General features: G+C 32.2%; 8 protein-coding genes and 2 long non-coding RNA genes across 15 annotated transcripts; 1 reads left to right on the top strand and 9 right to left on the bottom strand.

The window, feature by feature from the left end:
* Positions 1-4,042: 4,042 nt before the first annotated feature.
* Positions 4,043-6,448, bottom strand: LOC123221066. Its single transcript, XR_006503199.1, has 3 exons — positions 6,381-6,448; positions 6,041-6,143; positions 4,043-4,239 (listed from the first exon to the last, which is right to left on the bottom strand). It is a non-coding gene; the product is annotated as an uncharacterized LOC123221066 (long non-coding RNA).
* Positions 6,449-12,359: 5,911 nt separating this feature from the next.
* LOC123221065 lies at positions 12,360-13,652 on the bottom strand. 2 transcript variants are annotated; one of them, XR_006503198.1, is made up of 3 exons: positions 13,252-13,652; positions 12,975-13,064; positions 12,360-12,804 (listed from the first exon to the last, which is right to left on the bottom strand). XR_006503198.1 is itself a non-coding variant. In XM_044643744.1 (2 exons), the coding sequence occupies exons 1-2, from the start codon at positions 13,545-13,547 to the stop codon at positions 13,037-13,039; spliced, it is 324 nt and encodes a 107-aa protein (XP_044499679.1). In that variant the 5' UTR covers positions 13,548-13,644; the 3' UTR covers positions 12,831-13,036. The 2 variants fall into 2 exon arrangements, 1 of the variants encoding a protein (XP_044499679.1); XM_044643744.1 differs by lacking the exon at positions 12,360-12,804 and having other exon boundaries at positions 12,831-13,064; positions 13,252-13,644.
* A 182-nt stretch (positions 13,653-13,834) lies between these two features.
* On the bottom strand, positions 13,835-15,856 carry LOC123221067. The gene is made up of 3 exons (XR_006503200.1): positions 15,790-15,856; positions 14,623-14,972; positions 13,835-14,267 (listed from the first exon to the last, which is right to left on the bottom strand). It is a non-coding gene; the product is annotated as an uncharacterized LOC123221067 (long non-coding RNA).
* A 5,867-nt stretch (positions 15,857-21,723) lies between these two features.
* LOC123221064 (glycine-rich protein A3-like) lies at positions 21,724-23,652 on the bottom strand. 4 transcript variants are annotated; one of them, XM_044643741.1, is made up of 3 exons: positions 23,589-23,652; positions 22,460-22,828; positions 21,724-22,104 (listed from the first exon to the last, which is right to left on the bottom strand). In XM_044643741.1, exons 2-3 carry the CDS (start codon positions 22,794-22,796, stop codon positions 21,872-21,874), a joined length of 570 nt encoding a protein of 189 aa, XP_044499676.1. In that variant the 5' UTR covers positions 22,797-22,828; positions 23,589-23,652; the 3' UTR covers positions 21,724-21,871. The 4 variants fall into 4 exon arrangements, with proteins under 4 accessions (XP_044499676.1, XP_044499677.1, XP_044499678.1 ...); XM_044643742.1 differs by having other exon boundaries at positions 22,460-22,811; XM_044643743.1 differs by lacking the exon at positions 23,589-23,652 and adding an exon at positions 22,911-23,544 and having other exon boundaries at positions 22,460-22,811.
* A 1,437-nt stretch (positions 23,653-25,089) lies between these two features.
* LOC123221063 (tRNA (guanine-N(7)-)-methyltransferase-like) lies at positions 25,090-28,466 on the bottom strand. Its single transcript, XM_044643738.1, has 8 exons — positions 28,119-28,466; positions 27,991-28,047; positions 27,824-27,899; positions 26,919-26,998; positions 26,719-26,768; positions 26,535-26,619; positions 26,333-26,431; positions 25,090-25,465 (listed from the first exon to the last, which is right to left on the bottom strand). The coding sequence occupies exons 1-8, from the start codon at positions 28,326-28,328 to the stop codon at positions 25,241-25,243; spliced, it is 882 nt and encodes a 293-aa protein (XP_044499673.1). The 5' UTR covers positions 28,329-28,466; the 3' UTR covers positions 25,090-25,240.
* A 2,763-nt stretch (positions 28,467-31,229) lies between these two features.
* On the bottom strand, positions 31,230-36,588 carry LOC123221062 (chromo domain-containing protein LHP1-like). The gene is given in 7 exon segments (XM_044643737.1): positions 31,230-31,752; positions 31,834-31,894; positions 34,819-35,568; positions 35,898-35,984; positions 36,068-36,093; positions 36,184-36,266; positions 36,269-36,588. Coding segments are annotated over 7 exon segments (1,272 nt in total). The 5' UTR covers positions 36,489-36,588; the 3' UTR covers positions 31,230-31,707.
* A 589-nt stretch (positions 36,589-37,177) lies between these two features.
* On the bottom strand, positions 37,178-41,272 carry LOC123221061 (RNA polymerase sigma factor sigB-like). Its single transcript, XM_044643736.1, has 7 exons — positions 40,985-41,272; positions 40,226-40,413; positions 39,266-39,868; positions 38,386-38,616; positions 38,121-38,261; positions 37,787-37,987; positions 37,178-37,683 (listed from the first exon to the last, which is right to left on the bottom strand). Exons 1-7 carry the CDS (start codon positions 41,061-41,063, stop codon positions 37,393-37,395), a joined length of 1,734 nt encoding a protein of 577 aa, XP_044499671.1. The 5' UTR covers positions 41,064-41,272; the 3' UTR covers positions 37,178-37,392.
* A 651-nt stretch (positions 41,273-41,923) lies between these two features.
* Positions 41,924-43,885, top strand: LOC123221060 (upstream activation factor subunit UAF30-like). Of its 2 annotated transcripts, XM_044643735.1 has the most exons (3): positions 41,924-42,261; positions 43,494-43,639; positions 43,744-43,885. In XM_044643735.1, the coding sequence occupies exons 1-2, from the start codon at positions 41,980-41,982 to the stop codon at positions 43,617-43,619; spliced, it is 408 nt and encodes a 135-aa protein (XP_044499670.1). In that variant the 5' UTR covers positions 41,924-41,979; the 3' UTR covers positions 43,620-43,639; positions 43,744-43,885. The 2 variants fall into 2 exon arrangements, with proteins under 2 accessions (XP_044499670.1, XP_044499669.1); XM_044643734.1 differs by having other exon boundaries at positions 43,494-43,885.
* A 2,728-nt stretch (positions 43,886-46,613) lies between these two features.
* Positions 46,614-49,762, bottom strand: LOC123221059 (50S ribosomal protein L3, chloroplastic). Its single transcript, XM_044643733.1, has 2 exons — positions 49,158-49,762; positions 46,614-47,027 (listed from the first exon to the last, which is right to left on the bottom strand). Exons 1-2 carry the CDS (start codon positions 49,702-49,704, stop codon positions 46,738-46,740), a joined length of 837 nt encoding a protein of 278 aa, XP_044499668.1. The 5' UTR covers positions 49,705-49,762; the 3' UTR covers positions 46,614-46,737.
* Positions 49,763-50,392: 630 nt separating this feature from the next.
* On the bottom strand, positions 50,393-59,593 carry LOC123221057 (MLO-like protein 1). The gene is made up of 13 exons (XM_044643729.1): positions 59,362-59,593; positions 58,380-58,630; positions 55,956-56,072; positions 55,801-55,861; positions 54,784-54,878; positions 53,748-53,822; positions 53,557-53,645; positions 53,407-53,456; positions 51,890-51,930; positions 51,222-51,431; positions 51,061-51,128; positions 50,879-50,939; positions 50,393-50,789 (listed from the first exon to the last, which is right to left on the bottom strand). Exons 1-13 carry the CDS (start codon positions 59,543-59,545, stop codon positions 50,577-50,579), a joined length of 1,515 nt encoding a protein of 504 aa, XP_044499664.1. The 5' UTR covers positions 59,546-59,593; the 3' UTR covers positions 50,393-50,576.
* Between the last annotated feature and the right edge of the window lie 934 nt (positions 59,594-60,527).

Genomic DNA, 60,527 nt, shown 5'->3' with positions numbered 1-60,527 from the left:
AATTAGTAATTTACCACTTGGCATGTTCATATGCAAGTCATATAAATTGTCGAGTGTGGAATTTATATGCGTTTTGACGAGAGGAAGTTACTATAAATTTTCACTAGGCATATTTACACGTGAATTGCATAAAATATCGATATGAAACTGATTTATAATGTATGACGGATAAACATAAACATTTATATACGAAGGTAAATATAAAGATATAAGCTTAAAATTTTAGGTCAAAAGAAGTTTATTGTAATTAGTGTTTCGTGTGAGGGATAAAAATAATGTGTGTGGTTGCTTTGGTTGGATATGAAAAACTCATAATTTCGGTAAAAGATATCACAATTTATGTTGGAGGAAAACAAAAAAATAATTAAAATCCGTGATGTTAAGTTGTTGAATTATCTTTTTTGTATTTATCGTAAACCAAATTTGATCTATATAGTTGTAAAACCCAAAAATATAATTAATAAAATATTATCGTCTAATTTAGGATAGCTGTAATTTATCTTTTAACAATAAAATTATGTATACTCACTTTAAATACATAAATAAATACACATTTTATGTGTATCATCATATGATTAAATAATTTTAAATTAAAGATAAAGTAACATCTAATTACGTGATGACATATATAAGTGTATCCACTCAAGTACAACTAGTCACGGGTAAAATATTTTAACAACAATTTTCTTATTACTTTATTGATTTAAATTCAAAACTATTGATAGAACAATTATAATTTAAGCCTATTTTACAAAAGCTCCTTTAAAATCAGTTTTTGAATTTTAGAAACTCAAAAAAATAAAGTTTTTTATAAAATAAATTACGCAACAATCTATTTTTATTATAATCACTTGTAAATTTTATTTATTAAATACATTTGGTTTTGTAGATTGTAAAATAAATAATTATAAAAGAAACTAGAACATTCCTGGAACACAAGTCAAAATTTTAGGGTTGGAATTCGGAAAGGCAAGGCAGGACTTTAAATATATATATATATATATATATATATATATATATATATATATATATATATATATATATATATATATATATATTGAAATCTTACTTAAGTCTGGACCTTTTTCGATTGATTCACTCGTATCAATCAAGTAAAACTTCGATATAATAATCAACTTTATAATCATTATAATATAATAAATAAAATTCAAGTAAAAATTTGAATTTTTATTTTTACACTTTTATATCTCTCTCATTTACCACTCAAGAGACAATTTATTTCTTTTTATTAAATTAGATCAAGTTAAAGTATTATTTTAGGCCAAAGGACTTATTCCCATCCAAAGTTTACTTTTTTTTTTCAAATTTTCATCTAATAATTTTGAAAAACTGAAATACTCATTTATCAGTAGTTAACGTTAACAAAATTCATCAGTTTTAAAATTTTATCTTTTTTTCTTTCTTAAACCAAAAAAACTAATAATTTCTCCCTAAAACCTATTTTTTTTTCCAAGTTTGAAAACCTGTAATCTGCCCCCAAGTGTTTAGGGTTTCCTATTTACAATTTTGTAATTTTACAATTGACCCCCTCTTATTTTTTTTCTCTCTTTAACCTTTTGGAATTTTTAGTTCCCCCCCCCCCCCCCCCCCCCCCCCCCGAGAATCTGATTCAATTTCCTAATCGTTTTTCAATGATCCTCTTCTTCCATCTTCGGTGTCCTCCTTTGCTTGAAACCTAGCTAACGTTAGCCTGTCTTTCTTTCCAATGGTCTTCATGTCTCACTGTTGTCATGTCCTCTGTCTCTTTGGTTTCGTGTCATGCTTTCCTCTCGGTTCGCACATGACTTCTAACTCTTTTCATTGACACCAACATCTCTCTCGATGGTCCAAGTTTCCAGTCTCTCCTCTGCACTAATCCTCAGAGTTTCTAGTCTCTCTTAGTGAGTTTCTAGTCTTCAAAGACAAAGACAACAAGAGGACGTCTACGACGGAGAAGAGAGGTCACGACTAGATTTTAGTCGTCAAAGAAAAATAGGTTCAAAATGAAATCTTAAAAGGGGATATATGATTTTTTAAAATTTAATTCTTAAAAAAATTGTTAGTTTTTTAAATTAAGAAGAAAAATGAGATAAAATTATATTATTTTTAATATATTACTAATAAAATAATAATTTTATCTTTAAAACTAATTAATTTAATTAATTTTAGTAAACTATGATAAGAATTTAAATTTTTAATACTTAATGAAAATAAATTTAAGAATCCAATAAACATAAAGAGTGGGAGTAGGTCTTTCGGCCATTATTTTAAGGGTTCGGTGTGGTCCAATCCAACCCCAAAATAAGCTTGACTAAAAAAGTCCAACAATTATTTCTGTATTATACATTATTTTTACCAACCCCGTTAGTCCTTATCCAAAGATTGTATGGACATTAATGTGGTATCTGCCCCCCCAGTCAACCTTTACACAATACGACAAGTTGAAAGGAAAAGGAGAAAAAAAAAAATCCTAGACGTCATTGTAAGTCAAAATCTTGACCAAATCAAATCTGGGCTGTCATTTTTGTTTGTTCTTGCCTTGTTGGCTTACCTACTAAGAAAACAAGTATTAAAAAGAAAATTTCAAAATTCAAAATTATCAAGAGAATGCAATATATTAATGCCACTAATTTAATAAAAAAATCCACAATTTAGCAATGCAACAACATTATTTTGGAATGAAAATAAATTTTCTAATATCATAGATAATTTTAAATCAAATAAAATATTATTAAATTATATAATAATCCATTATTATTCCATGATTTGCTCATTTCAATAAACTTGATAAAAGCCCAAAAGCCTGGTGCGATCAAGTTGGGAAGAACCCAACCATTTATCACAAGGTTGGGTTGGGTAACATTATATTTAAATTTATTTATTTTTTTCCAAAATAATGGCAATATAAAACTTGATGTCAAAATCCATTATATTATTTCGATGATTTAAGGCAATATAATTCAATTTAAAAAAAAAAAAAAAGGCCAAAAGACATAATCACACCAAAGGTTTATTACAAACCTAAACCAGTATTCGCTAACTAATGAAAACGCAAACTCTCATCTATAAAATGTTAAAATTAAATTTTAAAAAGTTACATTTTCCTTTTATTAGCTTTTATATTTTCCAGCCACTTTCTCCGGTCTTATCTCCCTCCTGCAACCATCCCCCTTTCACCCCATCTCCAAAGCCTTTATCTCTAACAAAAACAATTTGTCTTCATCAAAGATGAAGAGATCGTATTCACCATCGAGGAAGACGACATCTTCATCCTTGTGTTATTTGTCCAAGAAAAGTACCCGCATGTATTAATATTTATGGTAAATGTTTATGTTTGATTAAGCATAAATGATCTATTTATTTAATGGGAATTAAATGATTTTAATAAATGCATAGCAAGAGGCATGCACTTGGATTATTAGTCACTCACATTGTACTCGTAACTCTGAAACTGAACCTGCTAAGAATTGTTCCTGTTTGCCTCTATGGTCAAATATAACAGCAGCAATGATCAGAGCAACAATGCAATTATGGTATATTTTTTTACTGTTTGTCTCTATAGTCAAATATAACACAAAGTGTCAAGATTCATGTGAGTTGTTCATTATTAATACATTCAGGACAATTGTGGGAAAGATTGTTTTGAAATTGTGATGGTGGAAGAAGATGAAGAGAGTTTGATTATTCATCCCAAGTGCCCGTGTAATAAAGGTTATCAGTTTAGTCTTTGATAAGAAGGATAAATCAACGAGATACCATAAAAAATCTAAAATTTTCAATATTGAATCTATCCTCAAAAATTATAAAAAATAAGATCTAAACAATGAAAAAATTGAAATCTAATAGTATTGATGAAGTCTCTCATTGATTGATCGTCCACATGAATTTATAGTAACAGTTATTCCTAGAAACTAGAATTTGATAACCCACACTATATAGACACTTGAAATGCATAATCACACTCCCCGACTTTTTCCATCGTCACAACTTCAAAACAATTTCCCAAAAATTATGTTGAATGCATTAGCAATGAAAAACTCTCGTAAATTTACACACTTAGTATGATTATTTCACCATGGAGACAGACAGCAAAAGAAAAGAAACCATAGTTGCATTGTTGTTCTAAATATTGTTGCTTTTATTCTGGTTGTGGTTTTCTTCCCTTCCCTCGTCTTCTTCAAAAACCAAACAACTCGTCTCATCCGCAAGTCATCTCCCGCAAATAGTTTTCCTCGCCCACTGCCGAAACAATATCAATTACCCATTTGAATCAAGATAACATTTGGAAACACTGCATAAACCTATATTGGATGGATCATTTCACTATCACAGCAGACTTTCACCTTTCACCCTAATGGCGAACATGCGTTACGAAGCCAAACTTTGGGTCGGAAAATGTGAATTGTTCTTTCAGAATTCAGATGCTATTGTAGACGCTTTCTTTCCTTATACATGTTCAGTTACAAATAGAAAGATTCATATTATAATTATAGCCATTTTCTTTCCCTGAAATTAAGTTTACTTTACTCCCAACACTCACCAAATCCTTAAATTTAATTATCGACTCATAATCTACCTTATCTTAATTTAAATTAATGATTAAATAAGTAATTGAATCACTCAATCATAAAACACATTAATTTGTATAAATAAATGACTTTAGAAAATTAATAAAACATAATTTATAAAAAGAATAAAATACTCCTCATTTAAGGAAACAAATTTAAAAAAAATGATGCAAAGACTGAATAACCATGGTTTGAGGATATTAAGAAAAGAAAAAAAAGTATTGGACAATAGTTAGATTTAGTCATGAAAATTGATGGTAGGAGAGGTTGTATGATATGTCTTACTTTTGGACCCACCAAAATTTTAGATAGTTTATGGGGCCTAGGATTCGGCCTCCTTAGATCTGGTAAAATAATTTTAATGAAATTTTCTTCCATTAAAAATCATAATGGTTATTTTTAAAATTTGACTATAAATGTAATGAGATAAATTGTTATTTCGAAACCCACACAAATGGGTACGTAGATAATATATTATCATTTAATTGAATATTATTTTATTTTTAATTTAAAATCATTCAATCACATGATTACACATTATTTATGTACCAATTTACGTATTCAAAAGCGTGTACAAAATTTTATTGTATGGATAATTGTTATTCTGAGGAAGAGATTACAACCCAAAAAACCATAACTCGCTCCGTAAATTAACTTACATTGAATTTCTCCTAAGCCATATTATTAATCAAGTTTGGAAGAAAAATTAATCAAGTTGTGTTAGCAAAACATTTTCAAGAAACAATAATGCGCATAGTTGTGCCCCCAGAAACCTACTGTTGTGATGGTAAATAAAGCCATTTCAACTACAATGACTAGTAGATGCCAAAATGTTAAATCTCACCAAGTTGAAGAAAGTCAGCTCTTTACTCATTTCACAACAGACTCACATAGTTTGGTTCGGTCCAAATTCAGCCCAAGTTATGATTATTGACATCCCTAACAAACTTGTATTGGATGGAACATTTCACCTCGTCTAACAAAGATTGAGAATCACCAACGTGGGAATTTTCTAGGTTTCTTTAGATTTTCTGGTTAGGTTTATAGTAATATTAATATTAAGAGTTTCTTATAGTTATTTGTTTGAGTCTTTGAAAGGCCTGACAATGTTGGAACAAAAGAGAAAAGTTGGATTGGGTTTCCTAATTCATAAAATCTCAAATCTCATTTTTCTAATTCTCCAGAGATCTCAAGAACACCCAATTCACTATTCTTTCAGTGATTATTTCATGTTCTTAGCCAAGATATCTTGTAAATATGGTAAACTTATCTCTAAATTGGAGATCTTCTTTCCTAAAACTAATTCTCATGTAATATTTGTATATTGAAATATAATTTCCTTCAATTCATAGTAGCATATCTCCAAAAAACCCACAAAAAGTGTATTAACACAACCAAAACTAAAAATACCTAATAGTTTTGTTGAGGATCAATAGTCTACAAAAGCCTATAGTAAAAACTCTTATTCTTACCCGAAATAGCAAAGTTATATCCCTTGCTACATGGGCACCTCAGATGAATGATCAAATCTTCGCCGTGCTTGTCCACCATAAGGGTTTCAAAGCCATCGCCCCCCTAAAATCATTAATAATGAAACTCACGTCACAATTTATAAAAATAGTCGAAAAAAAAAAAAACCCATTCCGTTGTTCTGGTTATCTTCAATCAATTCATCCAATATGGGGGCCATCTCCCACATAAAATTCCCAACATTCCTCGCCCACGGCCTAAACAAATAATATCAATTTATCAAGAATCAAAAGAATCGAGAATCTTTATTGAAATGATAATCAAGAAGAATCTTTATTGAACCTGAACGTGTAACTCTTGCAACCCGTCGCAAGAACTGGAAAAAGTAGGTGGCAAAGAAGGATCTGGGACAAAGGGCGCTGAGGTTATGGGTTAGGAGAAATTCGATGTAACCCATACAATAAACACGTCAATATCTTCCAAACTTGATTAATAATATGGCTTAGGAGAAATTCGATGTAAGTTAGTTTACGGAGCGAGTTATGGTTTTTTGGGTTGTAATCTCTTCCTCAGAATAACAAATACCCATACAATAAAATTTTGTACACTCTTTTGAATACGTAAATTGGTACACAAATAATGTGTAATCATATAATTGAATGATTTTGAATTAAGGATAAAATAATATTCAATTAAATGATAATATATTATTTACGTGCCCATTTGTGTGGGTTTAGAAATAACAATTTATCTCATTACATTTATAGTCAAATTTTAAAAATAGCCATTATGATTTTTAATGGAAGAAAATTTCATTAAATTTTTTTTACTAGATTTAAGGAGGCCGAATCCTAGGCCCCATAAACTATCTAAAATTTTGGTGGGTCCAAAACTAAGACAATCAAACAACCTCTGCTACCATCAACTTTCATGATTAAATCTAACTATTGTCCAATACTTTTTTTTATTTTCTTAATATCCTCAAACCAAGGTTATTTAGTCTTTGCATCATTTTTTTTAAATTTGTTTCCTTAAATGAGGAGTATTTTATTCTTTTTATAAATTATGTTTTATTAATTTTCTAAAGTCATTTATTTATACAAATTAATGTGTTTTATGATTGAGTGATTCAATTACTTATTTAATCATTAATTTAAATTAAGATAAGGTAGATTATGAGTCGATAATTAAATTTAAGGATTTGGTGAGTGTTGGGAGTAAAGCAAACTTAATTTCAGGGAAAGAAAATGGCTATAATTATAATAGGAATCTTTCTATTTGTAACAGAACATGTATAAGGAAAGAAAGCGTCTACAATAGCATCTGAATTCTGAAAGAGCAATTCACATTTTCTGACCCAAAGTTTGGCTTCGTAACGCCTGTTCGCCGTTAGGGTGAAAGGTGAAAGTCTGTTGTGATAGTGAAATAATCCATCCAATAAAGGTTTATGCAGTGTTTCCAAATGTTATCTTGATTCAAATGGGTAATTGATATTGTTTCTGCAGTGGGCGAGGTAAACTGTCTGTGGGAGATGACTTATGGATGAGATGAGTTGCTTGGTTTTTGAAGAAGACGAGGGAAGGGAAGAAAACCACAACCAGAATAAGAGCAACAATATTTAGAACAACAATGCAACCATGGTTTCTTTTCTTTTGCTGTCTCCATGGTGAAATAATCATACTAAGTGTATAGATTTAAGTGAGTTTTTTATTGTTAATGCATTCAACATAATTTTGGGGAGATTGTTTTGAAGCTGTGACGATGGAAAAAGCCCGGGAGTGTGATTATGCATTTCAGGTGTTCATGTAGTGTGGGTTATCAAATTCTAGTTTCTAAGAATAACTGTTACTATAAGTTCATATGGACAATCAATCAATGAGAGACTTCATCAATACTATTAGGTTTCAATTGTATCATTGTTTAGATCTTATTTTTTTTATAATTTTTGATGATGGATTCAATATTCGAAATATTAGATTTTTTATGGTCTCTCGTTGATTTATCATTCATATCATAAACTAAACTGATAACGTTTATTACATGAGCACCTGAGATGAATAATCAAACTCTCTTTATCCTTTTCCACCATCACAATTTCAAAACAATCTTTCCCACAATTGTCCTGAATGGATTAATAATGAACAACTCACATGAATCTTTACACTTTGTGTTATATTTGACTATAGAGACAAACAGTAAAAAAATATACCATAATTTCATTGTTGCTCTGATCATTGCTGCTGTTATATTTGACCATAAAGGCAAACAGGAACAATTCTTAGCAGGTTCAGTTTCAGAGTTACGAGTACAATGTGAGTGACTATTAATCCAAGGGCATGCCTCTTGCTATGCATTTATTAAAATCATTTAATTCCCATTAAATAAATAGATTATTTATACATAATCAAACATAAACATATACCATAAATATTAATACATAAGGGTACTTTTCTTGGACAAGTAACACAAGGATGAAGATGTCGTCTTCATCAATGATAAATACGATATCTTCATCTTCGATGAAGATAAATCGTTTTGTTAAAAACGAAGACTTTGGATAAGGGTAAAAGGGAGAGATGGTTGCTAGAGGGAGACAAGGTTAGTGAAATTGACTGGAAAATACAAAAGCTAGTAAAGGAAAAATATGATTTTCAAAGTTTAATTTTAACACCTTATAGTTGAGTGTTTGAATTTTTAATAAGTAGTGAGTAACAGTTTAGGTTTATATTAAATCTTTGGTGAGAATGTCTTTTGGCCTTTTTTTTTCCCCCTTAATTGAGATGTATTACCTTAAATCATCGAAATAATTTATCAGATTTTGACATAAGATTTATATTTTTTTATTTTTAAATAAATAAATTTAAATATAATATAACCCAACCCAACCTTGCGGTAATGGTTGGGTTCTGCCCAATTTGATCGGACCAGGCTTATGGGCTTTTATCAAGTTTGTTAAAATGAGTAAATCATATAATAATAATGAGTAACTATATAATTTAATTATATTTTATTTAATTTAAAATTATTTATCATTCGTATTAAAAAATTTATTCTTATACCAAAATAATGTTGTTGCATTGCTAAATTGTGTGAAACTTTTATTAAATTAATATATTGCATTCTCTCGATAATTTTGAATTTTGAAATTTTCTTTTTAATATTGGTTTTTTTGGTAGGTAAGCTAACAAGGCAATTACAAACAAAAGTGACAGCCCAGATTTGATTTGAACAAGATTTTGACTTACAATGACGTCTAGTTAAGCTGACAAGGCAATTACAAACTTGTAAAGGTTGACTGGGGAGCCGATGCCACATGAATATCCATACAACTTTGAATAAAGAGTGACTGGGTTGGTAAAAATAATGTAAAATATATAAATAATTATTGGCTTTTTTTTTTTTTTTTATAAGTCAAGCTTATTCTTGGTTTCAATTGGATGTTTAATTTAAAGAATATTTTATTATCAAAATTAAAATATTACTTTAAAGATAGAATACTTAAAAAATTATTGGATATAAATGATTACTATATTTAATATAATTTGATAGATATAAATAATTATTGTGTTTGATTATAGATAATAAAATTATACCAGTAAATTATTTTATTTAAATATTTTTTGTTATAATTATTCTAAAATATTTCAATATTGATTGTTATATTAATTGAAAATAAAGTTATTTTTGTCTAAAAATAATAAATAAAAATATAATTATTATAAAATCAAAATTACCTTGATAATTTTTTTAATACTGAAGGTGAATATGATAATCAGATTACCATTTATATTATCTATTATATCACTATTGGTAATAAAATATTATTGTATTACTAATAAAATAAATAATAAAAGATAGAGTATCAAGGTAATTTATATTACGCATGAACCAAAGAACCCCTTAAAATAATGGTGGAAGGACTTATTTCCACTCTATGTTGATTGAATTCTTAAATTAATGTCCATTAAGTATTAAAAATTCAAACTCTTTTATGTGGGTTTTTAAAATTAACTAAATTAATTAGTTTCAAAGGTGAAATTGTTATTTCATTAGTAATATATTAAAAATATTAAAATTTTATCTTTTTTCTCTCTTTGGTTTAGAAAATTAATAATTTTTTTTCTAAAATTAAGTTTAAAAAAACCAAATTTTACTCCCTAGTGTTTCATTTTCAATCTATTTTTCTCTGGTGACTAGAATCTGGTCGTGACTTCTCTTCTCCATTGGAGACCTCCGTCTAATCGTCGCTTTTTTCACTATCTTTGTCTTTGGAGACTAGAAACTCACTAAGAGAGACCAGAAACTTTGAGGATCAATGAGGAGGAGAGACCAAAAACTTGGACCACTGAGTGAGATGTTGGTGTCAATGAAAAGAGTCAGAAGTCATGTGTAAATTGGGAGGAAAGCACGACACAAAACCAAAGAGATAGAGGACATGACAACAGTGAGACATGAAGGCGTATGAGAGAAAGAGAGGTTGATTTCAGTTAGGTTTCAAACAAAGGAGGATATTGGAGATGGAAGAAGAGGATCGTTGGAAAACGATCAAGAAATTGAACTAGATTGAAGGGGGAGGGGGGGGAGAGTGAACTAAAAAGCCCAAAAGGCTAAAGGGAGAGAAAAGAAGAGGGGGTCAGCTATAAAATTGCAAAATTGTAAATAGGAAACCCTAAACACTTGGGGCCAAATTGCAGGCTTTCATACTTTAAAAAAAAATTAAGTTTTTTTTTTTTGGGGGGGGGGGGGTGTGGGAGGGAATTGTTACACTTTTTGGTTTTGGAGAAAATAAAATAAAATTTTAAAACTAACGGATTCTATTAATTTTAACAATTAACGAGTGAGTATTTGAGTTTTTCAAAGTTATTTGATGAAAGTTTGGGAAAAGAGTAAACTTTAGGTGGGAATAAGTCTTTTGGCCTAAAATAATACTTTAACTCATTGATACATCATGTGTATACTTAAAAGTAGAGACGTATAACATTTCCCGTAATTATAATATGAATATTTCAATTTGTAAGGAAACATTTATAAGGAAAGAAAACGTCTGTTATAGCATCTAAATTCTGATAGTTAGCCCTGCATTTATATTAAAGATAAGCAACCTCAACAACACAATCATTGACTAAGTAAGAAATGAAGTCATGTGAGTGTATAAAACAACAATATCCTAAATGTGGGATGATAATAGGTGGGTGGGAGTCATCAAAAGTTTACATGATGACAATCCATTGACTAATTATATTTCAATGTTTACAAACAAAAAACCATAATACGATAAACACTAAGACAAAATTTAACAGTCAAGAAAGTTACAAAAGAAAGCTAACTATCAATGCATTTATAAGAAACAAAAGAAAAAACACAATACATGAAAGAATGACAAAACTGGTTCTTCACATCTCTTTTAATTTCAAAAAATAAAGCTTCAAATATATTGTCAAAATAAGTTAAAAATAAAGTTTAATGAAACAACATATATATCTGATGCATTGAATCCCCTCTCATTTTATTAAGTGCGCCTTTAAAGCAAATCAACAATGTTCATAGACTATGAGCATTTACTTTTAAATACTCAAATCTACTAGATCCCAAATTATTGATGTCTTTAAAGTAAACTAATGACTTACCGACGATGAAGACAATGACGACGAGTTGATTTTTTAGGGTGGGAATTTTCCTTTGAAGAAAAAAAATTTATTGAATTATATGTCTTTAAACTCATGATCAGAGTTAAAATGCTTTTAAGTTTCATGGTTGCACTTTGTTCATCATAATTTTAGCTGACTAACAATATTTACAGGACATGGATCTGGTATGGGAGCAGTGTTAGCTGGTGGTGCCATTGCTGCTTACCGGGGTCGCCATTTAGCCTATGATGCTCGTCATTTTGCACATGGAAAATTCAAGCATAGCAAGTTTAAGCGTGGGAAGTTTGGAAAGCGGTGGAAGCATAGCATGTTTGGGAAGCACAAAGGCTTTGGATTTAAGCATGGCTTATTTGGGAAGCACAAACACTTTGGATTCAAGAGATGGAAGTAATAGTTCCGGCTTGCAAAACTCATCTATGTGGTTTTACTAGTATGACTTTGTTCTTTTAACTATCTATTTGTCCTAACTAATCTAGATTTAATTTTAGGGATTATATATAGTCTTGTCATTCATAAACAAATGAAAGTTTTTACTATAGTTTTCATTTATTAAAGATGAATTGATTTGATTTCTCATATAAAAAGGTGTAGTTTTTGACCTCTTTTATTCATGAAAAAAGTAGATCCATGTTGAGAACTTCATAGCTTGGATTAAAATATCCTCCTTAAATCCTTAAAATAATGTATTGGATTTTCCCATTTTATCCGATAAATTTATGTATAATGTAACCCAACCCAACTGGAATACAAATGGTTGGGTTCTTCCCAATTTGATTGGGCCGGGCCCATCGACCAAACTAAACCTTTAAAATCCAATAAAAAAAAATATATTAATTTATATATTATCAAATACGGTAGAAATCATAAGGCCAGCCACTTTACATTCTTCCAGAGACATGGCCTTGGACGAAGCCAACCATCCTCCTTGCTCATGCTGCGGTTGCCATGGGAGCTCCGCTGGAAACTCCGCCTCGGCTAAACGTTGTTCCTATTCCCTCCCGCCGAGACCACCGAAAAAACCCAACAACAGCCCCACCTCTCCTCTTCCCGCCGCTTCCTCCGCAACAGCGGCTCTACCACCGAGAACCCCCAAGAAACCCAACGCCAGCCCCACCTCTCTGTTATATTGAAATATAATTTTCTTTAATTCATAGTGGCATATCTCAAAAATGCCACAAAAAATGTATTAACACAACCAAAACTAAAAATACTAACAAAATATTGAAACCAATAGTTTTGTTGAGGACCACTCTCTACAGAAGCCGATAGTAAACGTTCTTGTTCTTACCGGAAATTGCAAAGTTATATGGCACTTCAGATGAATGAACAAATCATCGCCATCCTTGTCCACTATAACGGTTTCAAAGCCATCATCCCCCTGAAATCATTAATAATGAAACTCACATCACACTTTATAAAAACAGTTTTTTTTTTTTTTAAAAAAAAAAACCCATTCCGTTGTTCTGGTTATCTCCCGCATAAAATTCCCAACATTCCTCGCCCACCGCCCAAACAAACGATATCAATTTATCAAGAATCAAAAGAATCGAGAATCTTTATTGAACCTGAACATGGAACTCTTGCAACCCATCGCAAGAACTGGAAAAAGTAGGTGGCAAAGAAGGATCTGGGACAGAGGGCGATGAGGGTGTGGGGACAGGAATCTTCGAGAAGCCAAACAGAGTGGTGGGGCTGGAGTTGGCTTTCTTGGGGTTTCTCGGTGGTAGAGCCGCTGTTGCGGAGGAAGTGGTGGGAAGAGGAGAGGTGGGGCTATTGTTGGGTTTTTTCGGTGGTCTCGGTGGGAGGGAATAGGAACAACGTTTAGCCAAGGAGGAGGCGGAGTTTCCACCTTAGTTCCCATGGCAACCGCAGCATGAGCAAGGAGGATGATTGGCTTCGTGAACGGCCATGTCTCGGGAAGAATGTTAAGTGGCTGGCTTTATGATTTCTACCGTATTTGAGAATATATAAATCAATATATTTCTTTTTATTGGATTTTAAAGGTTTATATTGGTCCATGGGCCTGGCCCAATCAAATTGGGAAGAACCCAACCATTTGTACTCCGGTTGGGTTGGGTTACATTATATATAAATTTATCTGCAAAAATGGGAAAATATAGATCAAATGTCAAAATCCAATACATTATTTTAAGGATTTAAGGTAGGATATTTTAATATATAATTGAAATGTATTAAATTAAAAACATTTTTAATTTAAGAAGTATTAACAACAACTATAAATTAGAACCTGTAGTACATGATTGAATCAGTCATCAATAACACTCACATCATGTAAATTAAAAGAACAAAACCATACTTATAAAACCAGATAGATGAGCTTTGCACGCTGAAACTATTACTTCCATCTCTTGAATCCAAACAAATAAGCCATGCTTGAATCCAAAGCCTTTGTGCTTCCCAAACATGCCATGCTTCCACCGCTTTCCAAACTTCCCATGCTTAAACTTGCTATGCGTGAATTTTCCATGCCCAAAATGATGAGCACCATAGACCAAATGGTGAGCCCCATAAGCAGCAGCGGCGCCACCAGCTAACATTGCTCCCATACCAGATCTATGTCCTGTAAATATTGTTAGCCAGCTAAAATTATGATGAACAAAGTGCAACCATGAAACTTAAAAGCATTTTAACTCTGATCATGAGTTCGGAGACATATAAATCAATAAATTTTATTTTTTTTTCAAAGGAAAATTCCCACCCTAAAAAATCAAAGACTAAATTTTTTTATGAGTTACATCATTTAAAATGGAAAGGATTTCTGATCATAGTTTATACATCACAGAAAAAAGATAATAGGTAAAAACAGAAAATGAAAATCAAGAATTCAAAGACCAAAAGACCAATTCATGACAATCAATTTAAAATTGCATCTGTTAAATATATATCAGTCGTTATATTTAGAATTATCAATTTACCAGAATTAATGTGCAGCTAATGGACCCGGATAAGGCGGAGCTGATGGAATGATAAGCAGCTGGAGGGTATGCTGCTGGAGGATAACTACCTGATGGGTATCCAGTCGGAGGAGGATAACCAGCTGGTGGGTATCCACCAGGAAAAGGATAGCCAGCCGGTGGATATGCTTGTAGAGGATACCCATGTTGGGGATATCCCTGAGGTGGATATCCTTGTGGATATGGTTGGGTATATGATCCATGTGGAAGGGGCGTCCAACGTCATACCCAACAAGATGTGAAGATTGCCCTATGTCAGTAAATTCATTCTCATTCTTGTCCCTCTCCCCTGCCATTTTCTTGGGTCAATGCTGCAAAAATTACCAACCTTGTATATTTAGCACAAATAAAACATTAGAACTTAACCAACAAATATCTCAAAGAAAAATATTATCACTTTGAAGGAGTAACAGAACGTTTCCTCAGCTTTTCAACCGCTTTAAACATCCATTAGGTTCATCAAAGCCTATGTCAACTAAATCAGCATCTAACAATCAGACTTTCCCATCTCTCATTCTCAAATAAATATTCCACCTATGACTTTCCCCAAAATTATATATTGTCTACTCTACATCTCATTTGGTACATCAAATAAACAGACACAAGCTTGCGGCATATCCTAAACAATTCACAAAACCTTAAAAAAAAAAAAAGGGAAATCACAATAACGAAGAAACAAGGAACAACATTAACAGTGTTCTATTTAACTCCCAACATGTAAAAAAATAATAACTTGTCCTTTTATTGTATACTCCTGGATACATAGTGAAAAGCAAAAGAAAACCTCAAATTTAATGGAGTTTGTGGTACTTTCCAATAATTTTAAAAACTTGGGAAGGAAAATTTTCCATTGGTTCATCCTACATCCGTTGTAAAGTTGACATAAATTAGAAAGATTGTAAAAAATAGAGACACCCAATTAGACCTTCAGTTGAATTCTGAAAAAAGTTATAAACAATGTATACATTAACAATGAAAAGAGAAAGAGAGATCCCAAAATAATGATATAACAACAGCATTCAAACAAAGCCAGAAAATCCAACATCAATCAATGGTTGAAAAGAAAAGGAAGAAACAGGAATCTTAGAAGAGAAAATTAAAAGAAAAGGAAAGAGAGAGAGAGGTCACCGTGACGAAATTGATGAGAATTGCGCTATGCATAGGAAGAGAGTGAAGGGTAGATTAAATATAAAGGCTCAAGGATTCACGTTATTTCGGGTGTAGTAAATTACATTTCCCGCCCAGGATTGATTTTAAAATCCAGAAAGTACAGGAGTGCATCATTTAGTTCAAACCATAAAATTATATTAAACCGTTCAAAAATTACGGTGTAGTTTAGTTTGGACTTTAAAATGATTTGGTTTGAATTACTGTTTAGGTGATTTTCAAACCGAATTAAATGGTAAACTTCGTGTGTGTATATATATATATATATATATATTATTTTATAAAAATTATTAAAACCTAAGCCCAAACTTTCTTTCTAGCCCTATATTCTCCTCTATTGCTGCAAACTTTCTCCCCTGCTTTAGTTTCTTCTCTACCATTATAGCAACTACCTTGAATCTCTGTCATCACCGTGGTTCCTTCTGGTCAAAAACCATAGCTCCATCACCATCTTCCTGATATCAGTTATCATCTAAAACATCAGTCAACTCACTGTCACTCAATTCGTCGGCATCGTCATCATTGCCGGTAAGTTATTAGTTTACTTTAAAGACATCAATAATTTGGGATATACTAGATTTGAGTCTTTAAGAGTAAATGCTCATAATCTATGAACACTGTTGATTTGCTTTAAAGGTGCACTTGATAAAATGAGAGGGGATTCAATGCATCAAATATGTTTGGATAACTTTTTCTGCGTAATGGAATTGATTTCAATTTTGTGCTGGTGGATTTGTTTGTAATTTTGGTTTGGCATAGACATTAGATGGTGTGTATAAGATGAATAGCGAGGATTTTATGGAAAAGGACAGTGAAAACCATGGGTTGTTCATGATGAAAGAGATAGCAGAATTTGTGAAGCAAACTAATAGTTCAAAATAGCTTAGGGAAAATGATATGTATATTGTTTCATTAAACTTTAGTTTCAACTGTTTTTGACAATATATTTGAAGCTTTCTTTTCTGAAATTAGAAGAGTTATGAAGAACCAGGTTTGTCCTTTGATGTATTGTGTTTTTTCTTTTGTTTCTTATAAATGCATTGATAGTTAGCTTTCTTTTGTTTCTTATAAATGTATTGATAGTTAGCTTTCTTTTGTAACTTTCTTGACTGTTAAATTTTGTCTTGGTGTTTATTGTATTATGGGTTTTTCTTTGTAAACATTGAAATATAATCAGTCAATGGATTGTCATCATGTAAACTTTTGATGACTCCTACCTATTATCATCCCACATTTAGGATATTGTTGCTTTATCCACTCACATGACTTCATTTCTTAGTAAAAGATTGTGTTGCTGGGGTTGCTTATCTTTAATATAAATGCAGGGCTTTGTAGGACAAAAGATCATAGCTTTTTAATATATAATTTCTCTTGCAGGTGTATGTAATATGAAATTAAATATATGTAGTTGTTATAATCGTAGTTATATATAAGTGACAAACCTATATTTGTATAGGTTAATCTCTTTAATCAATGTTAGTATGATATTATCTAATGTATAGTTTATCAAATTTTGTAGATGAAAGATATTAATGACGAGTTCTCGCTAGGAAAAGGAGGAAGTTCATCTTCCTTACCTCAAGTTGAGAGCAATGATAATGGTTCCCCAGTAACAAAAAGAAAATTTATAGAGGAAAGATTTAAGCTATGGGAGCATTTTACCAAATTTGAATCTAATAGAAAAGCAAATGCAAATTTAATTATTGTGGGCAGATGCAAATGCAAACTTTCAAATCATGTGTTGAGGAAGAGAAAATTTAAAGTAAGAACTTGTTATGCCTATATGTACCCACTAGGTGAAACTTTACATTTTTGATGTTGGATACAACCCTGAAGTTTTAGAAGGCCTTCGAAAGGTTTGCAGAGAAAATGCTCTTTTTTCTAAACAACTTACAAAATCATTAGAATCTAACAAATCTAGTGAATCTAATGCTCGGGATGATTTAAAGAGGCCATCGATTGATAAGGATTGGGATAAAACTAAACAATTGACCACATTGTTAGAAACCTTTTATGACCTAACACTTTATGTATCTACAACATCATATGTGACTTCGAACTTATGTTTTCATGAGATTAGTAATGTGTTTTGCCTTTTAAAAGAGTGGAGTTTAAGTGACAACTTTGATTTTTCTTTAATGGCATGAAAAATGAAAGAGAAATGTGACAAGTATTGGGGAAATCCAAGGAAACTAAATGTTTTGTTATTTGTGGCTGTAGTTCTTGACCCTCTATACAAACTTGAATTATGTGAATTTTGGGATTTTTCAATTGTATGATGATAATGTGACTACTTTGGTCCAATGTAAAGTGAAATTAGCTTTGAATGATTTGTTTGATGAGTATAAAAAGCCAATTGCACATACAAGTGCAACTACTATAAGTTTTGATTCAAGTCAACAGACTGAAACTCAAAGAGGATTAAGAAAAGATTTATTTCTTAAAAATCTATCTAAGAAGATAAGACAAGCCAAAGTATTGTGGAAAACAAAACTGAGCTAGATGAGTATTTGAAGGAGGATCTCGAAGAGGATGGTGTTGCTCTTGACATTTTCACTTGATGGAAACTAAATAGCTCTTGATTTTCGACTATTACACAAATTGCTCAAAATGTATTGGCAATTCACATCTCCATAGTTACGTCTGAGTTTGCATTTAGTATGAGAGGTCACATTTTTTATTCCTTTCGGACATCTTTATCTTCAAAGATTGTACAAGCTCTCATATGTACAAAAAATTGACTTCGTCGTACCCCTAAAGGTAATATGACTGAATCACTTGAAGATGTAGAAAAGTTAGAGACAAGTACATGTCACTTCCTTCGAATATATAATTTTAATTACATTTTTATACGTTTATACCTCAATATGAAGTATAATTTAAATTCTATTGTCTTTTTAACAAATATTGCTAAGTTCTTAATGAATGATTTTAGTGCACAATCTAAAAACGATGTTTAAAAACATATCTTCAGTAAAACAAGGTACTTCTTTCAATAATACATGCTTGATTATGAATTTTAATTGATTCTGCATTTTTGCTTGCATTTTTGTTTTGATTATGATATTATTATAAATTTTATTGTGTTTATGATGTTATGACTATAAATTATGTTATGTTTATGATAGTATTACTATAAATTTATTAAATTTTACAAATGGAAGACAACAATGATGAGTTCCCACTAATGAGGTGTTTTGACCATTTGAAAGTTCAATTAAACTAACATTTGAAAGTTGTGGACTATTTTTTTTTTACAATCTATATAGGTTTGTCGATATTGTCAGCAATAATCTAAAAAATTAATATGTTTTGTCTGTCAAACTTCTGAGAACTTGTGGATATCTGTTATATGTGGTTTTATATACTGTGAGAGGTATAATTTTAATCTTTTTTCTCAATGATTATAATCTTTTCGTTAGATGTAACTTTTCTCGTATGTTATGTTAGAACATGTTCACCATTATAATAGTAAGAATGACTATAATTCTTAATGGTATGCTTAACATTTAAATTATATTTCTTGTCGTAGATAACTATAGTTCATTTATTTTTTATTAAATACGAAATATTAGAAATGAATGATTTTTATTCGATTCAAACCGTAAACTAAACCTCACCAAACCACATATTTTAAGTTTAGCTTGATTTGGTTTGTAATATAAAATTATTTGATTTGGTTTGAATATTTTTCAAACTATTTTTTTTTATTTGGGTTGAAAAATATTGTAAATCGTACTAAACTAGACTTTGCACACCCGTATCGTAAAGAATAATTTTTTCATTTAAAATCAAATTATATTAATAAAAAAAATCCAAAAACAATGTTAAGAAATGATATATTTCCATTTTATTTATTTTTACATATTTATTTTTTAAAATTATACAACAAATTAACAAAAAATTAAAAAATTCTTTTAAATTATCAAATATCATACCTCATTTCTTGGTTTTTTAACCATCTTGGATGATGATTTGACTTTCATATGCACTAACTCTCTCGATGACGTTAATGTTGTCAACTCCCTTTGAAGAAATTATTGATTACTTAAATCAAAAATCAACATTGATCTCCCTTTGCAATGCGAATTAATCTCTCTTTGGTCTTTATTTGCACCATTCTATCACATGACCTTTCTTTTTCTTGGTAGTTTTTATTTTAAGGCTTGATCACCAACAATTGTGACAGTAAAATTTCACTGTAATTAGGATTTTAAAAGTGTAAATATAAGTTTTTAAACATGTCTAAGAACTAAACTATTATGTCTTCATATCACTAGTTAGTTTTAAATTGACTTGGTTTATAAGAAAAAAAAGTGTTATTGTGTCATCTAAGGGTGAAAATGTATTGTGAAGCCAAACTTTGGCTGGGAAAATGTGATTTACCCTTTCAGAATTTAAATACTATAATAGACGTTTTCTTTCCTTATATATGTATCCTTACAAATTGAAATATTCATATTATAATTACAGGGAATGTTATACGTCCCTACTTTTAGGTATACACAAGATGTATCAGCAAGTTGAATATTATTTTAGGCCAAAGGACTTATTCCCACCCAAAGTTTACTTTTTTTCCCAAATTTTCATCTAATAATTTTGAAAAACTCGAACACTCACTCATTAGTGGTTAAAATTAACAAAATTCGTTAGTTTTAAACCCCAAACCAAAAAAACTAACAATTCCCACCCAAACCCCCTCCCTCTCAAAAAAAAAAATAACCTAATTTTTTTAAAGGTATGAAACCCTGCAATTTGCCTCCAAGTGTTTAGGGTTTCCTATTTATAGTTTTGTAATTTTACAATTGACCCCTTTTCTTTTCTCTTCCTTTAGCCTTTTGGAATTTTTAGTTCCTCCCAAACGCCCCCCAACACCCCCCCAGTGTCCTCCTTTGCTTGAGACCTAACTGACATCAGCCTCTCTTTCTCTTTGTCACCTCCATGTCTCATTGTTATCGTGTCCTCTGTCTCTTTGGTTTTGTGTCGTGCTTTCCTCCCAGTTTGTACACGACTGTTGACTTTTTTCATTAACGCCAACTTCTAACAAAGACAGCAAAATGACCCATGATTAGAGGAAGGTCTACGGTGGAGAAGAGATGTCACGATCAGTTCTAGTCACTAGAGAAAAATAGGTTGAAAATGAAACCCTAAAGGAGAAAATATGATTTTTTTTTTTAAACTTAATCCTAAGAAAAATTATTAGTTTTCTAAACCAAATAGAGAAATGAGATAAAATTTTATTATTTTTAATATATTATTAGTGAAACAACAATTTCACCTTTGAAACAAATTAATTTAGTTAATTTTAGCAACTACGGATACGAGTTTAAATTTTTAATACTTAATGAATATTAATTTAAGAATTCAATAAACATAGGGTGGGAATAAGTCCTTCGACCATTATTTTAAGGGGTCGTTTGGTTCATGTGTAATAAAAATTACATTAATAATCTATCTTTTATTATTTATATTACCTTATTTATTTTATTAGTAATAAAATATTACGGTAATCTTTTATTACCAATGGTGATATGATAGATAATATAGATAGTAATCTGATTATCATATTCATCTTATGTATTAAAAAATTGTCAAAATAATTTTAATTTTATTATAATTATATTTTTATTTATTATTTTCAGACAAAAATAATTTTATTTTTAATTAATATAACAAACAATATAAAAAATTTTATGGAGTTTAATAATGATAATAATTGAATAAACAGTATTCTTTAATGCATTAAAATTGAAAAATCACTCAAAACGTGTCTCATAGTTTCTTACAAGCTATAGAGTTTTAAACATGGATCTACTTTTTTCATGAATAAAAGAGGTAAAAACCTACACTTTTTTACATGAGAGATCAAATCAATTCATCTTTAACAAATGAAAATCGAAGCAAAAGTCTTTATTTATTTATAAATGACAAAACTATATATAACACCTAGAATTAAATCTAGAGTAGTTAAGACAGATAGATAATTAAAAGAACAAAACCATACTAGTAAACCCAGATAGATGAGTTTTGCACGCTGGAACTATTACTTCCATCTCTTGAATCCAAAGTGTTTGTGCTTCCCAAATAAGCCATGCTTGAATCCAAAGCCTTTGTGCTTCCCAAACATGCCATGCTTCCACTGCTTTCCAAACTTGCCATGCTTGAATTTTCCATGCCCAAAATGATGAGCACCATGGGCCAAATGGTGAGCCCCATAAGCAGCAGCTGCAGCGGCGGCACCACCAGCTAACACTGCTCCCATACCAGATCCATGTCCTGTAAATATTGTTAGTCAACTAAAATTATGATGAACATAGTGCAACCATGAAACTTAAAAGCATTTTAACTCTGATCATGAGTTCAGAGAGATATAAATCAATAAATTTTTTTTTTTTCCCAAGGAAAATTCCCACCCTAAAAAATCGAAGACTAATTTTTTTTATGAGTTACATCATTTAAAATGAAAAGGATTTCTGATCATAGTTTATACATCACAGAAAAAAGATGATAGGTAAAAGCAGAAAATGAAAACCAAGAGTTCAAAAAGCATAAAGATCAATACATGACAATCAATTTAAAATTGCATCTGTTAAATATATATCAGACATTATATTTAGAATTATCAATTTACCAGAATGATGTGCAGCTGATGGACCGGGATAAGGCGGAGCTGATGGAACGTGATAACCAGCTGGAGGGTATGCTGCTGGAGGATAACTACCTGATGGGTATCCAGCTGGAGGAGGATAACCAGCTGGTGGGTATCCACCAGGAAGAGGATAGCCAGCCGGTGGATATGCTTGTGGAGGATACCCATGTTGGGGATATCCCTGAGGTGGATATCCTTGTGGATATGGTTGTGTATATGATCCATGTGGAGGGGGGTGTCCAACGTCATACCCAGCAAGATGTGAAGATTGCCCTTTGTCGGTAAATTCATTCTCATTCTTATCCCTCTCCCCTGCCATTTTCTTGGGTCAATGCTACAAAAATAATCAACCTTGCATATTTAGCACAAATAAAACATTAGAACTTAACCAACAAATATCTCAAAGAAAAATATTATCACTTTGAAGGACTACCAGAACGTTTCCTTAGCTTTTCAACCGCTTTAAACATCCATTAGATTCATCAAAGTCTATGTCAACTAAATTAGCATCTAACAATCAGACTTTTCCATCTCTCACTCTCAAATAAATATTTCAAGTAAGACTTTCCCCAAAAATATATATTGTCTACTCTACATCTTGTTTAGTACACCAAATAAACAGACATAGGATTGCGGCATATCCTAAACAATTCACAAAACCAAAAAAGAAAAGGAAATCACAATAATGAAGAAACAAGGAACAACATTACCAGTATTCTATTTAACTCCCAACATTTTAAAAAATAATATATTGTATACTCCTAGATACAAACACGGATACATAGTGAAAAGAAAAAGAAAACCTTAAAATTTAATTAAGTTTGTGGTATTTTCCAATAATTTTAAAAACTTGGAAGGGAAAATTTTCCATTGGTTCATCCTAGGTCTGTTGTAAAGTTGACATAAATTAAACAGAATGTAAAAAATAGAGACACCCAATTAGACCTTCAATTGAATTCTGAAAAAAAAAAAAAACCAATGTATACATTAACAATGAAAAGAGAAAGAAAGATCACAAAATAATGATATAACAACAGCATTCAAACAAAGCCAGAAAATTCAACATCAATCAATGGTTGAAAAGAAAAGGAAAGAGAGAGAGAGAGATCACCGTGATGAAACTGATGAGAATTGCGCTATGTATGGGAAGAGAGTGAAGGGCGCATTAAATATAACAATAAAACTATGTGTACCCATTTTAGGTACACAAATAAATACACATTTATATGTGTCATCATGTGATTGGATGATTTTGAATTAAGAATAAAACAATAATCAATCATATGATGACACATATGAGTGTGTATATATTTGTGTACCTAAAGTGGGTACACATAGTATTGCTCTAAATATAAAGGCTCAAGGATTCACGTCATTTCAGGTGCCTCATCACATTTCCCACCCAGGATTGATTTTAAAATCCAGAAGAATAATTTTCCCATTTAAAATCAAATTATATTAATTTAAAAAATCCAAAAATAATGTTAAGAAGTGAGATATTTCCATTTTATTTATTTTTACGGATTTATTTTTTAAAATTATATAGCAAATTAACAAAAAATTAAAAAATATTTTAAATAATCAAATATTATACCCCCATTCCCTAGTCTTACCATCTTGGATTATGGTTTGACTTTTATATGCACTCATTCTCTCAATGTTATTAATGTTGCCAACTTCTTTTAAAAAAATTATTAGTTATTTAAATCAAAAATCAATATTAATCTCCTTTTACAACATGAATCAAACACTCTTTAGTCTCTATTTACACCACTCTATCACACGATTTTTCTTTACTTGGTAGTTTTTACTTCGTGGTTTGATCACCAACAATTATGATAGTAAAATTTAGCTTTGATTAAGATTTTAAGGGTATAAATATAAATTTTTAAACTTGTCTGGAAACGAAACTGTTATGTCTTCATATCATTAGTGCTCTTGAGTCATCTAATGGTGAAACTGCGTTGTAAAGCCAAACTTTAGATGGGAAAACATAATTTACCCTTTCAGAATTTAGATGTTATAATAGACGTTTTCTTTCTTTATACATGTTTCCTTACAAATTGAAAGATTCATATTATAATTATGAGAAATTTTATACGTACCTATATTTGAGTATACATATAATATATTATTATATAATTTGATATTATTTTATTCTTAATTCAAAATCACTTAATCATTTGATGATATATATCAAATATATACTCATTTGTATATCTAAAATATGTACACATAGTTTTATTGTATAGTTATAGCCGTTTTCTTTCCCTGAAATTAAGTTTGGTCTACTCCTACACTCTTTCCTTAGCTTTTATCCTTATCCTTAAATCTAATTATCAACTGATAGTCTATCTTATCCTTAATTTAAATTAATGATTAAATAAGTAATTGAATCACTCAATCATAAAACACATTAATTTGTATAAATAAATGACTTTAAAAAGTTAATAAAATACTCTGCTTTCAAAAAATAATTTATAAAAACTTATGAAAAGAAGAAAATACTCCTAATTTAAGGAAACAAATTTTTAAAAAAATGGTGGAAAGACTAAATAACCTTGGTTTGAGGATAATTAAGAAAAAAAAAAAATTGTTCCTACTCTATATTATTAATCAAGTTTGAAAGAAAATTTTTATAATCAATTAACTATTGTCTTAGCAAAACACTTTCAAGAATCAATAATACACATGGTTGTGCCCCCAGAAACTTAGTATTGTGATAGTAAGATCTCACCAAGCTTAAGAAAGTCTGCTCTTTACTCAGCTTTGCTTCTGGTACATCCTTCTGTATATTTTCGCACCTTCAAATTCGGCATGAATTTCTCTTTCAGTTCTTATCCCCATTGGGTTTTCTAATAACCATCCTTCATTGTCACATGGCACAGTTGAGTCAATTGTGTCAATGTGCTGTAGCACGTTTGATTCGGTATCAAATTGATTTCTCATGTCAAGAGCCACTTCATGCACATCAGACTGGACAAAAACCTGTTTGATCAAGATGAAACCAAAACTTAGTGAGTGTGAGACATATCTAAAAGGATAAAATTTGCATGCCAATGAAACCTGAAGTAGAATAATATGTTATACAAAAGCACATTATAATAGCACTTTATATCATTTTCAAGAACTTGATACACCCAGAAAAGTTATCTGAAGGATTCAATCTGTAGTACTGAATCATTAGCTATGCTGAAGAATTCGAGCTGTAGAAACAACGGTTGCACTTTCTAGAAATATATTTTCAGAGATTGATTATCAAATACAATCCAGTAACAAACATCTAATTTGGTATAATATGTGAAGATAAAAACTAGTTCTGCACACCCGAGAGTTCATACAACAAAATAGAATAAATGCAAATCGAGATTTTCATAAAAATATGACCAACATAGACCCATAAATGGCCAACATAAGAACATAACATTAAATGCAGGTTAAGTAGATTAAATTCTCTGGTTGGAAGCATACACAACATGCAGAGGTGAATTTATCCATTCAAAATTAACTGCAAATAAAATAAAGTGCCTCATTTCTTCCTTACACAGTGAAAATTTTTTGGCAGGTTTCCATTTTTTCATAATTTATCAAAATATAAATGAATTCAATCTTACAGCAGACAGCAAGATATGTAAATTTCCCAAAAGTACAACAGCTGACTCAAATATATATGGTGTCTTTTGCAGTTGCAAACTAACACCAATTTGATCACAAGAAAAGTTCCTATTATAATGTCTATCAAGTACAAGTCTCCCTTAACTACTCATTACCAAGGAATAACTTCTTATCAAATAACTGAAAAGAAAGGAAGAAAAAAAGTGTCCATGCAAAGAAAAATCTCTGCAGAGCAGATACCTTTCCTCCCGGCATCAAATGATTTACTATAGAATCTACCAAAGTTTTCTGCACAACCCTTCTCTTATGATGTCTTTTCTTGAAATGTGGGTCTGGGCACTGCAGATAGAACATTCAAGCGAAAAATTATTTAGCTTTGAAACACTATCACTATTTAGTATTTATTATCTTATTGAATATTCACTTGCCATATTGCACTCACCAGGACTGAAACTAGCATCAAGGGTCCAGGATATGCAGATACCAGTTGCTTGAAAGACACTGTAGCATTTGCAAACATAAAATGTCTGCAACAGATCCCAAATAGTCATTCTTTTAAATCACCAATAAGATGTTGTCAGCTTTTCTTATCTTTCTCAACTTAAAATGTTATTTAAAAGCCTTACATGTTACTAAGAGCCAGTTCCTTTACCCAGAATTCTGCGCGTTTGACCAGCTGCATAATGGAAAGAGTACCACAACATAAGAAAAAGATACCCTTTCTTCGAAGTCCAGGATAAAATAAAGGACCAAGTAAATGTACATTAATTCAGTCAGAAGTGTTCCTGAGAGAATTAAAAATATCCCAAGGAATTCATCCCCATACTTTCTGCCGGATTTCAAGTCCCAAATAATTTCCAGAATCAGGGTTTTTTCTTGCAAGCCACAATAAAAATCGGCCACTACCTGGGGAATGTTTTTATTGTTAGATATTCGAAAATAAAAATTTTTAAACCAACAATCAGTAACAACAATGACTCACAGATTTTATAAGTACCACAAGAGTAACACAGAGTGATTAAAAAAAGAGAGAGAGAGAGAGAATTTCAATCACTAAAGCTAATTCAATAAGCCAGAACTTGATAGTAAAGGATATAGTTAGGACAAATTCAATCAGTTGTAAAATTACCAATATGAGTTTGCTCAGTTTCCATGCATAGAACAGAAAATTTAGTCAGTGTCAAGAACTTAGGACAGCAAGTACAAGGGCATGAAATTTAAAGGTTAGGACCATCTCTTTAAGGACCCTCCATCAAGGAAGCAGTTTAAGGAATGCCTTCTCTTGCAATTTGCTTACTCTCAACTGTCATCAAGGGAAGGCTTTTCAATGAATCACATGTGTCAACCATGGCATAGTTTTACTGTTTATGTGCAAATTTCTCATTCCATAAAATGCCAATTACAATAGGAGTTCATAAGGCCTAAACTGAAAATGCAACATTTTAAGTTCCCATGTAAGATTCTCATGTAATAAGATGAAGTAATCAGACATGACTACAAGATATCTTCGGACTGGTGCTATTTGGTTGTAGAAATGTTCCTCATAATAAACTTTCGCATTCACAACCATTATGAAGTTAAAACATAAGAAAACAAGCACTAGCACTAACATTTCACTCAAACTTTCTTTTTCTTTCTAAATTTTTTCCAGATGTCTCGTAGCCAATTGATTTTCTATGAATCCTAAACATTTGCACACATACAAATATTATATATACAGTGAGGGGTTACCACTTCCAATATCCACCATAAGTGGCAAAGTTGGGTCCTTGTAAACTTCATTCCAATCGGGGACTTGCACTGGTGCCTATTCAAAACAAAAACAATTCCATATCAATTACATGATTAACACAGCCCAATTACAAATGATTAAAAACAAACGCCGTAGAGACTCATACAGAGAATGATGAACGTAGAGGGTTGACATGTTGCCTGATTCTCACATGGCCCAGGTCCTGCAACAAAAACAATAACAGTAAATTAAAACCCACATTTTAATATTGTAAATAAAAAATGAAAATTATACCCCAGGAGAGAGATTGAGGTCAGCATATTCCAAGGCTACAAGTTCTGGGCTTCCGAGGTGTTTGTTGACAACACAAGCAGAAAGGGCGGTGCAATAGGAGCGAGGATAATGATGAAGATTGAATATTGAAGATGATTTGGAGGTTAAAAGCTTGGAAGTTGCATTCAAAGCAGCCACAGATTGTAACTGGAAGCAAAGGTAAGAAGCCATTTTCCTACAACAATTTGCAATTGCACTTGTAATTCTAGAGCTACCACTGTCTCCTCATCGGGCCGTGAGGGGATCGGGTCGAATACCTTGAACCGAACTTTTGAGGTTAACCCTGGGGCTAATTTCTACTGTTTCGGGTCATTAACTTATCATCACATTTCTCGTTGGACAATAATTTAAGCTCTAATCCTAGATAATTTAAGTTATAAAAGGGAAAGTTTTAAATCTTTTTTAATGGTATATTAAAATCAAATTTTTTATGTATCTAATTTAGTGATTATAAGATCACTCATTAAAATCGATCTCGAAAATAACGATTTGATTTAAATAAGACTTCTCGTTTAAAAAAAAACAACTTAAAATAAGGTTTTTCAGTATTTTACAAATATTGTTAAAGGGTTGAAAAATTAAGGCACTGGAGAATTTTGTTACCATGGTGTCTTAAATCTTATCACATATAGTATATTTAAAAGATTTATAAAAAAATTCTCTCTTATAAATAAATTATTTTGTTTATACGCGAGACAATCCCAAAAATAGAGAATAACAGAATAACTAATAACTTATATAATTGAATTTTCAGATTTGAGTATTAGAAAAACATTTTATAATTTTCTCATTTTAAAAGTCGCATCACATGGCTATATATAAATTAATTAATTAATTAATTGAGTTTTGGAATAGAAATATTTTAATAATTCATTTTGGATTAGACCGAACCAATTATTTATGTGTTTTATTTTTAATTAGGTTTGATCTATTTTTTATGAGTTTGAGGGTTGCATCCCAACAAATTCCATCCAATGAATCTTCCTTCCCTTGGCCATCTTTCCGGGAATTGACCAATTTATTCTCCAACTTCTGCCTTGTAAAAAGGCCTGTAACTTTTGAAGAAAGTTGATTCCCATCTCCCACCTCCAGATGTTTGATTTCATTAATTTACTGTGGAAAAAAGCCTTAGGGAAACACTTTCACTAGCTAAACGTGTTTGACTTTATTCATTACAAGAAATGGAGAAAAGAAGAAGATAAAAGTTTCCCATGATCAAGCTACCAAAATAGGGGAGCAGCAAAAGATATCAAAGCTGATAGAGAATATGAAATCTATCTAGAAGTTTATTTTGGTTCTAATAGGATGCTGACAAAGAAAAGATAATGAATGTTGTGCTGTTTGATGAATCAAATGTTGAAGGTAAAATAAGTGTTATTACCATTAACTGGATAGCAAGGACTTGAGAAAACAATTATTTCTCGACTCTTATCCAATGGGGAGATGATAGAATTTCATTCAAAGATGAAATATGCTTTAAATTTATCAAGAGGCATGCGAAGGTCTGTCTTCTTGAAATTTTGGATGGGAAGACTGAGAATTACAATGAATAAGAGCTACTCCATAATCTCTAGAAACAAGGTGATAAGGAAAGTGTAGCTTAAGTGGGGAAAGAGAGGGATGTCAAACATCAGAGGATGAGTTTAAGTCTCACATGGTATATCAAGATCATTGGAATCAAGATTTCATCTGACTGATATAATCTGTTCAAAGAAAAAAAAGGTTACAAAGAAAATAGAAGAAAATCTTAAACAGTAACATATGGGAGCAAGAAGAGTGCAATTTGAAAACTAATAAGTTCACACCGGTTCTCAGGTTAAGTTAGGATCATCTTCCTTCTCATCTCAAAGATGTTTTTGCTTATTGTTCCATATTCCCAAAGGCAATTACATCTAGAGGGAGGGATTGGAGAAACAGTGGATTGCAGAAGCATGGGTTCAAACTGGAGCTCAAAAAAGATGCTTTTTAATAATGGCCTGTTGATTTCAATTGAATTTGAACATGTTTTTTATTAGAAAGATGAGCTAAAATAACATATGCAGCCCAAAATAAGTGAAGATAAATTTCACTCATCAGAAAACAACCAGATAAAAGCCTAATCACATCACTTGGCGGGGGCAAATACAGAGACATATCTTCCATCTATTGTTATTATCAACATTCACGAAGCTTTCTGTACAACAATCATTTCACAAAAGCAAGTATAACATAGTAATAAAACTAGGTACACTTAGTTTTGAGTACCATTTGAGCACACATCACATCCAATTGTAGTATAAAACAAGGAAAAGTAGAACTAGAAGTAAGGATCCTAACCCACACCCCTCCGTGTCAAAACCAGAACTGGTGGTCTGATGAAAACAACCATGCGGCCGACAGGCAAGGGTAGGAAAGAATGTTGATAGAAAATGTATACCAACTAACATTAAAAGCAGAATCAGCACAATCACAAGGGTGCTTTCTGAGTCTCCTGTTTCAAATAGGGACGAAAAAAACTCCATCATTGATAACACAGTAGGACCAAAGACCACAGAACCCAAAACTCCCACCAGTAAAAAGGGTACTACAGGTGATGGCCCTCTGTTCCTCATTGCTCTTTGTGTCGCCTTTCCAGGGGCAGAGCCACAATCCTGAGGGTTAATAGAGGGGTTGACGTGATAAAGAAGATGTTTGTTGAAGATGGAGATGACTTTTCTTTTGTTAAATATGATTAGTTAACCTAAATTTATTTTCTTTAACGTAGAGGTTGGCTTGGAGAAGACCGACCACAACCAAATTCAATTAAGATAATCAAAAGCAAATAAACTCAAGTGTGCCTTGAGTCATCAGCCATGCAGGATGCAAACAATTAATTATTTGTTTAGTTCATAGTTTATTACTAGAATAGAACTGAATATGACATCTATTTGTCTTCAATACTTGAAGAATCTTGACTATTTTATGAGAATAACAATATTATATTTCATGTTGCTATTGAGAGATGATATGAAGATGAAGAGCATGAATCATGTCCAAATCTGGACATGAAGAGTTACTCCTGCAGAAATAGCCAAATAATATATTTGCAGAAGATGAAATCAATAGAAAAGCAATCACATTTCCTAAATAGTATGATGGCAAGCATAATACAACCAAAAGTCATATTTACAAAGTAATGGGCACCCATTACTATTTCAATGAAGATCACTGCAATATAGAGCATAATACTGGTCATTCGTCCTAGGAGAGAAATCATTGGATGAAGATAAGTACAAATGACCATTCACAAACTACCTATATTTCCAGAGATGGTGAATCTCTAAACATCACCATCTTAAATACTCATTTAGTTGGTATATAAATCTGACCTATTTTGACAAAAAGGTAAATAGAAGTCGGAATGGAACTACAATATTATCACGCTGTTTTGTGTCATTTGATGGATCAAAAGGGTATTTTTCATCTCAGAGCATCTATTGCAAAGAGAGAACTACAACATATGTATACAACAGAAGCTAGTTTGAAGCAAATATTGCTACACTCACAATCTCCTTTTAAAATGCCCATCAAATCATTGTGCACTGTACTTGAGATGTTGCTCATAGAAGTTGATCAACTGGCATAAAGGGAGAAATGTTAAGTATCAAAAAGAAGTTGATAAGTGTAAAAGAAACCCAATAAATAATAAGAAAAATACCAGAAGAGGATCATTAGCCTTGAGAAACTTGTTATCCACCATCACTTCTTTACCGTCAGAGCTGTTAATGAGGCAATGATAAAAGTTAGATCATTCATCCATAAGCACAACATCTATGCTTGCAACAAACAAACCAGTCTTTTATAGTCAATAACATTATGCCCATAACTTTTGAATTTCATAAGAACAATTATTGATGAATTTATTTGACATGGGGAACATATTCTGTAAATTTTACTCTACAACTGGGACTTTCAACAAGCCCACTTGCTATGGCAAAACTAGACCCTGAAAAGTCTGTGTAACCACAATGACATATGGCGTTACTAAGTGAAAGATCTGGTGAACTGGAGGGAAATCCCAGTTACATTACTTTGGTCCACATAAAATGCAAAAGATTAACAAAATGTTGAAGCCCCAAATAATCACATTTCTTTATTATAGGAGAGAAAATAGATGGAAACTCTAACATTAGTACATGCAGACATAAAGAGCATTTTTTTGGTTAAAAGAAAACTAACGAATAATAATAAAAGAATAATTTGTACACTTATCCAACAATATCTGACTGCCTATGCATTTATTTTATTTTTACTTCACCTAAGCACTATTGTGACTAATTAATATCTAAATAAATGTATAGATAATGAGATTGTATTGAATGGACATACAAATTATGTTGTATGCCATTAAACTGAAGAGTTTCTCATGTTAAAAGAATTTAACAAGTAAAAACAAGTTAAGCTTTTATAACACTCCAGAATGAGATGAATAAGAAAATAGTAATTAGAATTCCGAAAAGCAAAGCATACATTCAATCATATAGTTACATGAACTTGTATATTGCCAATCCAGTGCTATACTTGTTTTCATTTTCCATTTCTTCTATTTATCATTTTTTGGGGTATTTTTTTCCTCTCTCAGTACACAATTTATTTGCAAGGTCTTCATTGTAAAATCCAGATATAGAAAACAAAAGAGATACAATCATTGAAAATTGAGAATACATTAAAATTCGATAGAACCTAATCATCTTCTCCAACTTATTAACATCTTGACTGTCTTGGAAATTACCTTATAGAATTCTTATAATGAAAAAACATCAGTAAAGCATCCAACTGAAAAACGTGCACAATACATTTCTCTCATTAATTTTCCACATAAAACAGCAGCTGGTAAATTTCTCTTTTTTTAAGTGAAATTAACTTTAGTTAAATACAGGACAGAAATGGCCAAGAAAAAAAAAAATAGAGAATTGCTATCAAATCATAACATGTTCTCTTTGCCAAAAAACATAACAATTTCACTGCATAAGCCAACTTGTGGTAAGAAAGGAAATTTTAAAAAGCTCCAAATATTCTTGTCAACCTTGAATAACTTAAATATGAAACACATAGACTCCATACAGCTAGCAACACTAGCCACTTTACCACTGGCAAAGCAAACAAATCAGAAAACTTCACTGGTTCATCCCCAAGTTACAAACTTCAATATCTTTAAGTTAACAAGCAATATGTCTATAAATTTTCCCATCCACTCCTAAAATCCTATCAAGTATCAAGCCACAATAATTATCAATCCATGTCTCAGTTACCTATAACTGACTTCTAAAGATCTCCTCCAAAACTTTCATTCTCCCAATGGCAATGCCCCATAATTAATCAACTAGACAACCTTCAAACGCATCATACATCCCTTTTCACAAAAAATACCCCAGCTATTTCTCTATCAACCACTAATATAGGAATGCAAACCAAAGGCAGAAATAAATTGGAGTAAAGAGACTGCTCTAGCAAGTGCCTTTCTTTAAATGATAAAACCCACCACCTTTCCAGACAATTTGATGTTTTCTCAATTTGCCAACAGAGGAGAAACCATAAAGCAACAACTTCTAAAGAAAATTGAACAAGCATATGAAGATGTATATCATTAGCAACCTGTGGCTCAGGTCTAGTGATATTTGACAACGTCATCTTTGCAGTAATTGACAAAAATTTAGCACATACAGTCTCAACACTTTCCCAAACTCCAAGTTAAGACAGGACTAATAAGAAGCTCAATATCAGATGCAATGATTGATATACAAGGATTTGAATTCTTAAGAAAATCTGAGCCGATGGAACCAGATGAAAAGGTAAAAAAAATTAACAGGAGATAATAGGTGCTTGATAACAAAACCAAATTGTTTCACAGGCCATCTGCATTAGATTAATAGTAGATAGAATATGAAAAAGAAGCTCAACAGCACACATAAAAAGTGAAACTAAGCAGGCAATACTATACTGAAGTTAGCACGTGTTTTAGAATCAATTCATATTAGAGAATGCTGCATTGAAAAAATTAAGTGAATAGAACTTGAAAAAGTCATACCAAATTAGTTAACATTTAATTTACAACCAGGTATGAATTTTATCCAGAATGGTTTACCCTTAGACAGATAAGGGCAAAAAGGCAAATGAAATGTGAAGAGATAGCATATCCAACAGTTTACCATTTATATTGGTGATATTGTAAATATGTGATTGAACCACTAGAAAGCTGATCAATCTAGAAAACAATAACTCCAAGGTAATAACTGTAGTCAACAAGTGACCAAACAAGAGTCTATCAAAGCCATTTGAACTAGCGTGCATAAGCTAGATGAGAAAAAATAAGCTCAATGACGCAACAATTTTGAACTTATCATTCAAGATCCAAAGTTCGGATGAAGTGTGACTTAGTTGTGGGTCCTAAAAATTTTTTAACTATCTTGGAGACTGAGACAATGTGGCTCTTTATTGATATGTTAGTATTTCCTTTTTCTTTTAAGAGTTGTAACCATTACTGAAAAACTTTTTATTGAATATGATTTTTCCCCAATACTAAGATAAATTATTTACGTAAAGACAAGAGTTCTGGTTAGTTTTAAGTAATGTCTTTGGCTCAAAAAAAGGAAGCTTAGATATTTCTATTAAACAAACCAGGAGTTCAAATCTAATGACTAACCTCAAAGCCACAAAGGTCACCAACACATCCTGGACATTATCTGATACAGAAGCTGAGAAATCTATAGGCTTGATGATTTTGACAAGTGCAGATGCATTTCTGGAACCATCAAACTTGTTCTTGTAACTTGAATTTCCAAACCCGAGTTGCTCACCTATATCACCACAGCCAGCAGCAATGCTTGGTGTTGAATCTTGACCAGCTACCAGTTTAGAGGAGGCTAAATCTTGTTTAAACCTCTTCACAGAACTAGACTTCCTTCTCTTAGCTCCTGTGCGTCGATCATTTGGAACCGATTCTGCTCGATCAACTTTGACGACCCCATGAGTAAGACCATTGCCTTCTAAAACCTTGGCATCTTGTAAATTTACTGCAATCTTATCGCCATTGGCCTCATTGTTAGACATTGTTCCCTTCAGTTCACTCAGCTTTGGATCATACTCAGATTCCTCTTTCCTCACATCAACTTGTTTTGCACCATTTGCAAATCTATTCTCACTAGTCTGCCTGCGTGTTTTGACAATGCTGAGATCTCCATTTTTTTCTCCTTCTTGACCTGATCCTATAGATTGATTAGAGGCTGGGAGATCAATAAGGCTTGTGTTAGTGAGAGAAGTGGCTCGAGATAGACCAGCAACACCAACATTGTAGGCAGCATTACTAGTGCGTGGCTGTTTCCTCTTTACCAGAGTATGAGGACCTCCATATTTGCGTTTGCGCTTCCTAGAAGATTTGCCACTGGACCTCAAGCTTCAAAACAGAAAGAGAAACATAAAAAGTGAAAAACCATGTTATTCCTAAAGGAAAGTCTTCTAACTTACTGAAACTCTATAATCTATGTCAGGTTTCTAATTAACTCAAAACTCTAAACTCCCATTTGGTTGTCAAGAAAACTCAAAAAAGAAATGGTAAATTTTAGAAGTTTCATAAACATATGTCCTCTGCTATTTAGTTAAAAAGAAGACAAAGACACTGCATTACCCCTACCTATGCAGTATTTTAAGTCTGAAAAGATTTTAAAACTTGTTAGCCATGTGTGAACTAAAGTATTAAGAACAGAGCCAGAAAAAAGAGCTTACCTCTCTTCAAATGCATCAATAACATCTGAACATGACTGCAGATTCTCCAATGGCTCCCAAGTATTAGCAGTTGCCGGCCAACCACGCCTTCAACAAATTCAATCCCTGAAATATTAATAGCTTGTATTGACATTGCAAAAATTAACAATACATTCTATTATAACCCTCACCATTTGATGAGATACTGAAGCTGACCCTATTCAACACAGAGAAATAAAGTAAACTCATAATCAGAAAATAAAAAATAAAATAAATAAGCTTGAATTTTTCATTAAATATTTAATACCTTCCGAACTCTTCGACGACGAATGGCTTCAATTTCATAGAAACCCTCGTCAAGCTTGGGGCGGTCTTCTTGAGGCTCCTCCTCTGCTCCTCATCACGTGCCATTTCTTCATCTTCATCTTCTTCGTCTTCTTCTTCCTCCTCTTCCTCTTCGTTCTCTTCATCCATTTCTTCACCCTCTTGGTGTTTTTCCTCGTTCACATCAATGTAATTCTCCTCAACAAAAACATCAACTGCTTCATTTGGACCCAAATTCCCTCCCCCTCCGGCTACCACTTTCCTCTTCCCTCCTCCCTTCACTTTCATTTTGTTTCTACAGAATCAAACTCCAACGATTGAACTTCTGAATTCTGAATCAGGTTCTTTAAATTCCTCAATTTATTTATTTATTCGCTTCACTTGCTCACTATCAAGTCGTGTAATTGATACGCTCCGTTTTGTCTCTTCATTTCCCCTTTTTATTTTAATAGTAAAATTCTATTTATTAACATTAATTATTAATTTACGTATTATTTTATATATAATTTAAAAACATTAAATCATATTATCACATTTTTATAGTAAATATATAAATAATACTCATTATTAATTCTCATAGCATTGTGATTTTAATTTTATGGATTTTTTTCTATAATTTTTAAACTTTTATTAAAACAAAATGACCATTTCCTACCCAAGATTTGATGAAACATATGTTCATACTTTAAATTTAGAAAATTTATTATTTAATCGATGTATTAAAATCAACGATAAATTTTAATGCTTTTGTTAAAATATTATAATAAAATTAATATCACTTATATTTTTAATAACACAAACAAATTTTTTAGTATTTTTTTCTTTAGATTTCCTATTTTCACTTTATTCATCCAACTTTCTCCTGTACTCTCAAAATCACTCAATTACATAATGAACATCATCTATGTATCCATTTTATTTTATATACACTCTAAATGTAGACGCGCAAGTTTACATAAATATTAAGTTTCTGAATCTTGTGTTTTCAAGTAGTTTGGCTTTGAACCATTTAAGAAATGAGAAGAATTTTCTGTTTTATATTTACATCCATTCTCTAATGTATGGAGTAAAGCTATATTTCTGTTGCCAGATGAAGAACAAAAACAAGAAATGGAACTATGGATTGGAAGACAAATCTTCTTCACGCTCAACCCGCCTTACATAACTCTCTTCAGTAACTAAATCCTGGATCTTATGAACTATATGAAATCAAATACTGCTGCAAATGTTTCGTTCTCTTCTTGTTCTTCAGCTTTCTGAATGCACATGACTCAATTTGCCGAACTCGCTCTCTGCTTACACCCATCAACTCCCCAATTTCTTGCAATGTCTTTATCCTTCCATCATCCAGCCCAAACCTCGATCTCACAACCTGCTTTTCCCTAGGACTGAGAGAGTCCAACACCTTCTCCAGGTCAACTTTCATAAATTTCCTGATTAGCAGATCTTCTGCAGTTTCTGCTTCTGGGTCTGCAATTACTTCCTGGTAAATGGAAACGAAAGTTGAAACCATCAGTGAATTGATAAGTTTGAAGTATATTATGGTTAGGACAGAAATCACGCATCTGAACATAAATTAAACAGACCGAAGGCTTGAGATTTTGGTTGATTCCAATCTTCTGATCCAGAGATCTTGGAGCTTTAGGAGCGTGTAATACAGCATTGAGCCTCTTCATTGAGAGCCCTGTTGCCTTTGCAACTTCTTCATTATCAGGCTGTCTTCCATTTTCACTATACAACTGTTTTCTAGCTTCCTTTACTCTGTAAGTTGCCTCCACCATGTGAAACTGTAAATCAAAAGCGCATTAGAGGCGAGAAGGTATGAGCTATGATGCACTACACAGTGGAATAACCCCAAGACACTATTCGACTTACTGGAAAGCAATGTTAGTTGAAGAAGAAATAACTAGTAGAACTTACTGGTAAACGAATTGTCCGCGATTGGTCCGTAAGAGACTTGCGAATTGCCTGTTTAATCCACCAATGAGCATAAGTAGAGAACTTAAAACCCTTTGAACCATCAAACTTCTCTGAACCCCTCACAAGGCCCCGACATCCTGCCTGAGAATTGACAAACATCAAAAGCCAAAATATTAGACAAATTCTTATTCCTTCAATCTCTCAAACATTTTGCTCATTTATTGCTAAACAAAACTTATTTAACTCATAAAGACCACGGTATAACCTGAACCAGATCTTGGAGACTCATTCCAGCTCCCTGATAATTCTTTGCGACTGAAATAACAAGGCGTATGTTGCTTTTTATCATCTTGTCTTTGCAAAGCATACCATAATTCAAGCGCCTCCTCAGTTCTTTCTGATCAACTCCTGCTGCTGCAGCCCACTGGACAAAAGTTGGCTTACCACCACATCGCTCTATAAGCACCTCATGGAGCCTTTCCAGTTTTAGCAAGTCCTGAATTACATCAGTTACAGCAGAATTGCATTGGATTACATCAGTTTTAGTAAGTCAAAATTGCATTGAGAAGGAACAGAAACACAAATATGCCTACACATAAAGATCCTAAAACAATACAACTGTTTGCCGTTTCTCTTATCTTACAAATGATTGAGAGAAAACTCCAAACAGTTGTTTCCTGGTTTGCCTCAACTTCTACAGAATAATAAACATTATCTTGGCAAAGAACACATAACTATTATTCAGACTTACAATTACGTTGCACTGACCCAGAGGACACCATGGAGGAACTACAAGCTAAGTACCAAATAACTGTTCTATCTAGGAAACCTAATATGCTGGAATATTACATGATATGTATGACTCAATGACAGCAAGTCACAAGAACATGTAAACCTGTCCAGTGAAAATATTGCAAACTGGGCTTTCAAACCATCCAATATTGCACACCTACATTTACGAAATGCAACATCTGGCTTGTCCATAAATATCCAAAGTTCTTTTCCAAATTTTCTTTACTTTATTCAGATCAGAGGACCTGAGTCGATATTTTACTAGAATGAGGCTATTTTATACTGCCCAAGAAAAATAATATATAATTCCAGAGGAGTTATTTATATCAGTATGGTTAATGTGTATGTTGCACCTGTATTCCTTCAGATAACTCTGATTCTTCATTAGCAGTGAGAAGCCTAGTACTGCTGGTTGTTGCTCTTAAATAACGCAATGGATCAGAGTAGTCTACATCTTGTAAGGAAGAACGCTTTTTCCGGCTAGAAGAAACTGATCTCAGAGACACTATGTTAGAAGCAGCCTTCTCAGCTGCCCTTGTCCTTTTGGCTTTTCTTTCAGTCTGGTGCACTGATCTCACAGCTATACTCTGAGAAAGCTGTTCTTCCAGAAGCTTAAGCTCCTCATCTGATGGATCCATATCATCCCATTCCCTTAATGGTTGTATGGAATATTCCTTTTCTAATCCAGTTTTATCCACCATTGAATCCCCTATTATACTAGCTCGTTCTCTTTCTGTCAGCTGCACATACTTGGAAGGGGAAGTATTGGATCGTGATGGTCTTGCAGGTTCAGTATTTGGTCTTGCAGAATTGTAATTGCTAACCATCAAGGCTGCATCCTTAGCAACCTTAGCAGCTGCTCTTGCAAGAGCAACTGCTTCAGCAGCTGCTGCAGCAATTACAGCCTCATCAGTGGTAATAAGTGTTTCTGTAGCCAAAGCTGCTCCAAAATTTGCCTGCAGATATATAATTATAAGCTTATATCTATAGCACAAACCGAATGCCTGCAGTGCCTTTTCAAAATCAAGGAGTTTTTCACATTGAAACAATGCTTTCGGCTTAGATTACAGCAATAACTCAGAAAAAGAAGCTCACCTAGTGCCAATAGATAATGTAATCTCAATAATTGCATAATGTAGCAGCTTGCCTATTATGTAACAAACAAATTATATTTGTTGATTTTCCAGAAACAAAATTGAAAGAGCATGTTAAACAAATGATAAATAAACGAATATGACATTAAACACGATTACTGTTGGTTTCATAAGAAAATTAAAGACTTCAATTAGTATTAAAGATGGAACAAGTCTTACCTCTGTGGGTGGACCACCTCCCCCTATATATGTCCATTGACGATGTGCAGCAAAGGAATTTGAATGAGGCTCTAAAGAAGATAATCTGAGCTTCTCATTGAGTGCGGTTGTTGTCGCTGTTGATGCCGATGGTGATATTGTGGATAAAATACATTGTGTTTGGAAACAGATAGGATCTTTATTTTTGGCTGCAGAATTCAATCAAAAATCCATAAAATGAAAAAAAAAAATTCAAGATATATATGACTCTACATAAAACATTACCAAGAATAAATCTTGGTTTGTTTTCCCCTAATGCTAATAAAGCTAGGCGATTTTCTGGTACTGTTACTGAGCATTACAAAGTTAAAAAATGCAACACAAACAAAACCTTAAAACGTAGAACTAAATCTCTAAGTCAACACAAACAAACCCTTATTGAAGTCCCAGAAGTGATGAATAGAACGGCTAGCAAATGATACATTAAAAAGCCAAAAACAAATCCATCCAATTGAAGTAAAACTGAAATAAACACAATGGTCATCATTATTTGAATTGTAATTCAAATAAAGTCATCTGGACACTCAAATATTGACAAGGGAAGCACAACACACATAGTTCAAACTGAAACTCAAAAAGTGCATAAATTTGCAAACGGTGTCTACTAAATAAAAACAAGAAGAAGAACAAACCCATTTGAATAGATTGATGTATAACCCAAAGAACCAAAAAAGAAAAGCATGAATAAACGGCATTAACGTATAAAAGGCGAAAACTTACCGGGGTGGAGAGGATGAGCTCTGAAATGAATAGAGAAAGAGTCAGGTTGGCACTTGAAGTGATGGAGTAGCCAGGACATGTTGGTTGGCTCCACACTAGACTTGGTTAGAGATAGAATACACTTTTCAGTATTCAAACTTCGAACACAAGAAGATGATAAAGAGAAAGAGAAAGGGAGTGAAATGGTTATTTGTTATTGTGATAACATAAATAAGAGGATAAGGAGGGAGAAGAGGCGCTTGAGCAGAGGATGAGAGTCTCACAGGGACTCGCCTCATTTCTCCTACTTTACTCGCTGTCCTTGTTGATTATTATTATTATTATCTATATTTTGGAAAATTATATGTAATTTTTGTATATTTTATATGTCAATAACAATTATAATTATTCAAATAAAATTATTTTTAACTGAATTGTATATAAAATAATTTTAAGTAAAAATAATAATTTTAATTATTCAAAAACACAATTTTAAAAGATAATTCTTATTTTAAGTATTATAATAAATTTAATTATTATTTTATTTATTTACTTTTGATTTTAAATTTTAAATTTACATATGAACTATTTTTATTGCAAGGTATAGTAATCACTAATCATATTTATTAAGTATTGCTATTATAAATTTTAAATATTTTTTAAATTTTTAAAAAATTACATTTAAAAAGTCAAATTAAACCATTAATAAAATTTATATAACTAGATAACATTTATAAATATAATATAATTATAAAATATTTTAATATAAGTTAAAAATAAAAAATATTAAAAAAAAAGGGACCTAGGCCCTAAGGGCGCCCAATCCACCAGGCCCTCGCATAGGATCCAAATCAAGGTCTAATCTGAATCCTGCTTTTGGAGACAGGACCCGGCCCGGTTCCATTTGAGCCCATTAGCCTTGGTCTGAATTTCATTATTTAATATTTCTCGTATTGGTCCCGTCCTTCATCATTTCCTCTTTCTTGGGCAAATCAACAAACGCTCCGAGAGTGACTATGTCTTCAGCCGTTGCTAGGGTTTTCAACGGTTGCCGGGCTCTCTTGGGTCCGGCCAAGTCCTCTGCCACTGCGGCCACCAAAACTAAACCAACCACCTCCAAAAAGCCCAGAGCCAAATCCCCACCCAAGTCCAAACCACCAGGCTCTTCTCGGCCCCTTGGCATTCTTAAGGTGGGGCCTGTCTCCCCTGCTCTTGCTCACTTTCTCGGAGCCTCTGAATCCTCCCGCACCGACGCCGTTCGCAAGATCTGGTCCCACATCAAGACTCACAGCCTCCAGGTTTTGTTTTTCTTATTTCATTTTAAACCCTAAAAAATTATTTTGTTTTAATTTATTTGTTCATCTGATTCTGTAGTCATTTATTATGTCAATGTGGAATCTTACAGATTGTTTGTGGGTTCGATTGGGGTGTTATTGAACAACTATTTTCAGAAGCGCTTATAGATAAAAGACTCTTTTGATTTTTAAAGCACTTTTAATAATTTGAAACTGCTTTTGGTAGTATTAAATAATTAATTAGAAAGCAAGGCACATCCAGAATGCTTGATGTATAGGAGAAAGTGACTTAGGGTTTTGTGTCAAGCGTAGTGGTTAGTGGTAAAAAGCCCTAGGTTTCTATCAAGTAAATTATGTCTTCTTAATAATGTTAGTTCATGTGGGCAACGCTAGAAAATTAAGATTAACGCTGGGGTCATTTAGAAAAATTCATGTAAGGAAGATACAGTCTGCTTAGTACAGTGATCTATGATGGCATGTAAGGAGGTATGCAAATGTTAACGTTTATTGGTTCTGAATGTCATTTTGCATGATTTTATGTATTTTAACAAATAAAATAGTCGGCTAATGCACATATCATGTATGAGTGATATGTTCAATCTATTTGATTTCTATCGTGACTGTGTTAATTTAGTAACCTTGTGCATGGACTTCTAATATTTGGCAATGGCTTCATCATGTATAGCAAGTATTGGAAGTCTGTTGAATTCTAGAGAGATTGTTTAAACTGAGGAATAACTAGAACTATTTATTCTTCAGCTATCCTGTTAAAATTATGATTGTGTTACAGAAAAGCTTGTTTCTCTTTTGTTCTGGGACTTGACAGTAACTAAAATCATTTATCAGGTTTCTGGGTTGGTGTAGGCTGGAATGTTCATGAAATCTTGCTTTTTCTTACGCCAGCCCCAGTCTTTTAAGAACTACATTTTTCTGTATTATGAGGCATGTTAACCATTGAGATTATATTATGCCTAAAACTTTCTTGAAGATGCCCCAATATGTTATTATTTCTACATGTCCTGTCTACATACATATAATGGGGGTGACATTTACATATAATGGGGATGGCATTTGTGTACAGTTTTGAGTGTCAATTTGCTTTCTATATTTTGGTCATGCTCGAAATTTATTCAATCTTGTTGGATATCACTTATAGGTACATGTAATTGAGCTTCTGTAGGTGGAAATGTAGTATGATTTTGCATAGGGTAATTAGTTGATGTCTTTGGCTGCAGAATCCTCAGAACAAACGGGAAATCATCTGTGATGCCAAACTTAAGGCCATCTTTGATGGTAAAGATACGGTTGGGTTCCTGGAGATTGCAAAACTTTTGTCCCCTCATTTTGTGAAGACTGCCTGACTGCTATTAAGATATCAACTGTAGGTGGTTGGCTTCAATTGTTTTCTAACTCTTACGAGCCTGCTTTTGTGTCTTTTCTCTTCTCAAAGTTTTAATATTGATGCATACTTTTCTATGACAGCAGATCTCGTGGGTTTAAATTTGTGACTCAGTTGTCTAGATTTGTGACTTAGTTGTGTAGGTGGACATGTTGTACAATGTATTGATGAAAAGTGTTTGTAAGGTATTGTGGCCTCTTTGATAATCGATAATCTCTCTCTTTTTTATTTTTTTCCCTGTTTCCAATTATATTGGGTGGTAATGTGGTATTACCCGACTGATGCTTTATACCCCCTTTTTACCATAAAATAAATGAAACGTGTATTTATATCTGTAAATTTGATCGAGAGAGAGAGAGAGAGAGAGAGAGAGAGAGAGAGAGAGAGAGAGAGAGAGAGAGAGCTGTAACCACAACCATATGCACCAGCCCAATTCTTTCAAAATAGATGGGTTTAAATAGAGTTGGATTTAAATCAAATTGAGTTTTTGCTTGCTTCAACTTGTATGGAACTAAATTTGACCTTGTTGAGTTTATCTTAAAGAAATTTGAGTTTGATTTGTTTCAAAAGAATCAAGTTTGACTTCGAATTCGAATCAAGTTTTGAGTTTGGTTCGTTATTAAAATTACATTGTTTGAATATATACAGTTTAAAATAACGTTATTTTGTATTAAATTTTTTAGGTTTACGAGTTTAACAAGTTGAACATTTCTAATGCTTAAATTCAAGTTCAAAAATATTAAACTTTTAAACTCTAAGCTTATTTTAGATTCATCCTTACTCCTATATTAACAATGTAACATATGGGGCTTATGAAAAAAAACAATTATAAAGGCGTTTTCTGTTTTTTATGTTTGTGTTGTCCAACATGTTTGTAAGTTTAAGAGACAATTAAACTCAACGCCTAACATGGTTTAGATTCCTATTACCAAATCCATATGGATCGTACATTTATCTATCTCTATCCCAAAATATTAACATTGAATAATCCATCTTTGGAATCATCAATGCCTGCCTTGTACATACTATTTTCAATTATTAATTAGTCTGAAGATGTTTGAAATTTTCCCTATTACTCTTCTATTTATATATATATATATATTTTTTTTTTTTTTGGGGGTTAAGAAATTGGTAGAGAGATGGGTATCTTTTCATACATGAGAAAATATATATAAATAAGAGAAATGTAAAGACAAGAATAGGGTAAACTAACTATAAATAACCAAGGAAGAGAACCATATTATTCTAAAGTTCATCCCTTTATCTACGAAGGAGGCCTTTTATAACTAAGTCTAATGTTCCATAGTTAGAGAGTAAGAAGGAAATTAAGCAATACGCAAAATTCATAAAGATCATAAAGCAAGCCATAGAGAGAAAGAGAGAAAATGGAAAACAAAGGGCCATCACCTCTGGTACCTTCTCTAATGGTGACATTCCTCGGAATGGCCATATTTGGTCCAACCATCCCACTCTTTGTGGTGCTTCTCATTGCTTCATTATTTCTCCTCAACATGATTTCTTCTTGGTTTCCAACTAGTCCGGTTTCTTTAACTTCTGATGCTGCTTTACATGATCAAACCACCGGCACCGGGGCCCTTGCTTCTGAGCCTGCGTGGTTTGGCTTTGGAACTTTTCTTCTCTTCGTGCTTTACGCAGTTCTCTACACTGCAGTGTCTCAGAAAAACCTGTAGCTAAGCTGCATGCATCCCTATCTACTGATGCGCCCAACTGCATGCTGCTCATCCTAATTCTACTTACAGTTTCAGTTATGTCGTCGTCTCGTCTGTCTGTGTGGGCTTCCTTGTCACTGATTTAAGTTTAGAATTGCAGTCACAACCCATATTTGTATATTTAGATATAGATGATTAATTATGCACTTTTGTTATATAAATATAGGAGGAATTGTATCTTTAAGCTGGTTAGTTTTCAACTTTTCCCATCTTCATTAATCTGGTATTAGCCCCAAAAAAAAAAAAAGGCACTCGCATCATTAATATTGTTACTAATTACTGTATATTGAAGTTAGGAGCCCTGTTACTTGCTTTTTGGTGTATTCGTTTGTGCAGTTTTACTGAACAAATTAGGAATGGCAAAGTAATGAGATTAGGGTGAGTTGAAACCATATCCTGAATTTTGTGGGTTAATTGATTGGTGAGCTTCTAGGCACCCCTTCTCAATTCAAGTTCAACTTCTCTTAAACGAATTAAACTCAAAAACCCTTAAGACGAGCTCAAATTCAAGCTTAAGCTTGACTCCTCCAAAATCGCACTCAAATTGAATTTAAGTGAGTTTGAACTCGACTCAATTCGAATAAAACCCTACTTTAATAATTTATGTGGCAACCAAAAGCATTGTTTTGAATAAACATGTTATTCACACAATTACCATAACCATAAACTATCTCCAATATAATCCCAAAAACAAATCTTCACAAGAAAACCAATTTCCTGCCATCAAAACATAACTAATTTTCATATGAAAATTTTATGTGAATATATGACTTGGGCAATTATTTTTCTGTTCAATCTAAAAAATAAAAGTTTACACTTTTGAAAAGGAAAATGTTTGGTTGAAACTCTTTTTAGCATTAACCAACACCCATAAATCATTAACAAGATCTGCAATTCAGACCCTCATTTTAGAAGTGGTTCATAGTATTCAATCCAAGTCTTATATATTACAAGTTTTAAAATTTGACATGGTCACAAGTTCTACATCAAGCATTACAAATTTTATGTTAAAAGTTCTACATCAATTGTTCAATGTACTTTTTCACGGTGAGACAGATTATTAGTAGGAAAGAGAAATTAAAGATTTGACTTCAAAATATATGGGATCTCGTTTTTCTTTTTCTTTTTTTCTTTTTAGACTGAATTCTCAAAGGAGATCCCCAACAATAATCCAAATAGTATATCAACCACACAGGGTTCATATTTAGAAATTTAGCACAAAAGAATTGACTAATCAATGCCTTCCCTCAACTGAAAATGATACAACAGAATATGTTATCTGAAATCCTAAATTGCTATTCAAAACAGATATATAAATAATCTTTAAGAAAGCAATCAAAATACACCAACCTAATTCTTTGGTATGTTTTTCCCAACAATCTTAGCCGGTGCTATACGCAGAAGATTTCCTGGCTTACCAGGGACAGCACCTTTTATCATCACAACACGAAGATCATTGTCGATTTTCACAATCTTGAGTTTTCTGATCTTCCTTTTGGTCCCTCCCATCCGGCCAGGCATCTTCTTCCCTTTGTACACTTTACCAGGTGTTGTTCCAGCACCAATAGAACCCAAAGCTCTATGACTCTTGGAACCATGGGTCATTAGACCCCTTTTGAAATTGTGTCTCTTGATTCCACCTGTTTTAAGTAATATATATATATATAAACGGGTAAATAAAAAACATACTTGCAAGGAATTTGAAAGCTATTGACCCAAATGAAAATATACTCTTTACAAAATAAAGGAACTATGATATAATTTCTTCAGACAGAGCCCAGAACCAAAATTATCATATGAATCTTGGAACTGACAGTAAAGAAATATACTAGTCATAGAAATACTATGGATAATACCTAAAAAAATAAAATTGCCCAAAGAATTTCATGCATCTTTGATTACACAACAGAAGCAAACTTAAGTCACGTTTCACAGTCATTCATTAAAAGAATTGATTGTACTAGATATACACACTTAATTGTAGAATTTGAGGGAAAAGAATTGTAGATTCCCAAAGCTTTGATTTAGAGCTCATGTTCATCAAGATCTTTCTTCATTGACATTCTGGATTAAATGAGAATTATACACACTAAAGTGACTAAACCAATATCAGAATCAAGAAGCTCCTCAAAATGTTGCCTTGGACTTTTGCATCAAACTTGATACCCAATGGATGCTGCCACACATAATTTCCAACAAACAAAGTCTTGTATCTCAACGTCTACCTTTTCAAGTTTAACTGGGCTGACATTGATCAAATAAATGCTACCAGTTGATAATACTAATAAAGGTAGAAATTAAGAAACAAGTTTAACAGAGTATAGGACCTGAAAAGCTATAACTACTATAATCAAATGATTAGCCACTATCTAAGGTCACAGTCTTGAAAAATTCAAATTTTTAAGGCAGAGATAGATATTACTGAATTCTACGAACTAACTGAAGAGTCAATGGATTTTCTACTGAAAGAAATCATATAGGAAAAAATAATAAAATAACAACAGGAGTATGTGAACAAAAAGAACAATTTGGTATAAAACAATTGGTTCCATCCCACATGAATGCCTGTGCCTCTTAAGTTTGAAAGGGTCAAAGCTCTTCAACCACAACCACATTTACTAGAATAGTGAATGGAACTGTGATTTTACCATCTTTCTGCCCGACATGGTAACATGAGGTAGAATTATAATTTTCTTCAGACTTCTGCACATCTCTATCCCTCACTCACCTGGGTTCCAGATATCTAAATAATCATCTTCAAACCTCATTAATTATCAGATTTGGTATTAAACTGTGTTGTACTTACAAAGCATCAACTAAAAACAAAAACGAAAAACAAATTTCATTGTTTAGGCACTTTATAAAATTTGCCCAGATGTAAGAAAACACCTGCTCAATTTTTGTTCTTTGTACAAAACTATCAAACTCTGCCTTCAAGTAAATTTAGAGAATGAGACCTTCTAAAAATCTTTTTCTTTTCATATTCTACAAGATCCAGAAACACACTCCCTACAAAACTGATAGAAAATATATAAATTAAAAAATTTCAAAATAAAAAAATTATTGTCCTCTAATCAGTTTCTAGCTCACATATCACAATACTCATCAAGTTTCACTTCTTGCAGTTTAATATTTTCCACAGTATATTCTTTTTTTATACCTCAGAAACAACCAAGGGACACAAGGCCGACATTCATTCATTACACACTACCAGCCCATTTTTACCACCAAGCATACAGCAACAATATCATAACACTTTCATGAATTTAACTTCCACCAATCATCCAATTCAACCTTCATCAATGAACTCTCTCCAGTCTCTCAAACCGAATGGCCCAAATCTTCCAATATCTCAAAAAAATTAAGAAAAATTTGTGCGCCACACAAAAAATAAAATAAATAGATAAAGAACTTCTCAATCCTCCTAAATCATAATGCACAAACCATAAACCACATTACTTGTCATTATCATTAAAAAAACAGCACATCTTACAACACTAACACAGACAACTAATATTTAACTTCATAATCCAGCATAAACTTCAACAAGCTAAAACAATAAACAAAACTGAGAGGCTATATGCACCCAAAGTAAAATACTACACAACAAAAGTAATTGCACAGTTAGACATTATTATAAATGATTAGAAAAACGATTTTTCGTTAAAATTATGAAAATTTTGAAGTAAAATTCCAATTTTACTCAACAAATACGTGCGTAAATCACTTTTCGCCAAATTCGAAAGACAGAGAGTGAAACAAAGCAATACCTTGAAACCCCTTTCCAATAGTAGTCCCGGAAACATCAACAAGATCCCCCTCCTTAAAAAGCTCATCAAAAACCAACTTTTGGCCCGCTTCAAATCCATCAACAGACTGCAACCTAAACTCCTGCAAATGCCTCAGAGGTATAATTTCGGACTTCTGCAGATGACCCATCTCAGGTTTCGTCAATTTCCTATCCCTAACTCTTCTGTACCCAACTTGAACGGCATCATAGCTATCAGTGGCAGTGGTCTTAACCTGAGTCACAATGTTCCCTTCTCGAAACCCAACGACAGTGACCGGAACTACGGTGCCGTCTGGTTCAAAGAACGACATCATTCCAAGTTTAGTGCCCATGACACCGATTCCAGCTTCGGTGCTCATGGAAACAATGTGAGTTGGGCGTGTTCTGTGGGTGCAAATGAGTGGTTTTTTGGAGGAGAAAAGAAGAGAGGTTTTGGTGGTGGAAAGGAACGTACATTTTAGAGATGGGATTGGTGAAGATGACCATGTTGGGCATTGCCCAATTGCAGAAAGGGAAGAGATTTGCATTTGAGTTTCAGTTTTTGGGTAGAGCGTTGCGGCTTATCAACATAAATGAGCTTCTTAATTTGAGTTCTTTTTGTTTCTTATCTTTGCAGAGTGGGGATCTAGTGTGGTTTAGATCACATAACGTCTCCATGGACTGCTGCATTTTTTCATTTTTTCAATGATATATATATATATATATATATATATATATATATATATATATATATATTTTAAGTACATAAATAAAGTATATTCGCTTATTCTACTTCCCGAAACCTATCTTATATTTTTGGTTGCAGGTAAGAATCAAAACCAATGACTTCGAACGAATAATCTACTCACCCCCGCTTTCAAGCCACAAAGCATATCCACGATTCAAGTTTCACACACGGATAATTTACTCATTCCCTTTCAAGCCACAAAGCTTACCCACCTCTAATGGAAAACGTATTTCCATCATCAATCAATTTCAAATTAAAAAAATGACATTCAAAACAAAAATTTCACCATGTACGAATGAGAAAATCAGTTCATACTAACCTTAAAAGCCATTGTAACTAAACTTTGGAGAAAATTTTGAATGAATTTTAACCCCAAAATCAATGGATTGAAGCTATGTGTGAGTAGAGGAGGTTAATAAATTACACCATAATATATTTTGATAGTAGCATATCAAAATATATTCAAAGATGAAAAGAAAAAGAGTAAATAAACAGGTCAAGCACAACTTTGCCTTATAGATGGTAAAAAGTATCCACAATGGTTTCTTTGAAAAACAGAGTACAATCCCAAGGCACAAGCAAATGCCATTGTTATCACCAGCTATATATTATATAAATACTTCTGTAACAAGATATGAATAAAAGCCAGAAGCCTGACCCTCATCCTGCTGCTCATTTTGACCCATCAGAAGGTGGAATCTCCTCTGTTGCAGCTGCATTGCGCTTAAATTTTCCTAACTGAATTCCAGCATGGGAACTTGCTTGAGTAGACTCCTCTCCACCTGCTGCTCTTAAGCCTTTCTTTCTCTTCACCTTTTCAGCCCACCCGATTATGCCTGCTTGCACATGCTCATCAAATATTGCCTTCTTGAAAGAAGATCCCATCTTCATTTCATTTCAGAAACAACAGTTAAAATTGGTTCTTTAAGATAAAGGTGAAATTGATATTCGAATCTGACATTAATTGAACCCACCTGTGTGACAATGGCATAAAGTGGCAGGGTGCTGTAACTACAAAGAACCTGGATGATTACCCTAATTGGAAGGAAAATGAAAAGGGATTATATAAGCAAATATATGTCAAAATAATGAGGTCGTAACTGCAAATTCAACCAAAATAACACAAATATGTGGAGAAGAGGCAATTGACTTCTACCCAATTACAAGCCGTGGTACAATATAAAAAACGTGTCCCATGATGCAGGAGTCGAAGCCATATTGAACCTACAGAGGTATAAAAGCAGATTATATATTTCCTCCAGTAAAACCATAATATGAGTAGAACCTCAAAAGTTGTAGCTTAAAGCTGTAGCTTACCCATATCCAAAAGAAAAATGCAATCTCAAAGGAATTTTGGAATAGGATAAAATGGATTAAGATAAGGACCATATTGGGTCGATTGAACCAAAAGTGCTCATCCGATGGTTGAACCACTAACTCCCCTTCGATGGCAACATGTTTCTCAGCAACCTCATGAGCCAATTGGGTGATGACATGCTCCAGCTTAGTACCCACAGCAAGTAAAAGCTGCAAAAAACACAAATTAAAACTTCAATAATGGAACAGCAAAAATAAATTCAACACAAGTTTCTATAGCAGTAAGGCACTTGGAACAGCAACATGGGATCAGAACATACATGCATACGTTCATAAATACTTCATTTGCAGTCTTAATCAACTACAACTTAATCAGAATTTTAAAAGGACAAAAAATAACTATAGAACAAATCTAATATCCATTCATTCATTTACACAATCACCATAAAATGTGACAAAAAGTAATAATAAGTCATGTAAAAGCCCACAAGTTATCTCTCTTGTTATTAGGTAATCAGCTATCAAGTGCCAGAATTTTTAAGTTACAAAAGTATAAAACTGGATGGTCAAAATCATCTTGAGCTCGCAAAAGTGGATGCAAAACAATGCACATGCACACAGGATCAAAAAAGAGAGGAGAAACTATATTAAAATCTACAAAAACCCACAATGAAAGGGATGAATGCTATCCAGAAGTACGTATGCCAACCTGCACATGAAAATGGGAAAACATCATGATATTGATAACTCTACACTAATACATATCATTTAAAAGAAAATACGTTAGAATAAAATAACATAAAACATTAATATAACCCTTACAAGGAATTAACATTGTTTAAACATACCAAGACCGTTAGATTAACAATTGAGCCATGACATCCATTAATGAAATTCTATGGTTAAGAGAGTCATTTAATTAAGCAAAGACTCGTAGTGTTAAAATTTCCCATGTTACTAAGTACCTTGTGGTTACAAAACATAAACTTCAAAAAATTTCTTTAGAACTTCAAAGGAACAGTGGAAAAGACTCAAAGAATGTGGAGTGCACTAATAAAAAAAGGATCATTGACCTGCAATGAAAGTGGATGTAATGTGAGGACACACTTGGACAAATTATTTGCCGGTAGACATAAGAGATAGCAATACGTGAAAAAAGTGAATATCGCAAATGAGGGGTTATTAAAAAGAGTAAGTGGCACACAGTTTTTGTGCTTCTGTGAGGAAGGTCAATAAATAAACCAATAACAAGATATGTAAATCAGGTCAGCAGCACAGACAAATATAAATGAGTAAAAACTGAGGTGGGTTTACGTATTTGGAAGAACAAGACCTTTAGCCAACAGCTTTACATAAATTTTTTCCAAACAAGAAAAGATAATAAGCAAATATGATTCATCTTACCAAGCCCAAACAACTGAAATGGCACTTATTCCGCTTGATAAATAATGGATAAAAGAACAATCAGTTGTCAGGATGGTCTTTCTTGCATCTCTTAAGACTGATACCCTCAGAGTAGACATCAGGTTTTCCCTAATACCCCTTTCTGAGCATAAAGCCTAAATTAATAAATTTTAAATAATGTAACGAAAATTAACTTGATGTGACATTATGAACAAAATGTGGTACTCAACTACTGAAAAAATAGGACACGGTTAAACATATAAAAATAGCAATGAAATTAAGACACGAGAAGGCAAGAGAATATATATATGAAAACCTAGTGAACAGGACAATAACAAACGAGAAGAAAATAAGTCAATTGCCATGTTCCAGTAACTTGACTCCAAGATTTTTTATTGCACCTATACAATGACAGTAAAGGAGAGGCATGTTGATTGTAGTAAGAAAATACCAAATCCAAACAATAATAAAGAGGTAAATCATAAGTAAAACTTTTATAGGGCAGTTAAGACTTTGAAATTGTTGATTGCACTTCAACTGAAGGTAATAAATTAACTAAGAAAGTCTAAAGCCCAATAACTGTAGAACCTGCATATCTAAAACCATAAAAATTTGGATGTACTACTGAGAATTAATTAGACAACAGAACATGAGAAATATTAACTGTACTTGTCATCAGATATTTTAACTGGATTCTCCAGTTTCTTATCAGAAGAAACAGAAAAAAAAAAAAAAAGTATTTTAACTGGAACTAATTTGCTAGATGATGGAATAAGCATACCATTAACATTCAACAGCAAGAATAGGACCACAAATATCCAAAGATACCAGCTGCAAGTGGTAAATCAAGATAAATCAGTAAGAAATTAGCATTACTGTTCAAGGCAACAGCTGATACACACATCACATATTTACTTTACATAACACTTGCCTTATACCAACCACTCTCTTAAAATCATCTTCAAGGGCACGTATCATGTATTTGTGGAAATTAAAGTTTGGGCTTCCCCTGCAATGAGTCTAAAGCAGAAGTAAGGAAGGTGCAGAAAGTGTTTATGAAAAGGCAATAAAAGGATGACCATTCTAGTTACAAGACAATCCATCTTTAAATTAGATTCTTACCATGATGAAACCTAGTCGAAGTGTCACATAGTCTGTTTTGTTGACAGACGCATAGAATTGCTTGAAAAAAGAATGCTGCAGTGACACCAAAAAAAAAAAAAGTCAGTGCTGTGTTTAATTGAACTTGGCAGAAGGATACAAACTCCTATGCTTATAAAATATATCAGAGAGGACCAAATTTTGTGAAGTCATATAAATTTCATTTCAGCAAAAATAATAAGGCAGGCTTAAAAGCAAAGCTAATAAAGCAAGCTCGTAAGTAAAAATAACAACCTAAGATTATGTAGTAATCACTATCAGCTGCTTTATGCAAGCAGACATCAACCTGTTTGTCATTACATGACTCTTCTATTATGACAAAATATCCAGTTAAACCCTTGCTTTTTAATTTCTCTATCATCTCTGGCTGTTTATTTACATTATTTTCTTCTGCCACACTGGTGCCCCCTCAAATGAAGTCCAACAAGAAAGACTCTGAGAGGGAATCTGTGGTCATCCTAGGCTTGCTAGCATTAATTAGAAAATCAGAGAATCCAAGCAAGGTGGAGCCACATGGCTGACTTCTCTTCACCAATATCCATCAAATTAACCATGCATAATATCTGTGGATGTATGTATGCGGTATATTTCAATGTATCTATCAGTACGGATAACAGAAATTTATACACCATTCACAAAATCCTAGCACCGGAAAGGTCATGGGACCTTGTGCAAATATTACATAAGTAAATTATCTATGCATGCATGTACAATTCACATTAAAATAAAAACATTCAAGAAAAAGAATTTCCAGAAAACCCCAGGTCAAAATTTCTGGTTCACCCATAAATCCATCAGGTGAGAGTTTCAGCATGACTTGTCAGGTCATCTCATATATGATATCATTTCTTCCTATGAGAAGAATGAAATGGTGAAAAAGGAGGGAAAGACCATATGTCGAATGAAAAAACACAACAAATCTTTTATGGTTCTTATGTATGCCAATAAAAAAATAATCATACATCTGGATTCCATTATAGAAGCAAAAATAACTCACCACCCATCCCAGGATAACTGAATCTTTACCAATTCCAAGGAAATGCTCTCTGATAAAAGTATGTTGGTGGACATTGGTGACTTTTTTCTTCAAAACTGCAGCAATGCAGTTTACGTTAAAACAGGTAATTATGATGAAGCGACATATTTCATTTCTGAGACTTGAACAAGAAAGTAATTTGATCAGACATTGTCTTCACTACTTTGCTCAGTCCACAAACTGCTATGTCATAAGGCATCTAGGTTAACTAGCAAATCTTTAAAAGCTAAATGACATTACTGCTAGAATTTATGAAAATAATACACAAGCATAGCATAAACAAGATTAGTAAAGGATGAAGATTGATTCAATAGTTAACTGGTAATCCATCTTGATACGTAGGGGCCGCTTGGTTTGAGAAATATTTTATTACTAAAATTAAAATATTACTTTGAAGATAGATTACCTTAAAAATTACTGGATATAAATTATTACTATGTTTGATAAAATTTGATAAACTAGATAAGTGTAAATAATTATTATGTTTGGTTAGAGATAATAAAAGAATACTAGTATATTATTTTACTTAAATAACCTTGGGTATAATTATTTTAAAATATTTTTTTTTATGTTATTTGTTATATTAATTAAAAATAAAATTATTTTTGCCCTAGAAAAATTAATAAATAAGGATATAACTATAATAAAATGAAGATTAACTTGGTAATCTTTTAATACCTAAGATAAAAGTGATAATCAGATTACCCCTTATATTATTTGTCACATCATCATTAGTAATAAAACATTACCGAAATATTTTATTACTTATAAACCAAACAAAGTAATGTAAATAATAAAAGATAAATTATCAGAATAATCTTCAATTCCTCCTAACCAAACGCCCCCTTAAAGAAATTACTTTACATACTAAACAGTTATATTTTGAAAGCATATACATGAATATAACATGTTTATTGGGATTTTGCAATTAAAAATTTTCAAGAGAAAACATCATATGTTTAGTTGGGCAGCACCTACCTTCCTCTGAGTCAAGCTTTTGTTTGGCAATCGAGTCCTCCCAGTGTTTCCATTGGCGTATCTATGTTGTGTATAATAGAAGTTGAAAAAAGAAGACTCAATATACCAATAACAGTATAGAATTATGAAACAATAGAAGTCTACAGAATGCTCACCTTTGCTCCTCCAAAAATAACCGTTAGAAGACAAAAAGTCACATGGACAATGGCTAGCACAAAGATAAAGATATGGAGATGATGCAAAGCTTCAACTGACAACAATGGGACCTTATTCTGAAAAAGGGAAAAGAAAAGAAATCAAAACACTTAAATAATAGCTATTTGTGCATCTATAGATAAATAATAACAAGAAATCCAGTATATATGAATGCGGAAACAATAGAAAATCTAGTACATGAGATAATTCATAAGAATATCACAGTGAGAAAATCTAATACAAAATCTTAGATCTCCATTATCTATTTGTATATTTTTCTCTCCCTCCTTCAGGTTGACTACCATTATAACATTTAAGATAATAACAATTTTATCCTGGACTTGAACCATAACAACCATTGCTACACGCCCATGGATTCTTCAGTTGCAAACAAGAAGTGTCAAAGCTCTAAGGGACCAAAAACTAAAAAACAAAAAATAAATCCCAGTATCATGTACATCATAGAAAGATGAATCCTAAACTCATCACTGGAATCAAGACCAATAATGTCATCAACTGATTTACCTAGTTGGAAAGTAAAGTAAACCAGATTTTTTGCAGTATGGTGTAGCTTTAAAGACATTTTTCATGTCCTTTGAGTTATGACACTTCACAGCACTTTGATATATCAATTCAACTTTATTCCTTGATAGGAACAGAAACCAGAAATTCCTTATCTGAACAACCTCTCAAGTATGTCTGATAAAAAGAGAAGTATGAAAACAGACTTTTGCTCTCTCTACATTTGAGAACACAATTAACTTCACTAGAAACTATTTGTATTGGAACCACAGCATTTTTATTAACAAAGAGATCAAAAAGTATACATGAAGTGAACTAACTCCCCATAAAGGGATAAAAGAGATGACTGCAACCTACCAAGGAGACTAGGTACTAAAAGGCTTAACTAAAGGTTTAAGAACTAATTGAAAAAAACAGCCCCTGAACAACAATCCTCAAAAGAAAAAGATCACAAGAGGGTTACAAGATTGCCAGCCACTTCCGAGATTGGAACTTTTGCTCTCCATCAGTTTAGAGGCCTAAAGACTGCAATTCTAGGGTGGGTCATCAAGCAAGTTTCGTAACATGACTTGAACGAAAATATCCCAATTTCTCAAGGATCCAAACTCTACGATCCTCCGTTTCATTGAAAGAACCTACTAATTCAAATCAATACATTCTTTAGTTTCTCAATTATTAAGATTCCTACTAATTCAAATTCCAACCCCAATGAGTAGATGAAGAAGTCACCATGTTATCAATAAAGATGTAAATAAGTCATAGAAAGAAGCATCACAATCCATCATCATCAATAGCAAGCTTCACAACGGACAGAAACAGATTTTACAATGGGAAACACAACCCCAACTCACAAAGGGCTTCAGTGGGGACCCTAGTCATTAATTAGAGTCCAAACCATTTCTATGCTTTCCATGCTTGCTTCCAATCACTGGCATGCCACAAATAACAAAGCTCCAAAGGATATCTCAACAACTATTTTCCTAGGAAAGTAAGGCTCCTTTTTCATGAAGTTGTTTTTTGACTAGAGAAACCATTTTGGATTGTTCTTCTTGGATTGTCTCTATAGGCAAACCAATATACTTCATAGACCATTGACACAAATCCCATCCAATAGAAGTTGCAAGTCTAGGTAAATTCAAATCATGCCTGTTGCTTCCACAAATAGAGCATTTATGCAAGTTAACATACGACCAGAAAACTCTCAGAACATGTCAACTATCTTAACAAAGACGAGAAATTTAGATTCATTGGCTGAATGAAAAAAATGGGGTCACTAGAAATTGCAAGTAAGAAAATGAAATCTTATCCTTTTCAACGATGAAACCTTCTATGAGATTAACCTTCCTAGCTCTCTCCACCAGCCTGATAAGGACATGAAATGCTAGTAGGGAGAAAGTGGGTCTCTTTGACTCAACCCTCTTGAAAAGCCATAGTTCTACCTAAACTTGTCCCATCCAATGGTGAACTTATCTTACAGCCAATCACATCCTCTCAGAAGTGTGATAATATGTTAAACAGCCAAGATCATGTTATTTATATAGAAAATAAATGTTCAAAAAACTAATAAATTTTCAATACAGCCATGATTCTAGTAGAGGAGAATACATTATATATCAAAATAAAGGGTTAACTAATATCTAAACAAACCCAAATCATTGGTACTAAACAAAGTGGTTCAAAAATGACTAAACAGTTCACTAGTTTTTACCACCAAATATACTTTAAAAATAACCCCATTTAAAGATTCTTCCCAAAAATCCCAGAATCTATTTCAAAGAACTCTCTATCTTTTTTATGAACCTAGCATTTGATTAGACAAGTAAAGAGAATGAAGTTCTAGTAAATGCATTATTAATGTTTACCTTCTTAGCACAATAACCAGATGAAGATCCTTCAGAAAGAAGATGCCTAGTCATGCCGGTAACAGGAGTGAATGACCTCTGAAAATGTGATGTTGTAGTAGTAGCATTAGAATGCTCACTCTCAGATGAATCAGCTTCAGGGCGTTTACAAGGAAGCATAGAATTCACAAGATCCTCAGGAATGCAGAATTTGGAGATTGCACCTTGAAACACCGTCAGCAATAGTGATATAAAACCCAATAGCATCAATTCTGCAACCACAAAATCCAAATTTTCATCACTTTTTTCTCTTTTTAACCATTTTAAGAATACCAGCTTTCCAATTAATATCCACACTTCCTTAAATATATTCATCAAATAGAAATCCTTTTGTAAGAAATGCAAACGTTAATTAATTAAGAAAACAATTTCTTCTCACCAACAAATACCACACCCACAATTACTAAAAATCATTTATAAAATCACCAGAAAATGTCTTCTTTCAGATTCCCTTTAACCCCAAAAAAAAAAAAAAAAGTTGGGTTTTAACAACACATCTCATCAAATAGAAATCATATGTATGAAGTGCAGAACATTAATTAAGAAACCAATTTCTTCTCACTAACAATACTACATCCTTTTTAACGAAAAAAATTCTGGGTTTTTTTACAACTAATTTTCACCATTATTTTCAATAAAATAAAATTTCCAACTAGCATACACACATCCTGACTTTATACCCATCAAACAGAATTATTATTATTTTTTCTTTAAGGAATAGAGAACATTAATGAAGAAACACACACTAGAACCACAAAGATAATAAAATCATAAAAAAACAGTAACATAAAATATCTTCTCTGAGATTCTTCTTAAAAAAACAAAAGCTGTGTTGAATTTACTTAAAAATGCATGCAGGATGAAGAAGTGAAGAAGCAAAAGTTGAATTTACCCAAAAAAAAAAACAAGAAGCAAAAGTTGAGATAAATAAAAGTAAAAAGACCTTCTTTAACTTTCTGAAGAGCTTCATAAAGTGGCTTCTGCTGTTTTCTTTTGAGATAATTTCCAAGAAAGTGAAGAAGCCTTTCAACGCCCAAAGAAATGGCAACGAAGACGGTGCACACACCAGCCACCACCCATGTTGGCGTATACTCTAAAGTTTCCCCTTCACTCCCACCCACACTCATCTCTCTCTCTCTCTCTCTCTCTCTCTCTCTCTCTATCCTCTTCTTCTTCACGGCCTAATGTTTCAACTTTTATGTATTCCTCTTTTATTGTCCACTTTAATTAATTAATTAAAGTTCTTAAAAAAATTTTAAAACAGTAAATTTATTTTTTTATCAATTGAATTCTTATTTATAAAAAATAAATTATGATTCCGCATGCAAAGAACGTGGTTCGTTCGTTCGTTCGTTCGTTCGTAGGTGTGGTTTGAAAGCGACGGCAGACCTTTGTCCGGTTATTATTTCTTTTTAATTTAAGTGTGGGGGGTGTTTATACAGTATTAACCTTTTCCTAAAATTATATATACATATTTTTTTATATATAATTTAAATATATAAATAATATATCATATAATTAAATAATTTTAAATTAAAAATAAAAATATTTAATCATATAATAATATATTATTTATAAATTTAAATTATATATAAAAAACATATACTCATAAATTATAATAATTAATCATAATTATATATTACAGGTTTTGCCAAAATTATTTAAATATATAAAAAATTTGACCATTAGTGACTAAGCTAAAATTGCCTACGTAATTTTTCAGCTCAAAATATTGATATTTCGTCCAATTTTTGTGAAAATCTTCTTCTAAATAAAATTATAAAATTAGTATGAACTGATGTATTCGTTTTTTTCAACCATTAATGTGATTTTTTATTTTTACTTTAAATATCTTATTTTTGTAATTAATATTATATTTTTGAATTTAAAATTAATTATTAGTGAAAAGTAATTAGTTATTCGTTGAATTATGATGTAATTTGTGTGTTAAAATTATCAATTTTTTTTTTAAAAAATACATTTTTTACCGTTAAAAAGTTTAGGATTTATAATCAAATTTTCAATTTTTTAATAGTAAATTTTTAAATTTAATTAATTGTTAAATGATAAAAAATTATTTTTAATTTATTTATTATTTTATTTGTTTAG

This window comes from Mangifera indica, chromosome 7, assembly GCF_011075055.1.
Source record: "Mangifera indica cultivar Alphonso chromosome 7, CATAS_Mindica_2.1, whole genome shotgun sequence".
NCBI classification, from domain to species: Eukaryota; Viridiplantae; Streptophyta; class Magnoliopsida; order Sapindales; family Anacardiaceae; genus Mangifera; species Mangifera indica.
The sequence above is the reverse complement of the archived record's forward strand: the minus strand, read 5'-3'. Positions and strand labels throughout refer to the sequence as shown.

Bases quoted from the DNA above. Each gene is read 5' to 3' on its own strand.
- LOC123221059 (XM_044643733.1), bottom strand. From the start codon at position 49,704: ATGCAAATCTCTTCCCTTTCTGCAATTGGGCAATGCCCAACATGGTCA. The intron at 47,028-49,157 runs GTATTGCTTTGT...TACTTAAAACAG, and splicing joins TATTGGAAAGGGGTTTCAAG to GTGGAATCAAGAGACACAAT.
- LOC123221060 (XM_044643735.1), top strand. From the start codon at position 41,980: ATGTCTTCAGCCGTTGCTAGGGTTTTCAACGGTTGCCGGGCTCTCTTG. The intron at 42,262-43,493 runs GTTTTGTTTTTC...CTTTGGCTGCAG, and splicing joins TCAAGACTCACAGCCTCCAG to AATCCTCAGAACAAACGGGA.
- LOC123221064 (XM_044643741.1), bottom strand. From the start codon at position 22,796: ATGGCAGGGGAGAGGGATAAGAATGAGAATGAATTTACCGACAAAGGG. The intron at 22,105-22,459 runs GTAAATTGATAA...CAATATTTACAG, and splicing joins ATCAGCTGCACATCATTCTG to GACATGGATCTGGTATGGGA.
- LOC123221057 (XM_044643729.1), bottom strand. From the start codon at position 59,545: ATGAGTGTGGGTGGGAGTGAAGGGGAAACTTTAGAGTATACGCCAACA. The intron at 53,823-54,783 runs GTGAGTTATTTT...GTGTCACTGCAG, and splicing joins CAGTTATCCTGGGATGGGTG to CATTCTTTTTTCAAGCAATT. The intron at 50,940-51,060 runs GTAGAAGTCAAT...CCTTCCAATTAG, and splicing joins GTACCACGGCTTGTAATTGG to GGTAATCATCCAGGTTCTTT.
- LOC123221065 (XM_044643744.1), bottom strand. From the start codon at position 13,547: ATGGGAACTAAGGTGGAAACTCCGCCTCCTCCTTGGCTAAACGTTGTT. The intron at 13,065-13,251 runs GTTCAATAAAGA...TAATGATTTCAG, and splicing joins TGCAAGAGTTCCATGTTCAG to GGGGATGATGGCTTTGAAAC.
- LOC123221061 (XM_044643736.1), bottom strand. From the start codon at position 41,063: ATGTCCTGGCTACTCCATCACTTCAAGTGCCAACCTGACTCTTTCTCT. The intron at 40,414-40,984 runs GTAAGTTTTCGC...TGAATTCTGCAG, and splicing joins AGCTCATCCTCTCCACCCCG to CCAAAAATAAAGATCCTATC. The intron at 38,617-39,265 runs GTGCAACATACA...GATGTAATTCAG, and splicing joins AGTTATCTGAAGGAATACAG to GACTTGCTAAAACTGGAAAG.
- LOC123221063 (XM_044643738.1), bottom strand. From the start codon at position 28,328: ATGGCTTCTTACCTTTGCTTCCAGTTACAATCTGTGGCTGCTTTGAAT. The intron at 26,620-26,718 runs GTAAGGCTTTTA...GATCTGTTGCAG, and splicing joins GAACTGGCTCTTAGTAACAT to ACATTTTATGTTTGCAAATG. The intron at 25,466-26,332 runs GTATCTGCTCTG...TTGATCAAACAG, and splicing joins ATTTGATGCCGGGAGGAAAG to GTTTTTGTCCAGTCTGATGT.